At 42.1% G+C, this 60536-nt stretch overlaps 2 protein-coding genes across 2 annotated transcripts in view; both read right to left on the bottom strand.

The window, feature by feature from the left end:
- LOC108800757 (vomeronasal type-2 receptor 26-like) overlaps positions 1–255 on the bottom strand; it is a 22421-nt gene extending 22166 nt beyond the window's left edge. The window contains exon 1 of the mRNA XM_018572751.1: positions 127–255. Coding sequence (XP_018428253.1) covers positions 127–255 — 129 coding nt within the window. The remainder of the gene's footprint in view (positions 1–126) is intronic.
- Positions 256–31802: 31547 nt separating this feature from the next.
- LOC108800756 (vomeronasal type-2 receptor 26-like) lies at positions 31803–39091 on the bottom strand. Its single transcript, XM_018572750.1, has 4 exons — positions 38981–39091; positions 36278–36508; positions 34219–34342; positions 31803–32707 (listed from the first exon to the last, which is right to left on the bottom strand). The coding sequence occupies exons 1-4, from the start codon at positions 39089–39091 to the stop codon at positions 31803–31805; spliced, it is 1371 nt and encodes a 456-aa protein (XP_018428252.1).
- Positions 39092–60536: the final 21445 nt, after the last annotated feature.

Here is a 60536-nt window from a genome sequence, read left to right as displayed (position 1 = left end):
AACAAGACCATATAACCTGCTACCTGTAACATACTCACCCCTCCGCCGGTTCCGGCATCTCCAGGAGCTCCGTCGGAGTTCCAGTGACGTCACGGAGGTTGACGTTGCCGGGCTCCTCCCTCTTACTCTCCTTAAGCCGACATAACCACTTGCCTGGCGTTCGTGCAAGGTGTCTGATGCCAGGCAAGTACCTCCGCGGCAGATCTGACAGGACCTAGCTATTGGGCCGGACAGAGCTCCCTCCTCAGCGGCCATCCACGCCACTCGCCTTTCCTCAGTTAGAAAACGGTGAAGATGGCGAGCGCACAACAGGTTGGGAAATTTATGAGCAGGTTTAGGCGAGCAAGCTACTTGACCAGGGAGAGGAACCCTGTAAACAGTTAAAAAAGAGACAAAAAAGGAGCGCTACAACCCTAGGATTCAATTAAAATCTTAAGCAGTGTAAAATCTCTAATTAAATGACTATGCATGCAAACTCACTATTGGACGGACGAGGTGGTGTCTTGCCAATGAAGAGTGAGAGCTGTTGTCAGCAAGGAACGCAAGGAGGCATATGTGGCTGGTCCGTGTGGGTGTAATCACGGATTTCACGGCTCCTGTTTGGTCCCTTGGTGCTGGGGGATGGTGAGTGCAAATGAAGGGCATGGTAAGAAAGGATGAACTGTGCGTTAATACTCCGCTCCCCGTCAGGTGCAGTGAGAGCTCAGCTGGCCAGGCTGCCACTCGTCGGCTGAACGGGAGCCGGAGAGCCGCTGTGTAGCGGTGTGACAATGGGTCAGCGGTCGTTGTAAAAGAACGTCCAGGAGCGGGCACAGGGCTGGAGGATAGTGTAGCCCGTCTAGCTGGGTGGTGGCTGGATGGTTTGGCTACGCGTTTCGAGGCTCTATGCCTCTTTGTCAAACCAGAGATAACTTCTTAGAACGGGCGGGAGATGCAGAGGTTTTTAAAATTTGACAGGTGGGCGGGACTTTCGGTCGTGGGCGGCTGCTATTGGCCGATTTTGCAGGGAAGGTTGGTCATGGCTGCTGATAAACGGCATTGAAGCCGCTTGTTTGTTAACAAAGGGGGGATCGTGAGTACACGATTGAGAAATGTTAAAAAGAGTTTAATAAGAGCAATTATGACGATACAATGTCTCGAGTACAGGCACTATCTTTATTTCAACTGCTACATGGTCATATTTGTTCTTTCATGTGGACTGTATATTTAAAAGATTATAAAAGTAAGGTTAAAAAACTATGTTTTAAAATAATTTTTGTGGACGCATGTTGTATACATTATCCTTTTTTGTTTATTTCTACACCGTTTTTTTATTTTTTCGTTTGTTCAAAAGAACTCCTGTATGGTGTATATGTGTGGGACCCAGGATGTGGTTAATTCAGAATTTACAGATAAAGGGAGGAACATGCTAAATCGTCATCTTGGACAAGTAATCATTGATTATGACGATATATTATCTCGAGTGCTGACACTATCTTTGTATCTACTACTACATGGTCACATTAATTCTTTCGTGTGAAATGTATATTAAAAAAATTATAAAAGCAAGATTAAAGAGCTTTGTTTTTAAACAATTTTAGTAGACGCATGTTGTATACAATTTCCTTACTTGTTTCTACACTGTTATGTTAGAAGGTTGTTTATTCGTTTGTTCAAAGAACCTCATGTTCTGTGTATATATGTGGGACCCAGGGTGTGATTAGTTCGGAATTTATAGAATGGTTTGTATTTCTAAATCTTCGTTAAGTCCAGTAGGTACTAGGGTGTTCAGTCTATAAATCCAAAATGTCTCCCTATTGCATAGGAGTCGAAAGGGTTCAGAGGGTGCTAGGTGAATAGGTATGTGTTCAATGGCAAACACATGCAGGGCGTGAATATTTTTCTGATGTTTTGCTGTAAAATGCCATGGGATACTGTGTTCAATGTCTCCTTTTTCTATGAAACGTCTGTGTTCCCCGATACGTTTACGTAATGGCCGTATAGTGCCTCCGACATACATCAGGCCGCAGTGGCATGTTAATCCATATACTACATGGTCATGTGTACATGTAATGAATTGTTTTGTGTTATAGATGTTATTGCTATGGTCTCTGAATGTTGTTTGACCATGATGAATAAATTGACAGGTGAGACACTTTGGTTTTTTGCACCGAAATGTCCCAACCCTGTTGTCAAACAGGAAGTTTTTTATGTTTGTTTTTGGTTCCTTAAGTAGTTTGCTAGGTGCAATTATATTCTTAATATTTTTATTTTTCTTAAAATTGATATAAGGTCTGGTTGGTAAAAGGGGACCTAGTTTTGGATCCTTTAATATGATATGCCAGTTTTTTCGAAGAACTTTTTCGATGACCTTATAGCTTTTGTTATATGTGGTGATGAACCTCACTTGGTTGTTCTTAACTAGAGATTGGTCGTGATCGGCAGTTTTAGGTGTAACTGTTTGCAAATAGGTTGAGAACGCATTCGTGATCAATTCGTCGGGGTATTCTTTCTCCTTGAATTTTTTTTGTGAGAAGGAGACTAGAAGCAGTGTAGTCTGATTTGTCGGTGCAATTTCTGCTGAGTCGACAAAACTGGCTTTTAGGTATATTGTTTTTCCACCGGGGGTGGTGGCAACTGTGGTAGTGGAGGTATGAATTGCCCCCTGTGGGTTTTGTATGATTTTTTGTAATGATCTGGTTGTTTTTGGTAGTGAGTTCGAGATCTAGGAAGACTAATTCGTTAGTGCTGACGACATGGGTAAAGGATAGGCCTAACTTGTTGTTATTGCAATGATGAACAAATTCTAATACGTTTTCTGGTGCACCATCCCAGATGATGACTATGTCATCTATATAGCTCCCATAGAAGACTAGATGTTGGGCATAGGGGTTGTTTTTCCATATGTGGTGGTCTTCCCAGTAACCCATGGTGAGATTGGCATAACTGGGTGCATAATTAGTGCCTATGGCTGTCCCGTTAGTTTTGCAGATAGAATTTGTCAAGAACGGAAAAATAGTTAGGGACCCACACGGACCAGCCACATATGCCTCCTTGCGTTCCTTGCTGACAACAGCTCTCACTCTTCATCGGCAAGACACCACCTCGTCCGTCCAAAAGTGAGTTTGCATCCATAGTCATTTAATTAGAGATTTTACACTGCTTAAGATTTTAATTGTTGAAATACAAGAACCCAAGAGCAGTTAGGATGTCTCCACCAGAGGTTCCACCCAGATCCACCGGGTGGCAGCAGAGGAACATTAGATCACAAACTGCAAGTATCTCATCTAATGCAACAAGCTGTCCATTGAACTGTGTTTGCTGCTCACTTTATCAGCTGTCCATTGAACTGTGTTTTCTGCTCACATAACCAGCTGTCTATTGAACTGTGTTTTCTGTTCACTTTATCAGCTGTCCATTGAACTGTGTTTGCTGCTCACTTTATCAGCTGTCTATTGAACTGTGTTTTCTGTTCACTTTATCAGCTGTCCATCGAACTGTGTTTTCTGCTCACTTTATCAGCCGTCCATTAAACTGTGTTTTCTGCTCACTTTATCAGCTGTCCATTAAACTGTGTTTTCTGCCCACATAACCAGCTGTCTATTGAACTGTGTTTTCTGCTCACTTTATCAGCTGTCCATCGAACTGTGTTTTCTGCTCACTTTATCAGCTGTCCATCGAACTGTGTTTTCTGCTCACTTTATCAGCTGTCCATTGAACTGTGTTTTCTGCTCACTTTATCAGCTGTCCATTGAACTGTGTTTTCTGCTCACATAACCAGCTGTCTATTGAACTGTGTTTTCTGTTCACTTTATCAGCTGTCCATTGAACTGTGTTTGCTGCTCACTTTATCAGCTGTCTATTGAACTGTGTTTTCTGTTCACTTTATCAGCTGTCCATCGAACTGTGTTTTCTGCTCACTTTATCAGCCGTCCATTAAACTGTGTTTTCTGCTCACTTTATCAGCTGTCCATTAAACTGTGTTTTCTGCCCACATAACCAGCTGTCTATTGAACTGTGTTTTCTGCTCACTTTATCAGCTGTCCATCGAACTGTGTTTTCTGCCCACATAACCAGCTGTCTATTGAACTGTGTTTACTGCTCACTTTATCAGCTGTCCATTGAACTGTGTTTGCTGCTCACTTTATCAGCTGTCCATTGAACTGTGTTTGCTGCCAACTCCATCAGTTATTGTGCTGAACCCCTGCACTTAGTTGTTAACTCACCTACACAATGCATTACATGTGTTATCTGAAGCTGAGATCCAATCCAACTTAGACCAGCCACATTGGAACGTTACACTACCTAGCAATGTGGATTTTTTGAGTGGAGCACTACCACTGGCCAATGGGAGCAGAGGTGGTATTGTTTCCAGAGCAGGGCCTGCTATCTGGCAAAGGACATACAACCAGGGCAGAAGATAGTGGCTGCCCTGCATGTTCACTACTCCTAACAATACCCAACCTCTGAAGAGGTGCATATGATCTTTTGGGACTACCTTGTCAGGATGAAGATGATGGAAAGGGAAGGAAGATGAACTGCAGAGTGTTACTGGGAGGCAGAGCAGGGTGACAAGCAAGCTTTAGTCTTTTAAAAATGTGAGAGGTGGTTTAACAGCACTGGTGGTATCAGGAATATCCAAGGGAATGTCAGGAAAGGAACAAAATGTAGAAGGGAAGCCATAGATACAGGAGAAACGGTAGTGTGTAATGTTTAAGAATGAGACCAGTTATGGGCAATCTCAGCCACAGCAGAGCTGAGCTCATACAGCTGGCTGTTGGCTGCTATATGTTAACAGCACAGAGCCATGCTGCAGCCAGGTTGACAGCTGGCCTGCCCCCTTCCTTTTCTGTCCCTCCAGGCAGTGCTGGAGGCACACAGAGGGGTAGTGGGAATCCCTTTGGGGAGCAGTGACTGACAGTCACTGCTCTCTGCAGGGAGAATATCATGAAGTGAGTGATCAGCAGTATAATAGAGCCGACATGTGACAGCTGCAGTGTCCCAATTTGGATCTAACTAAGGGAATGAGTGTATTTCACTCATCCCCTAGTTCTTCTTTGAAGCCTGCCTTGTCTCTCCCCATTAAAAAGGCAGCCTAGTAAAATTACTTAAATAGTGCACATGGAGTCAGTAAACTATTTTGCTTACTTTATGTCATTTTTTTATATTAAATTTGCTAGGTGTCTCTCCGGTTGAATATGTGCCAGGTGTTTTTTTTTAAATTACTGTGTATAGACAGAGTACAATGTTTATCTGTGAAATAAACACACTATATAGTTGATTTTTTGATTAAAAAGCTGAATGTTGTCCCTCCTGTTCAAAATTCAGCCTACCAAAAGTGCTTAAATACTGTCTATGGAGTTCCTTTTTATGTTAAATATATACAAATAAATGTGGATATCCAGCCAGTCAAACTACAAGAGGTTGTTAAAATTCTGTCTGTGAGGATTGTGTAATAATAGTTTGTTATTAAAGGAGAACTATGGCGTACATCTTTTTTTGCATTGTTCCTAATGATACAGGAGTACATAATGCAATGCACTCCTGTAATCAAAAATGCACCATAGGTTTTAAATTCAGTGTAATATACTGAGGGCGTGATTAAGTACTGTGCTGAGAAGCGACAATATAGCTGGGATCCTCCTCTACCATTAGGTGACAGCAGCCTATAGGAGCTGATGCGAGTTTGTGAGAACCTGTGCAGATACTCAGGGCACATCCTATCAGAGTTTATTCATGTCAGGTCGCTGAACACATGCACATCCATCCCACATTTTGTCCTCCGTCCCCCCTCCCCTCTCCTATTTTGTCCACGGTGCTGTCTCCAGACAATACACATACCACATTGGCAATAATAGCGTCAGTTTGGCTCCCCCTGGCCTTCTTCCCCTCTGCTGTCTTGGGACAGGGGAGGGGGAAGGAAAGACATACTGTGGGATGGAAGTGAAAGATGCCCTGAGCATTTGCACAGGTTTTCATGAATGTGCAGCAGCTCCTAACAAGATCCTGAACAGACCCAAGGACTCCCCTATAGAGGTGGACATGATCCAGAGATGTCATATGCAGGATCCATTTTTTCAAGCTAAAAGATGACATCATGAGAGCACCCCACACTCAAGACGCCATTATGTTCAACAACGCCCAAATACTCCTCCTGCCGGACCTCTCGGGGCACACACTCACCTTACGCAGGGCTCTGCATCCTCTACTCGACCTGCTCCGCCATCGCAACATCAAATACCGGTGGGGTTTCCCTTTGCAACTCATTGTGCTACATGAGGGCAAATCAGCTGTCTTTCGCTCTCTGAGCGACCTTCCATCCTTTTTGGGCAAGCTGGAGCTCCCTCAAGTTTCTATCCCGGACTGGCCACTCAAGCCAACCCTGCCCAGCTTTGTAGCACCCTCCCCCTGGCTCCAGAAATCAAGAAAGGCTGCAGGGCCTGCGGACACCTCGTCTCCTCCCAACACCTGACTTTGGAACATTTGCACCCCGTTTTGCTCCAACCTATGTACCACCGAAAAGACTCCCTTCCTTGATGGCTGAGGGGCTCCTGCTGTCCACAGATTGAGGACATGTGGTACACCTGAAAAGTTGTCGGCACATGCTGACCACGAATGCTGCTGTCCATTATAATGTTATATCATGTTTTTATCGTTATTTACTTCATATATACTGTTATATATGCCCTTTTTGATACCTTTATACGTAGCCTATAGTTACTGTGTTTATACTGAATACATATGCCCTGGAGCGGGAGCCGTTCCATGGGCCTGCCATGTTACCCCCACTTAGGCCGTCAGTGAGTATTTTCGCTGACATTTTGTACACTGGCACCCACGCCTACTAAAGCCTTATTGTCACTCCTACCGGGATCCCGGAAATCCCAATAATCGATGATACTTAGGCACCTCCTGTCTGCTGCTCGACAGGTGATCCCCATGTACTGGAAAACGACGACCACCCCTCTTCAAATGTGGCCGACCTCCAGTCCCTCCTCCTGATAGGAGATAGGAGACATCTACCTCCGTAACACATCAGTAACGGCAGATTGATGGACTAGCCCCACCGCCCCACCCCCAAACCCAGTCTTACCTCCGGTATACTATTCTCCTCCTTCTACTCCTCACTCCCTGCTTTCCCTCTGTTTAATGCTTCTCTAATATAAATACAATATCAGACAGTTCACGAGAAGACTGTATTGTATGATAATAATGTGGATAACTCCAGACCTCGCAGGCTCGGACAGACCTGTAGTGAGCTCCTGGAAGTGTTTGTTCAGAATGATGTTCTCAGCTCTCGCACATGTTCTGTGTGACTTTAAGAAAAAACTTTATGCGAATTAACCAACTGCAGCGAGTCGGGCACTAGACGGATATCACCGCCGTGCCACTGAGAGTTTTCTTCCCTCATATTGTTTCCCAATAATGTGACTTATGTTACTTGAGTTATGATTTGAATTGTCTAAATCTCCTTTTACAAAAGTTAATAAAAACGAATTCAACACTAAAATGATGGCAGTAATCAGAAGCTCCTATGGGTCCGAGAGTAAGTAAAGGCTGAAACTGACAGACAGCATCCAACACTAAGCCTAGGAGCTGAAACAATCAGCTTGTGGACTTCTGGTGCATTCACATGGCATTCCATAGGAGTATGACACATTGACTGTGTAGTGACAGCAGGAGTGATGTCACTGCTAGAGTTACTACTACATTTAGAAAATGAGCCATTAATAGATACTCTCTGGACACATTCACATAGCCAGTTCTCTATCCAAGTACACACAATTTCATCAATGCCCCAGTAAAATCTGAGCTTGCTTAAAGAAGAACTCCAGGCAAACATTTTCTTAACCCTTGTAGTGGGGCTACCCCCGAACTGCAAGGGTTAAGTGCTCATTTGTGTCTAGGTGCAAAAATAACAAACTTATAGTCACCTGACCCTTGGAGCTTGCTTGTTGTTAGACTTGTCCCTGGAACCTCTCCCCCCTTCCACTGCAGTGGTCTAAGTGCCCATTCACACTGGGCATTTAATCGCGCAATTTTCGCCGTGATACTGCGCAAATTTGCAGCACTATATCGCAAGAAGTCGCCGTCCAATGATTTTCAATTGAGCTGTTCTATTGAACAGCTCCATGTCACTCGTCGTGGTCACGTGTTGCTTGTGCGGGACCCGCTTGTGTCGCTTGTGCGAGTCATTACATCCAATACACAGTATACTGGACATAAGGATGCCAAGGGACATACCATTGTTGCATCGGAGGAGCAGACATGCTGGAGGGAACACTGTAAGCGCAGGCTGGCTGCGAGCATCAGGTGAGTAGAACTTTGTTATCTTTGCACCTAGGCACAAATGAACACTTAACCCTTGCAGTGCAGTGCTGTGGTAGCCCCACTGCAAGGACTGAGAAAAAGTTCACCCACAGTTCTTCTATAATATATATATATATATATATATATATATATATCACAAACGTATGGCCCAATCCTTTTACCCCCAAAATATGTATTAATCATTGTGTCACAAGTAAACATCTAATAGACAATTGTAAATCCCAGCACATTTATTTTTTTTAAATGCAACTAATTCATGATATATGATTTTAAGCACACAGCCTACCCTAAAAAAGAACTTCAGAAGTACCGTGTATAAGGTACTAAGTCTGTAGTCATCAGGAATATGTCATATAAAGCCCAGCATACAGAGTACAGTGGTCAGGATTAAATGTGCAACATAGTGTAAATAGTGCAGGGATCAGGAGTGCACATCACACATAGTGCAGGGACAAGAGTGGGTGCCGCACAGGGATCATAGGTGGGTATTGCAGAGAGTGCAGGGCATGGAAGTACATAATGCACAGAGTGCTGGGATCAGAAGTGTGTAATGGACAAAGTGCAGGGATTAGGAGTATGTAAAGTACAGATGGCAGGGGTCAGCAATGCATATCACAAAGAGTATCTCACATTCAAGACAGGGGTCTAGAGTGAATATTGCAGAGTGTACCTTGTACGAGTTAGCATCACAGGGATTGCAGGTATCAGGAATGTGAACGGCATTGCAGGGATTAGGAGTGTGTGATGCAGAGTCTTCTCTGGTCAGGAGAGTGGATAGCACAGAGTGCAGGGGTCCGGAGTGCACATAGCAGAGATTGCAGGGGTCGGGAGTACACATAGCACAGAGTGCAGAGATCAAGCATGCATATTACAGAGATTGCAGGGGTCAGGAATGCATATTGTGTGGATTTTAGGGATCAGGAGTGCATATCTCAGAGAGTTTAGTGGTGCAGAGACTGAAGAAATGAGGGGTGCAGAATGAAAGGTTCAGGGTGTGTATGGCAGATATTACAAGGGCCAGAAGTAAATATTGTAGTGAGTGCAGAAATCAGAAGTGCATTATGCAATGCAGAGGTCAAGAGTGAGTAATGCACAGCAGGGGTCAGAACTATGTAACTTAGTGTAGGGGTCAGGAGTGGCTATAATGTACAGATAACATTCAAAAAATCCCCCCCCTCCTGCCACTACTTAATCCCTAAAACCCACCCCCTCATTATGGACCTTCCCTTCTCTTCTCTATTGGGCCCCCAATACAGAACTTCTTTGAGGCCCTTTCCCCCAGTGTAGACCCCCTTCCTCTGTCACACCCACTTATTAGACCTTAAGTGTAGCAGAAGTTCAAAGTGCTTGAAGTGCTCCCCTCAGCTGGGTAATGTGACTGGAGCCAAGGAGGAGCTAAGGGAAGATTCCCTGACTCTTAACTGCCACTTAAATGAAAGAAGAATCATTGATTCAGTGCTCTAGACATAGTCAGTGCAGCACCGCATAAAACAGAAAAAAAGCTATAGTAATCTTTTGCTGGCTGAATCCAGGCAGCAATAGATCAATATTACAAGGGATCTGCTGCTATAAAGCTGCACTGGGGTTCTAGATCTAATATCCACTAGCTTCCCATGAAATAATTAAAGTGCAAATACAAAATAGAAAAATGATATATCTTAAAAATAAATAATAATAATAGTGTAATAGTCTAATGTGTGTGTACTGGTATCTGGGTGCTTACACTTATGTAGGGTCTTGTACACAGCCTGAATCCCCCCTCCTGCTCTCTCGCTTTCAAACTAATCACATTTCTTCCTCTGTAGACTTCTATTGTATAGATGATGAATACATTGCACAGTGTGATGGGGATCATAAAATGAGGAACACAAGTACAATACACGAAGCAGAAATACAGAATTATTCTGAATGTGCTGTGATCTCTGAACGTCCTCACACCGATCTAACACTGAGCACTGTGCCAGCAGCCCGCCATCACACTGCAATGACTCTCTATTGTTGCAGCTCCAGGACAAAAATCATTTTACACTTTATCAACCAGAGTTAGAGTGGGGAGAATGATCTGTATTACACAACATATAATGGAGGACTACTCCTGCTGTAAGGGCAATGGGAAGAACTGGCCAATAGGTCCCACTACTGACAAGGACAGTTTTTTACTTCAAGGGGAACAGAAGCTCTGGGGACAATGTGTCATCTTGCTTTACATAATTGAATTCCCAGGGCTTTATTACTGGGGGATAATAAGGTTTTATTTTAGGGAATTTAACATTTTATAAACACTATACATTTCGGCACCAGTATCGTGTCCTGCCTGAGCAGGCAACCCCGTGCATGTCTGAAACTGAGAACTAGCCTGTGCTGCAATATCCTGTATCCTTACAGACACATTTACACAAGAATTTATAAACATAATGCTGCCAGTGTATAAAATTGGGTCCAACACCTGATGCTGGATGTAGTTTTGTGGTGTCTCTAAAACAAAAGAATATATACAAGAAAATGATCAAAATATACTGACAGGTAACAGCAATACGTTAAATCATATACACCATCACTCAATTGTATCCTTTGAGTATATTGGTGAACAGAAAACACTCCTCCAATGATAACATCTCCTGTCTGGTAATACTCATATTCAAACAAAGGTGTCCGAGGAAACAAGGAACACGCAGGATAATGTATATCATATGTAGATGGGAAGTAATGATCTCCTTGTAGGGTGGACAAAATCCCAGACAGGACAATGAGGATCAGAAATCTGTCCATGACAGAAGACAATCACAGACAGCAGTGTGTTTCCTCCACACTGGAGAGGGTTCATTTCCAGCACTTTATATACAGTTTTGAAGATTAATTCAGACAGGAAGAGAAATGTCAGAGGAAAACTAATAGTAAAATAATTCTCCACATCCAAAATAATTTCTATACTTAACTACATAAAAAACAATCATCTGGTTGATTCAAACTGAAGGCTCAACTATTAAATGGCTTACAAATGTTGTCCGATACCTGTCTGGTGTCAGGGAGTAGGGAAGAGGTTTATGTTCACCACTATTCAGATTGAGAGCATCAAGGGCCTGGTGCAGAGGATTTTGGTGGGCCTTTTTATTGAAATGTCAAAGGTCACCAGGGCTCTCTTCCTCTGGGCTGTGATTTTTAGTCTCTCTACAGCCTGAAGTAAGTGGTGGAGTGCCAGGGCCTGACTGCAACTGTGAGTCTGGTAGTTCTGCCACTGACTCCAAGTTGTAGAGAGACTACAAATCTCAGCAATGCAGAATACCACCAACTATAGAGGACTACAAATCCTACTAATACATTACACAGTAATGCAGAATACCATAAGCTATAGAAGACTACAAATCACAGCAATAAATTATAAAACAATATAAAATAATACCACCAACTATAGAACACTACAAATCCCAGCAATACATTATACAGCAATGCAGAATACCACCAACTATAAAGGACTGCACATCCCACTAATGCATTACACAGTAATGCAGAATATCACCAACTGTAGAGGACTACAAATCCCAGCAATACATGATAAAGCAATGCAGATTGGGATTGGCTATGGAGGACTATAAATCCCATTAACACATTATTACGCAGTGAAGAATAATACTATCAGCTTTAGAATACTACAAATCCCAGAAATACATTATACAGCAATGCAGAATACTATGAAGCTACATAATCTGTGTTTCTATGGGTTCATGGCCTGATGTCTCCAGAGTCTCAGGAGGGCTGTACATGGTTTCATGGGGGCTGTTCAAGCTCTCAGTCGGCTGTTCAGGCACTAAAATGGCCAGTGCAGTCTCTCTGGTGGTAAGTGAGGCTTTCAGGTGGCCTGTGTGAGCTCTCAGGGGGCCAGTACAGGCTCTCTGGAGGTCAGATGGGCTCTCTGGCAGTCAGTGTGGATCTCTGTCAGTCAGTGGGGCTCTCTGTCGGTCAGTGCGGCTCTCAGGTGGTCAGTACGAGCTCTTGGTGGTCAGTATGGGCTCTAGGTGGTCAGTGCAAGTTTTTGGTGGTCAGTGCGGACTCTAGGAGGTCAGTGCAAGCTCCAGGTGGTCAGTACACGCTCTTGGTAGTCAGTGCTGGCTCCAGGTGGTCAATGCAGGCTCTTGGTGGTCAATGCAGGCTTCAGAGTCAGTGCAGGCTCCGGGTGGTCAGTGTAGGCTCTGGGTAGTCAGTGTGGGCTCCAGGTGGTCAGTGTGGGCTCCAGGTGGTCAGTGCGGGCTCCAGTTGGTCAGTGCAGGCTCCAGGTGGTCAGTATGGCTCTCACCAGGCATGCAGAGTGACACTGGTGGGTGTGGCTCTCTATTCAGGTGGCAAGCCTGAATATGGCTGAAAAGAGGGCCGCCGCTGCCTGAATGTGTCACCGGCCTTGATTGCCATCAGGAATACCGAGGCGATCCGGTTCGGCCGAGCCTATTGGCAGGAGCAGGCCTGGAGTGGCAGCTTAACCATCCCCTATGTTAATCCGGCCCTGCCACTATGATAGGTTTGTGGCAAGTCTTGTGAATTTGTGTTTCATGGAACCTGTGAACAAATGCAGGAATCTGTCAAAGTAAACATAATGCAAGACTTGGGCTTTAGATCAGCTGGCTTAGAAGGGCCAGTAAGGGAGATTTTGGATGAGCCAGCCCCAAACACTAAAAAATGTGCTTTTGCTGTGATAGGAAAAGCATAGTGTGGCAGCTCCACAAATACCAACTGGGTTTTTCTTCTTAGCTGCCATTATTTTTTCTCTTTCAAAAGTTTTTTATTTAAAAATTGCACCTGTACATTAAAGCGTCACTGATATCAAAACTTCAGTGTAGCAATTTTCAACATAACATTTTTCAGGAGTACAAACATCACATGAAGTCTGGAACGGAGTACAAGACATACTGGGGGGAAGGGACTTCACTAGTCCAGTAGAGAGTGATTCATGAAGAACAACATAACGGTTGTGCACAATACTTTGACTAAGGGTGCTGCTCTTCTAGGCAATAAGTACAATACCAGATAAGCAGACCGCGGTTGAAAATGGAAGCCATCCTAGGCTTGTACCATCGGTCCATAGGACAAAGGTGACTAGGGAAGGACCAGGAGAGAAGAGAGAAAGGCAGGGGAGATAGAAGTAAAGATAGGAGATAAGGGTAAAGGGGAAGGTAGGTGGTAAGAGGTAAGTGGTTGGGTAGTCAGAAAAATGGAAGAGAGAACTATCTATTAGGTCATGGGTGGACATATAAATTTCAAATGGTGATTAGGCACCTATCAAAAGGTAGCTGGTAGGAAGTGTTGTACCCAGGGGGACCAGATATTTTAGAATTTTCCCATAGAGTTGTCTAATTGCGCTGATCTCTTTTCATGGAACATGATCCAGGATATGTGTTGTTTGGTTCTGGAGATGCTAAGAGTAGGAGACTTCCATGATAGGGCAATTTCACGCTTGGCCGCTGATAATACCTGCATTATAAGTTTGGCTGAGGGGAGCTGTATGGGGGGGTTGTTAAGGAGTGCTAGGGACGGGTTTTTGGGTACAGCTTCATCGTTAAGGACTGCAAGCATACGGAAAATCCGGCTCCAGAATTTAGAGGCTACGGGACAGGACCACCAGGTATGATAGTAAGTACTGTGTTCAGTACATCCTCTAAAACACAATGGGGAGTGCTGAGGGGCAAAAGAGGCTATTCTAGTAGGGACCATATACCACCTTAGAATAACTTTGTAATTGATTTCCAAAATATTGGTATTTTGTGAGCATGATTTGGTGTTCTGCCAAATTCGTTGCCAGTCATCTTCGCTGAGAATAAGACCAGTATCCTGTTCCCACTTCTGAACATAGAAGGGAGGGGGAGAAGTAGCAGAGAAGAGGAGTGAGGAGTATAGGAGGGAGATCAGCCCAGGGCTGTGTGGGTTGTCATGGCATATCCGTTCAAAGGGTGAAAATCTGGTCTGAATGGTCCTGTGGACAGCAGTCTTGTTACTAAAATCTGCAATTTGCATATATCTAAAGAACTCCTTCCCAGGGAGGTCAAGTTTGTCTTTCAAGTAGGAAAAAGGTTTTATGCCCGTGTCGGTCTGAAGTTTCCAGAACTTATGAAGTCCTTTCTCTGACCACATTAGAAAGGAGGCCGGTGATTCCATAGCTGGTAAAAAGCCCGGATTAGAAAAAAAAGGAAAGGAGAGGTAGATGAGAGGAGATGAGACCCGCTGTAGTTTTGGAGGAGTCCCAGAGACGTAGGGAGTGGGAGATTAGTGGGTCATAGATACGGGGGCGGTGTTTTGGGGGTAGCCACAGGATATTATCAGTGGTGATAGGATGGAGGAGTTGAGCCTCAATTTCAACCCAGTAAGGGATTTCAGTGTTGGTGTGGTACTTAGTAAGTTGGCTGATTTGGGAGGCGAGATAATATTTGGAGACGTTCGGGACACCCAGACCCCCTTTAGATCTAGGAAGGAGAAGTGTGCGTAATGGGAACCTGGAGCGTTTATTCCCCCAAATGAACTTGGAAATGTGAGATTGGAACGATTTCAGAACATCTGCGGGGACATGCACCGGCAATACCCGAAAGAAGTAAAGGAGTTTGGGGATGATAGTCATTTTAACCGCAGCTACGCGTCCTAGCCAGGATAGGTGATAATTTGTCCAGGAAGATAATAAATGTTTAAGGGTAGAGAACATAGAGGGGTAATTGGAGGCGTATAAGGTATGGTAGGAGACTGTGAGGTGGATACCTAAATAAGGGAAGGATGTTGAGTTCCAATTGTAGCGGAAATTCTGTTGGATAGTTGAGACAGTAGATGGCAGAAGGGATATATTGAGGGCTATAGACTTATTTTCATTTATACGTAGGCCGGACATATCCTCAAAAGTGTGAAGAACCTGGTGTAGGTTAGGTAAGGAAACGTGCGGGTTGGTAACAATAAGTAGTGCATCGTCAGCAAAGAGATATCTTATGGTGTGATTTGCCATGTATGATGCCAGTAATGTCTGGGTGAGAGCGGATGAGTTGGGCTAGGGGCTCAATAGCAAGGGCGAACAGAATTGGGGAAAGGGGGCAACCTTGCCTAGTACCTCGGTAGATATAAAACGGTGCAGAGTAGAAACCCGAGTATTTGATGCGTGCAGTGGGGCATTCATAGAGTGAGGAGATCAAGTTAAGAAAGTTGGGGCAGAACCCTCTAAGCCGTAGTGTGGAGAATAGATACGGCCAGGCAATGGTGTTGAAGGCTTTTCGAATGTCTAGGGCGAGTAACATAGCGGGGGTGTTCTGTGTTCTGAGGTTGGTTATCTTGCGTATATTGTTGCTGGCTTGTCGTGTGGGGATAAAGGCCACTTGGTCTCTGTTTATAAGAGAGCCTATCAGTCTATTAAGGCGTAGGGTGAGGGCTTTAGCCATAATTTTTAGGTCGACATTAATGAGTGATATGGGTCTAAAATTGGACCATAGTGTGTGATCAGTGTGGGGTTTCAGGATCATGCAGATAGATGCCATAAGTGAATGTTTGTGAAACGAGGAACTAGTCCGAATCTGGTTGAAAGCGTGTGTCAATAAGGGGACTAGGAGGTCTGAAAATTCTCTATAATATGGGGCCGTGAATCCGTCGTTTTTTTTATGAGGGCGAAGAGATTTGATGGAGTTGCTGATCTCTTCTTCTGTAAAAGGGCTCTCCAGCGTGTCAATCTGTCCTTTGGAAAGGGAGGGGAGGGGGAGATCTTTAAGCGTATCCTCAACCAGGGAGGCAGGCGGTTGCTCGGGAGCAGAGTATAGTGTGGAAAGATGTTTGCTAAAAAATATCCAAAATCTTGGTAGGGGAGCATGTAAGGGAACTAGTACTGGTGCAAATATTAAAGGGTCTGAAAGAGGGGTCTAAATTTCGGAGTTTGTTCGCCAAGAGAAAGTCTGACTTGTTACCTTTTCGGTAATAATTATTGGCAGTGTGGTGTAGTTGCTGTTGTGCATGATGCGTCAGATGGAGGTTAAGATCACGGCGGGCCTTTTCTAGGTTCTGTTTGGCGGACGAGGTAGGGGTCTCACAGAAGGACTGCAGAGCTGTATGAAAGTCGTGTTCTAACTTGCGGAGTAACTTCAGTCTTTCCCTCTTTAATCGTGCGGCCAGCAGGATCATTTTCCCTCTAAGGACCGGTTTGTGCGCTTCCCATAGGAGTGTGTGGGGGGTGTCAGGCGAGGAATTGAATGTAATCAGTTAGAGCAGAAAGGATGTGGGAACGGGACGTTGGATCAGTGAGAAGGGAGTCATGAAGCCTCCAGGAGGACGCTGTATTGATTGGGGTGAGATCATGAAGAAATAGAGATACAGCAGAGTGGTCAGACCACGGGATCGGAATTATGTGAGAATGGAGGATCGAGGGAGTTAGAGTTGTGGGAACAAAGATATGGTCTATCCTGGTAAAGAGGTCATGAGGGTGGGAGTAATGGGTAATGGGAGTATTGGGCGGAGAGAGAGAGGGGGCCGGAGAGAGAGGGGTGGAAATTCCATTCTGAGGGTTTGTTCACACGACGTCCGGACCAGAACCGTACGCTCATGCATCCAAAATGCATCCCAATGTCTCCCTATGTGTTTTATGGGCTACAGTTCTTACATGCGCAGTTCGGTCAGGTCCGGAAAGAAAATACTGCATGTCACATTTTGTCCGGTCCGGAAACGCACAAACGCATGAAATGCAACGGAAATGCGCCAAAACGCATTGCAATGAAGATAGCATACTGACAGCCCCACTCCAGCAAAAAAAAAGTTTTTATTTTACTGGAACAAGTCAAAAACGCATCAAAAACGCACTGCATGCATTGCACCACGTCTCCAGATCTGGACCAGAAAATCGTGTGAACAAGCCCTAAAGCCCCTGTTCACACCCAAATGTAGTGTTGCATGTAGAAAAACACATGTTACCAGGCAGTGCAGGAGGATTTGTCCGCACAGACTCAACAGGAAACGCACAACACAATTATTTGGTGCGTTTCCCCATTAGCATCCCGTGCCAAACACAACAAACTACAGCACTTAGGAAGCCGCTCTCTAATATAAATCAAATATAAACTTATAATAATAATACATATCAAATAAATATTGTTACACTAAAATAACAAATAACAGTGCAGACATGTTTATTATCACACAATTCCAAAGTGGTTATTGTGACAATAATATTTCAAAAACATGTTTTGTACCAATAATCTAAAATTATACAGGTAAGTGAATCCAAAACCCCGGTGATGTTGCACCAGAAAAAAATCCAACAGGGTTATTCACACAAAAGGGTGATCTGAATTGGAGAATGTTTCCACATCAGCTATGTTGTTCCCGGTGCTGTCATCCCACAAACAGGTGTTTTACAATAGGTGAGTCCAACTTCTCAGTCTTGTCTCATTCAGGTTCAAAACAATATTTTTCAAGTGAGTAAAATTCTTCGGTGCTGTCACACTGCCATCAGCAATCCGAAGAAAATGCCAGATCCTCCACCAATGTGTACAACTTCACACATTATGACCTCCAACCCGCCAGATCCTCCACCAATGAGTACACCTTCACACACTATGACCTTCAAGCCGCCAGATTCTCCACCAATGAGTACACCTTCACACACTATGACCTTCAACCAGCCAGATCCTCCACCAATGAGTACACCTTCACACACTATGACCTTCAACCAGCCAGATCCTCCACCAATGAGTACACCTTCACACACTATGACCTCCAACCCGCAAACCAATGAGTACACCATCACCACACACTCTGACCTCCAACGCGCCAGATCCTCCACCAATGAGCACACCTTCACACACTATGACCTCCAACCAGCCAGATACTCCACCAGATTAAGTAATAGAAAAACACAAACTCCTCTCCCCCCACAGACAATTACTTAATTACACGTGCACCATATTGTGGCGTACGCCATGCACATGCGCTGCAATGCATTGTTAGAACAACGCATTGCACTATGTCCTCAATTTCTTTTTCTGTTTTTTTTTTGTGCACTGATACTGATTTTAGGGCTTTATCAATTGAATTGTGTATTTTTATCGGTTTAATATTAATTTGAGAAACATTTGCGAAATTATCGCAGGGCCTACAAATTTAGTAGCACCATCTTTATATTCTACCGCGCCTGTGCTTTCAGAAAATATATGGTTTGGGGGGTCTTTTACAAAAAACTAGCAATGCAGCAGTTGAAAATCAAATCAATGGGGAAAAATTGCAAAAATGGCGTGGCCAGCTGAGGTGCAAAATGTTCCGGAGGGCTTGGCAGTTAAAGAGTTAAAGCCATTAGTGTGTGGCCCCACCAATAAATACACTTTCGTTAAAAAGATCATGTAGAGAACAGCAAGATGGCTTCCTTCAGGAACCTCAAGCAAGACCACACCTGCGATAGCCTTCTCATCAGCAATCTACTGAATAATAATAAAGAATAATGACACAAAAGAACTCTACAGGCCCTCAAGGATTGCAAGTACATTGTGGAGTCCTTAAATCTATCCCTATATGAATATAAAGGGAAGTTGGAATCAACACACATAAAAATCATATATTTCCATTGTGATTCAACTGTGGGTGAAGAAGGAGATGTGGTCCTGTTTTTGAGGCATACTAAACGATTGTTATTTCAGTGTCGTGAAGGAGTTCTGTGAAAATAAATATCTATACAAAACACATAAAATCCCCAGCGCACCTGCAAGCTAGCCTGCAACAAAACAAATAACCTTGTCAACAGTATGCGTTAAAAACAATCTATCGACTGCATTAATATGCTCACACTTGGAGACTCGGATAGATAGAGTTAGGACCACACTTTGCAGAGGTGCCTTGGGCGGCAGTGTGGCTTCTACATATTTTTGGACAAAAGTTTGTGCAACTAAAACCTCTGTTTTTAACGCATACTGTTGACAGGGTAATTTGTTTTGTTGCAGGCTGGCTGGCAGCTGCGCTGGGGATTTTTTGTTTTTTGTATTGTTGTAAGCCTTCCCATGTGCGCCCTGCTATAAAGGCCGGTTATAGATTCATGCATGTACCATTTTTTTCTAGTTTGAAAATAAATATCTCCCCGATAAGTCATAGTGTTGCAAAGAAAAACAATTCAGAACCTCATCATGTAGTGGTTGTTTAGGGAAGAGGTATGGTTAGTGTTACATGTATTCATGCAGTATTAAACATCTTTATTTGTTAGGCATAAGCATGGGATGCCTACGTAGTCTAGGGATGCCTGAGTATCAAAACCAAGATGGCTCCCACAGGTGGCAAGATCCATAACAGGAAGAAGAAGTTACATATGTCAAAAATAGAAACAGGTGATGTAGTGAGAAGAAAGAACTTATGGTTAGGACTTTGTATGTATAGAATTTGGAATACAAGCAGCATGAAGATGGGGAGCTTAGATAGAGTGGTACGAAGGATCAGAGAGGTGCTACAGAGCATTCTACCAATCCTTCTAACTCTTACTAGCCGAGTAACCCATGGAGGTCATGATAGATAGGTGGACATAAGAAGAAGGTGAACAAAACAAAGAAAGGTAAAATAGAGGAGGCATTCTGTAGGATATAATAGTTGCCCGGTATAAAGGGAAAGTTTTCCTGGATATATGCATGCTAAAAGAGAGGAGTGTGGAGCTGCGGGCAAGAGAAAATAACCATTTATTGGTTATCATGAAAAGGGCCACAGACTGTGGGTATGGATCTCAGCAGTCACAATGAGTTTCATTCTGGGGGTATCTCTGATGTATTAAGAGAGTGTCTTTGCATGAGATCCTAAAATTATGTGCATGCAGTACATGCTGGCCTCATTCAATGATCAATTGAATTTGAATGTCAATGATCCGCACCATGATATTATTGGTCTACTCGGTAGTCAATTATTATCCTTACGCATTTTGGGTATTTCATACAGAAATGAGGTCCTGGGTGCATCATGTTGACAAAGTCAGATATATTTGTATGCATTTACTCCCATCTTATATGCATCCTCAATCTACACAGATAGTTCCTGTTGCAATCTACTTATGACAACTATACTATACAGTGTTACTTAATATTCTTTGCAATATATCCTTCTACTGATCATTCATCACAATCACCATGATTCCTCCAATGTCTGATGTCTGCTGCAAATTGAACAAAACCCTTTTCTATTTTGGCAAATTAATTTGGAAATTTGTATGTATATTCTCCCTTATTAGTGATGGTATTGATGTCGGAGTTTGAAGCCCTGATTGGGTAAATCAATGCATCTGACCACAGGTCAGGTGCAAGACTTTACCCAATTACGGCACAGTGCGAGCCATGATTGAGAAAAGTCATGATGACTTCTCCCAATCATGGCTCACACAGCTAAGTCCTGTCAGGTGCCAGCAAAACATAAACAATTAGTCAGAGCTAGCGGTGTGTCACCGCTAGCTCCACCCAATTGTTTATATGTTGCCGGCATCTGCCAGAATGCCATTCAGCGGCAGGAGTTCGTTGCGAGCAGACTGGTCAGCGGGTTTTTAAAAAATATTTCTATTTATTTTTTTATTTCGTCAAGTCATCGGCATCGTGGACAACACTGGACATCGTAACTGACCCTGGATTACATTGGCGGATCAATTTTTTTTAATACATAAATAAAATACTTTTTTTATAATTTTTTTTTCAAAAGTCTGGCATATTTAAAAAATTTTTTTTAACCCTTTAGTGAATGGGTGGGGTTAAAAGTACCCATTACGCATTCATGAGGGGGGCCGCATATTGGTGACCCTTTATTAAAGGGGTACCCCAATGTGAATAAGCCCTCCTGCCCGCACCCCCACAACCAATGCCCCAGGGTTTACGAGGGAGAGGCGAGGTGACCCTGAAAAAGCACCTTCCTAGTGTCAAGGGCATATGGCCTGGTATTACCGGGAGGGGGGTAGCCGTTCCCTTGCCCACTCCCTTTTCTGCCCTGCCGGGCCTGTGCTTGGATCAAGCGTCTGGTTAGACCTTTAGGGCCTGGTATGACTTTGAGGGGAAACCCCAAGCACTTTTTTTGTTTTTTTTAAATGGGGTCCCTCCTAAAATTCCTACCAGACCTTAAGGCTCTGGTATGACTTTTAGAGGGAACTCTACAATTTTTTATACTTTTATCTAAATGGGGTCCCTCCTAACATTCCTACCATACCTAAGGATCTGATATTGTTTGGGAGGAGGAACCACACACTTTATTTTTTCTTTATAAATGTCACTTTCTGCTGCAGAAGGTTCCATACATCGTACAGATCCGCCACTTTACAGGCAGATTAACCAAACACCCCATGCATGATTTTTAAAGGAATTTTTAATTGCTATTGTTTCACTTCAAGTAATGTTAAAATCACTACTCCTTTAAAAACGTTATTTTTAAAAGTGTTTATTTTTGCATTGATTCCTGTCCCCCAGGGCAGTACCCGGATCCCCATACACCTTTTATGGCCAATAACTTGCATATAAGCCTTCAAAATGGGGACATTTGTTTTTCATAGTTCTGGTCCCATAGACTTTCATTGAGTTCTAAGTTTGAGTTCAAACTTTTTCCATGTTCTAAAGTTCGAACTCGAAACAAACTTAGCTGTGTTTGGCCTATCACTATCCCTTATAGCCTTTTGTACAACATTAAACAGATTCACATTCTAAAACAGAAACGGAAACCTGGTTGATCCTGGTTTAAATTGCTTATGACCTTTATGAGTCAAATTCATCCTCATTTTCCTTGTCAGAAACATGTTCTTCCTCCCATAAAAAGCGTGTAATATTTTCTAGAATATTATTTGCAATCAGTAAGTGAACCTTCCAGGATCCCTGGTCCCTGCTCCCCTCTCACCTTATATTTGGGTGCCTATACAAATTTTAAAGCTGGTGTTGTTCATCTCCTCATGTGTCTTCTTACTACCTCCTCCCTTCCTATATACCACGTTTTTAGTGTTTATATGTCTTTACATTCTTGGAGGATATATTATATAAAGCCAAATACAAAGCACATGTTGAGTTCCTTTTTTAACTTCTTGACTTGTTTTAAATGATACAATGAGCATCTGCAAATATGTCTCTAGCTTCTCTGCCTTTTCCAAATCCAGTTTGTACCTGTAATAATTCTACCTTGTAAAATATTATACAAATAGTGCAAAAACAGATATAAAACATAAACATGTAGAAACCAAAAATAAATAAATAAAATTGACCCCACATCTTTATAGTTTCACTGAAACTGAAATTAAGTTTAATCATGGAACGTGATGTGAAGTCATCTTTATTTACGTATGAATTCTGCAGTAGAAGTTGCATCAATGTACCGTGTCATCCCCCTTCAAAGGCTGCAGCAGGGGCATGCTTTTTCATTTTATCTCCAGCTACTAATCTCCATCTACTAATCGAGAATGTGGCTGACTGTGACATGCATGAGGTCTGGATCATGACTAGCTCCCGTTGTTGATTTCAGTTTTGCACATTACACATTCAATATCCTACTTTTCCTGACATTCATGTGTTCCCCCTATTCTATTGTCCCAGTCCCTCTGAAATAAGTTGTACCCTTTGACATTTGCAGTACAATTTTTGAACCAAGTTTCAGATATTCCCACAAAGTTCTAGCCCTGCCATTTTTTGCCAGACTTCTAGAATTAATAAACCAGCCCTTTTTATGGAGTTTAGTTTTTTTATTATTATCATTGGTCTCTATTGGCCCCCTAAAAACTTCTTCCGGTATCTAGTTTTTGGGCTTCGATAATCTACATTTCCTCATGTTTATCATGGTCCCCTTTTAACGCCTCTCATGCCTTCTCCCCTTTCCTCTGTGGTAACTTACCTCTTTGATATTTGCTCATAGTATGGCCTGGTATTTTAGATCCCTCCCCCTAGTTCCTAGTCCACAAATTTCCACCAACCTTGGTACCATTTTTATCTCCAAACAGAGCTGCACCCTCCCCATTTAGGTGCAATTCATACCTGCTGTAAACCGGTAGTGGACTTAAAAGTTAGCCCAGTTCTCCATGAACCCAACCCTCTCATGGTTACACCAAATCTTCAGCCACCTGTTTAGCTCTTTTAGCTCTTGCTGTGTCTCTAGTATGACTCCTCGTGCTGGCAGTATTTGAGAGAATACATCTTCAGAGATCCTCTTCTTTAGCCTCTGACCTAGCTCTCTGAAATATTTTTTTACAATGCTCCATCTTCTTGTGACTTTGCCATTAGTACAGATGTGTACCATGACCATTGGGTCTTCCCCAGCTACACCCAACAATCTGAGTATGAACAACAAATAGTTGCGCTAGGAGCAATATAGTGTCCTTTAGTTTACCAGCTGCTACAATGTGTGGTGTGACCCATGTAAATCTAAATGGCTAATATGTTGTGCTAGGCCAGAGTGAACTAATAATCAACATGAATTATCCTCTATTCAAAAATGTAAAACGTGGATGAGTTATTAAATCTAATCAAATATAATACCTATGAAAACTATGAATAAATAAATAAATTGTTCCGTGAATATGTGAAATAAATAAATTATTCCATGAATTTTACTGTGTGTGATTGGTTAATCAATTCCTGGTGAGTGTAGAATAATAAATCAATAGGTGCAATGTGAGTGAAAGAAATATGTGTGACAACTTATGAATAAATAACTTGTTCCGTGAATATGCAAAATAAATAAGTTATTCAATTAATTATACTGTGTGTGATGGAAAAGTCCATAGGCGAAACGCGTCAAGGGAGATACCGGCTCCGTCTCGTACAGATTAAATGGCTTGTATGGCTGAGTGTTCCTACCACTCAAATGCTTTTAAAATTGTTTTTCTTGTAAGTGCATAAAAAAACTATTTTTTTACTAATTAAATACTTTGAAGTACTACACTTAGGAGGCTTCTGTTTTTTTCTGCTTCTTCCTCTTTCCAACTACCGGTCGGCGGATATGACTAAGACACACGGGAGAAGAAGAGTAAACCGGAAGGGAAAGGAGAGGGCGACATCCAATCCAATCCAATCATTTACAGACTGAAGGTGGAGATGGACGATTCTTGCTAAACCACCAGCGATTGTTGCAAAGACATCTCTGGAACTTATCCATCAACAGGAAAGATAAATAACTTTACCCCCTATTATGTATCATCCATTGTTGGGGTGAAGGAAAGGACTTTTTGGACCGAATTATATGGGACTCGGTCATAGACATTTGGGAGCTGACCCTCTGTTACTATAACCCTGAATAAGTGCATACAGTGTTTGGGGTTGTGCTGAAGACAAACCCCACTTGCGGATTCAGTTTGTATAAATGCATTTAATAATTTAACTGTCAAAAGGCTGACCACGCTCACGGTTTATACCCACATTAACTTATATGGCGTTGTCTTTAATATAGCATACAGACTGCAGTCACACATATTTATTTCACTCACATTGAACTTATTGACTTATAGTTCTACACTCACCAGGAATCAACAATCTGTCCATGCAATCTACGATGTGCCAGACACGAGTGGTAAACAAGATACTGTTTGGAGATCAAGGTGACAGATTACTCTGTCTACACTCCTCATAATTGAGTCCCCATGCTTTTCTTGATTACGGTCCTGCTATCCTCTATACTGAAGCAGTCACTCCCCCGGGCAGCTAGAGATGGTATTCTGCTCCAGTAATGCTACCCTAGCACTAATATCCCCAATATCATGTATATGCACATATTTATTGGGATATAACAATTAGAGATGCACAATACCATTTTTTTAATATCAAGTACGAATACATTTATATTTTGGTCAGCCCTGTGCAAATCTGTCTGGGTTCAATTTATGGAGGGTAGTTTGTTGCTGCTTGAAATCTGCAAAAAAAACCAATCTTAGTAGTGATCTTTGGCAAACATTTAGCAAAGAAAAAAAAATACAGCAGGGAGACGGTCTGGTAACTATGACATTGAGGGTAACATTGGAAAAACACCAATCCTTTAAATTGCGTGCTTTACTCATTCATGTGCTACACACACATACACACCATATGGATTGAACCTGATGGACCTGTGTCTTTATTCAACCTCAACTATTATGTAACTATGTGCTTGGGAGAAGTATTTCAGCAGTATGTGGTGTGATGGTTGCAGTCTCATATCCTGCTGCGGCCATTATTATGTAATGATTTCACTCTCAGCCCCACCCTGTACAGAGATTTCCCAGCTTGGAGGATAGGAATCTAAGTGCTAGCAGCCTAACCTTACAGCAGAGCCACTCTCCCTGGCACTCCATCTTGGGTCAACTTTCCACTCGAATAGGCAAGACAGCTCCAGGCCCAAATCCAGACATCCTTTTTTAGCCACATTCAGGCCTTCCCTATGCAGCAGGTCTAAGAAGACCTGAAGCAAATGATAACACTGGGCTTAGGGGAGACCAAATGAACACAGAGCTGTCAATTTGGCTTAGAATGTTTACAGCTCAGTATAGCTAAATTTGTGGAGTTGCCCGGCTTAGGACAAGGTGGTTACACTTCCATAAACTTTAAAAGTAATGCAGCACAGTGGCGTAGTGGTTAGCACTTCTGTCTTGCAGCACTGGGGGTCCCTGGTTTGTATACTGGCCATGTCACTATCTGCACAAAGTTTGCATGTTCTCCCTGTGCTTGTTCGGGTTTTCTCTGGGTACTCCGGTTTCCTCCCACACTCCAAAGACATGCTGGAAGGTTAATTGGCTCCTCTCTAAGTTGGTCCTCTATGTATGCATGTGAGATAGGGACCTTAGATTGTAAGCTCCTTGAGGGTAGGGACTGATGTGAATGTGCAACTGTGTAAAGTGCTGTGTAAATTGTTGGCGCTATATAAATACCTATAATAATAATAATAATAATAATAATACATTTGCCAAACATAAGAAGGCCTTATTTGGACTAGGGATATACTTTTGTATTGCTGCAAAGAAGTCATTAACATAGCTGCAGTTTTAATGCTCTCTTTTTTCTCAGCTCTATATACCCAGGATTGGGTTTATACTTCCCGCCCAGTAGTCCAGCTGTCTTGTGTTGCCCATCCCATGCCTCAGCAAACTAGGTAACATTAATATTGCACTATTAAGTTCACATATCAAAGTCACACATACAAATAAGCACATGAACACACCGCAAACGAAAGTATAATTCAAGGTATGTGAAAGGCAATAAAATATTGTACTCTCATCTGCCCACAGAGATTCAGGGCAAACCAACAGCTGTGCATTAGAAAAGTCTCAGGAACTAAACAGCACCATTGACACAGGTGAGGCTCCAGATCAATCTGCAGAGCTTCCCCACTGTGAAACTCAGGCAGGTGTTGGAATGCCAGCACCCTGAATAGCAACTTGTTCCACTGTGTTCCTTCTCAATGTAATTTGAGGACACTGGTGTACATTTGTCTACTTACTGCTAGGGTAGCTTATAGGCAACACATTTCAGGAACCCCCATCTATTTCCAAAACCACACAAGGTACGTTTAGACTAGAGGTGGAGAGACTAAAATAGAGAGCTTCCTGATCTGGGCAAGTACACCCAGAACCAACAGCTACAAGAGTATGACAAACTGACTAACTACATTACTAGCATTTGGTCTCTAGGCACAGTACATCATTCCACCAGCAAAAATACAAAAAAAACTTGTGCAGGGGCTGTAGTATTGTGAACCCAACTGGATTATCCTGGTAGGTGGGGTGATCTTTACAAGACTTTTGTTACACAATGGAATGTGGTACATACATATTACACATTAGTTATACCCCTCCATTCATCCCCTTCCCTCCAATCCATTACCTTCACCACCATCACCCCCCTTTTATTTTCCCCTCACTTCTCTTTTTGGGTTTATTTATAGGTGATAAAAGACTTGAATGTGCAAATGGTAAATTATTAGAAATATTTGATGCATAATGTTAAGTTAATTTGGTAATATTATACATTTACTGGTTTTATGCAGGGGAGTGTAATCTAATATTTTGTGTTGATATATCAGTAAGGTCAGTATACCCTCCAATGCTAAGTAGGAATAACCGGATGCGTGCATTTATAGTTGCTTCTCCCACATACCCTCCTAATCTGCAATTAAGCCCCATTAAGGGGCAAAAGATGGGAGAGAGAAAGCTGGGTAGGGGTGTCAATATTTTCACTGGAATAAAGTTTTTTTGAAGCCTCATGGAAGTGGTGTGTGTCTTTGAACTAAGTGTTCTGTGATACATTACTGGAGTCATGTCGGAAGATGGCTGGCCACTTCCACCGTAGTGTGAAAGACAGCCATCTCCTCAGGCTGGAACAGAGGAAGGAAGGCAGACCTAGTGGAGCATTGCCTCAAACAAGATGTTTGGATGAGGTAGAATTCGACCTCAGCTATGTTGTAGCATATTCTGAAACAGCAGAAGGCCATTCATGCCAAGGCATATGAACATAAAATTAGTACATAGAGACCATTAGCCAGGGAGGATTGGGCCTTGATGGGCCAGGTTGTGCCAGTTCTAAAGCCGTTGCATGCTGTCACATAAAATCTGAGCCAAGAAAACGCAAGCGTAGCTCAGGTTATACCCCTCTTTACACTTCTCAACAGCAAGTTAGAGGCCTTCCTGTCCTGTTGGGAACTATTGACTGGTGACCCTCTACAAGAAGTTTTGGCACTGATAAGGAACCTGAGAGATCATTTGGTCAGGCACCGGCAAGAGATGATGGACGCTCAACTGGAAGGCATGCTGGCATCCATGTGTGATCCTCAGATCAAGGGCAAGATGGTTATAGTCTGCAGTACCCTGACCTGTTGGAGGAATAAACTGATTGAACAGGTGCTTGAGAGGGAAAGAGGAACGGTAAGGCTGCTAGAGGGGGGAAATGAGGAAAAAGAGGAGATTGAGGAGTATCTGTCTGATTCAATTTCATCTTGCGCTAGCAGTGCACAATCCGCCCAGGCAGCTGCTTTTTGGGCTGAGGCAAGTAACAGCTTGTTGGGACGCACCAGAGTGCCCCCCAGGATATCAAAATTGGCACAAGAGATGATAGCTTGTTACCTCTCTGACACCCCATTGCACCCCTCAATCAATCCCTTTGAATCCTGGCAGGAGAAGAGTGAGATGTGACCTTCACCGTACCAGGTTGCCAAGGAGCTACTGCCCTACCCCCCAACCACTGTCCAGAGTGAAAGGGTCTTTTCTGTGATGGGAAATATTCTGTTCCCCCGGGTCCCCAGCTGGCCCCCCGGCTAATGAAGCAGATAGGTTTTTTTTAAATAAACGTGCCCAAGCTGCAATACCTTTCCCTCACTCTGGACATAAATTAAAATGTCCCAGAAATCCAGAATAATGTACCCCCAAGACACCAAAACAAGTCTCCTCTTTGTTTTGTTCTGGGTTATCTGACGCTAGCCTTAAAAATTAAACAAGTTTGTTGATTGTTTGTTCTTGCTCCCTGTAGCTCCCTGGGCCATTAAAAATAAGGAAAAACTACAATTTTTATTTTTTAAAGAGCTTTAAAAAAGGTTGTTGGCTGTTGCTTGTTTGTATATTTTTGGGTTCTTTTAAGCTGTTTTAAGATGCTGAGAAATTCTGCCCTGCCTCCCTCCCTTGCTCCTTCCCTGGGCAACTTACACATTTTTTAAAAAAGTACCTAAAAATAATAAACCACACAAACACAAAAAAAAGTTTGTTGGTTGTCGCTTGCATAGCTTTTGGGATTCTTCAAAGTTGTTCTAAGATGCTGAGAAATCCTGCCCTGCCTCCCTCAGCAACTCTTTACCACCACCCTCCCTGGATTTCACAGTTGCCTATGCATTGATGGCAGCTCCTTCTCCAGATTTTCTTGATGTTGTTATTTTTTTAGATTCTTTTTGAAATGTGTGCAAGCTGGCTATTTTTCTCCTCAGGCGGAGAATGTCCAACTTAGCATACACAATTTTCATAACTCACTGAGCTTGGCATAAGCCTCTTTGGTCTTGATGCGGTCGCACAATTCTTTTGATTTTATCTTCCAGAGACATGACAATTCTATGTACATATCAATGAATTGTGGCAGGAAGTCAGGTGAGGTAAATACATGTATCAACTATATTTTTCCTGCACAACACAACACAAAACATGCACTTGCCTAATGTTTTCTACCAAATACATGACAAACATATATTAGCTTCCAATTGAAGGAGTGGATGTCTAAACATGTTTACACTAAAAGCAAAGTGGTTGCCCATGGCAACATTTCTGTGAATATAGACATGCCTCCTTCCAGGTAGCAAGGTAAGAGCCCCCTTCCCATATGCAGTAAATGTGGATAGGGTCTGTAGAATATTGTCTTTCAAGATCTTGAAAAATTCAGACGTAAATCCGTCTGGACCAGGGGTGTCTTAGCTCCCGCCAATCCCGTGATAATGTTTAACATTTCCATTGAGAATTATTACCTTTTCAAAAAATTCCTCTGCTTTCTGATCATCTATGGCACCCACAATTTGTAGAGAGCTATAATATTGCTCCAATACCCCATTTATCATGACCGGGTCGGATACAAGGTTGATAGAGGAGGTTACAAATAGGTGTAGGGGGCTGATTGATTTTAACCAGACATGCCAGGAGTTTGTGGTTGAATTTGTGGTGACTTCCACATAGTTTCTCTTTTTTATTACCCACAAGATCTGTTCCCAGGGTGAATAATTTTCTAAACAACATGAATCCATTCAACCACCCAAAAGATCCATTACTTGTATCTACAGTTATATACTGTACTTGTCTTTCAAGAACCATTAACAAAAATTGTCTTTTCCAGAAACTGTTTGGTATTTTTCCAGTAAATTGTTCTAAACAGAACCTGGAAGAAAAATAGTTATATCCCGTATTCCAATCACTACAATGTCTACACTGTGGTATATACTCTGTCTCACGCTCTACACCTGATACATTTGTATAAAGATTGTGCAAATTGAATAAATAATAAAATAAGTTGTGGTGGTAAAGCAGAATTAAAGCAGTCTCTGTATGGAAGTACAAATACCAGAGAAATCATGGTAGGGGGTTGATCTGTGGATACATTTAAATGGGTCTAATATTCCAAATGGGTATATTCTTCATACAGAGTTTGATCAGTAGGCTGCTCTTATATGCACATGGGCCATGGTATGGCTTTTATGAATCATGTATCTTGAAAACTGGAGCAGAAGGCTACTAAACAATCCAGAACATGTAATTGTTTGTAACATCCAAATAAAACTCAACATATTTTAGGGCTTCTAGGGACCTCTTTATCAGGGCTTAAGCAATGCTGAATTTAATCTGGACAGATAAAAGTCGTTATTTCTAAGGAAGGTAGGTTATGAATGTGCTACAGTTTAGTACTGCTTTGCTTCAAATATAGCAGATTCTTAGCTTTAGTTGACATATCTGTCCATAATTTGACAATCAAAGTTACAGAGTAGAAGATGAGATATTTGTAACCCAGTAAATTTGGTAAATCATTAGGAAACCTAGGGCTTTCCTAACCAGTTTTCTGATGGAGCTTCGGTTGCATCCTGAAGCCTAATCTCACCATCATACACTTGCACACTGCCAGGCACCAAGTGAGTAGAATTCAATAGGGAGCTCCCTTTATTGTATAGCTAAAAAAGTTTTTTTTTGAGAGGTAAGAGGCTCTTTAGGTAAAACAAAAAAGATTTGCCTATAAATATATTTTACATGGTGAATGATTGCATGCAAAAATACTACTACTGTGAGTTTGTCATTGCTGTTTCCAGTTATGCTTTGCTATGCCCCGTGCTCTTCACTCTGCCTTTTATATGTAAATGTTATTCAGTGTATGTTATATAATGGCAGTTATTCAGTGTAAAATAATGTATATCTGAAACAAAATATGTCGTCAGGTAATATGTGCTTTTAAAGGAAGTGGATATGTGTTTTTTTTTCCTTTTGAGGCTTTATCTCTCTAATGAATGGTCATATGGAGCTGTACAGAGCAGCGGGAGAGGTTGAAAAAAGTTCACCAAGTCACTCAATTTTTAGTTATGCAAACCAGGCTTTTTATAAAAATAGAAGCTGAGATTAGCCTGGGAGAGGTTAAAAAAGCCCAGAAGTCCATCTGTTGCTTTAAAATAATCAATAAAATATATTTATATGCCATAGTATTTATTGCACAACTAAAAATAAAAGAAGCATTTTCTAAACCTCCGCATTAAACACACACTTACATAAATAGATCAATTACAAAACATTCTATATTCCATTTAAGATGAATAAATAAGTCCTGATGGAATAGAGATTACTAAAACCTTGAACCTTATCTATGTCTCTACAGTACAGATAATTATGTATTTCTAAACTTAGTAACCTATTCAGAAGGAACATGGCTGAGTGGTTTCATTTACAGGAGATTCTTATGAAGAATAAAGCAGAAACTGAATTATAGATTCAAATTATTTTATACATCAAAAGTATAAATTATAAAAATGATTTTTGGGATGTTGAAGGCTAAATAATAAAATAATTTGGTGGGTAACATTGTTTTATTTTGAAAATCAGTATATTTGTTGTTTTGTTAAAATCTTTTCACCAATATGATTTTTCTGAGATTCATCTCAGGTTTAAAAAAAAGGATGTATAATTTTGGCAAAAATATACAGCAAAGTACACCAGCACTGGAGCTCAGTATAGCAAATATCTCCACAGCCACCATGTATTTCCCTCTGGTGCTCAGATAGGCCGGGATTATGGCAATCCAGACACTGCAGAACACAAGCATGCTGAAGGTGATGTACTTGGCCTCATTAAAACTGTCTGGTAATGTCCTCACCATGAAAGCCAGAACAAAGCTCACAGCTGCCAGAAACCCCAAATAACCCAACACAGAGTAGAACCCGATAACTGATCCTTCATTACACTGAATGATGATCATATCTTGATAGGTGTGCATGTCATACTCTTGGTAGGGAGGAGACACTGACAGCCAAATAACACAGATCAGAACTTGGACAGAGGAACATTTAAAAAATGCAAAATAAGACACTCTGATCCCCACCCATTTTCTCCAGGAACTTCCAGGTTTGGTAGCTTTAAATGCAATGCAGACAGTGATAGTCTTTGCCAGAAGAGAAGAGAGGGCAGCACAGAAGAAGATCCCAAATGACATTTGTCTGAGCATGCAGGTTATATCCACAGGACGACCAAGGAACAAGAAGACACAGAGGAAACTCAGCAAGATGGAGGTCAGAAGGATGAAGCTCACAGTCCGGTTATTGGCTTTCACTACTGGAGAGTCCCAGTAATAGAGAAAGATTAGTAATATAAACAATGTTATCGCTGAAAAAAGTAAAGCACATAATGAGAAAATTGTCACAATCACATTGTCTTCATAGGACAAAAAATTATATGTTTTAGGAACACATTTAATTTTTCTCTCATCGGGCCATTCTTCATTGGGACATTTGTGGCAGGTTTCACTGTCTGTTAAAATTTGGAAATAAACACTTGTAAATCAGACATGAGAGCATTTTGTTAACAAATTAATGCATGATACCTGGAAAGTGGAATTTTTTAGAATCTCAAAGGACACTACAACAACCTATAATATACAACGTATGTTGATCAAATGTGTTCATTCTGCAGCTTTGTTCCCCAAAGTTAGTGTTGTAGCTCCTAACAATGAACTTCTCTAATTTGCTACCTTTTGGTCTGTGAAATATTGTTCTGCCACCGGCATGTAGAAATAATAGGCTTACCTACCTGCGAGAAAACATCTCTTTTTACAGCAGCTTCAAGACTGTTTTCCTTTAATAAAAAAACTTCCCACATCCCTCGAGCCAAAAATAAGAAAACAAGCGCATGTTGGTTCAGGCTCCATTTTAGAACTAATGAATGAGGAATCCACTGTCATACACAGCATGTGTCTGGAGGAAAGAGCCCAAATCTCTCTTAGGCAGCATCTCTAGTATGGATGGACTTGTTTCTTTGAACATTTGCAAAATATTTATCTACATGTTTTATATACTGAGTCTATGTTTCTATTTTCTTTATCACCAGTTTCACCCCACACTGTTTTGTGAATAAAGCATCAGGATTTCACCCAGTCCGAGTTATTGCAGAATATGAGGGTTTAGCTGCATGTGGAGCTATACACAGGACACAGGGCAACTTAGGGCAAGGACAGAACAAATACATTATTGGAAAGTGTTTTGATGTATCAATTCCATAAGTACAATAAGATGCTTGTTGATCCAAATAGAATTCCTTATGTCAGTGTTGCACAAAAATCTGAAGCTCACAAGTTATCACCTCATACCAGTTCACCTTCAGGCCACAGAACACCTCCCTCCCATATTATGGAGAAGAAGAGAGAAATAGGTGTTCTGTCATTTAAATCTGGAGAACAGCTTAGGGTGACCATGATACTCCATAGACAGACTAAAGTGAGTGAGTGTTGTCACCTTTGTGCAGGAATTGTGTTACTGGCAGGATCACCAGATTGAAACTATAGTAAATAGAGCCCAAAAGAAGAAAACTAATACAGCCAAGACATCTCAGCTCTTGTAGGCTCTAACATATTACATGTATATTCTTATGCATAGATGCACTTTCAATGAAAAGGGCACAGAGTCAGCCATAGAAAATAGAGGAAGAGGGATGTTTCTTCCTGATACCTAGGGAGGACTGTTACACTCACTGCTACATCTGTATAGAGCTTGGGATGTCATGGCTTCTTATGGGAAATGAAATGGACAGAGATGGACATCTAACAACATTACATAGTTACATAGTTACATAGTATTTGAGGTTGAATTTGTTAATATATTGGTAAACATTTTTGGGGTTCTTTTTACTATTCATCTGCCAATATATTGAAGAACCACAATATTGCACCTTTATGGATTCAAAAAATAAAGCAACTACAGAAAACTATAGTTTAGTTCAGTGATAGTAAGTAAATTGGTGATATGGTTATCCGCTTTGTGCCATACCAGTTACATTGGACATCTCGCCCTCAGAACATGGGATGCAGTCATAGCAGCACACATGGTTTCTTCCATTAGAAGCTTTTCTGAACCCATGAGGACATTGGTCATTACATCGGGACTCTGGAATCTTGAATTGAAAAATAGAAACAATTACAATTTTAGCAATTTAAGATTATTAAAATTATAGATTACATCAATGATTTGACAATCTACCAGAACATCTGACCTTTTTGGTGATGTGTACCAGAGAGGAGTAAAATTGGAAGATTTTACTACACCAAAATGTCAGCAATTTTGGGGAACTTTTGCTAAAAGCTTGCCAGTTTAATAAAAATTATTCAAAGATGAAGGCAAAGTCAAGGTTTTTTTTTAGATGAGCATTACACCCAAGGGCCATTTAAACTATCCTTGAACTGCTTTGGTGTAAAAAACAACAATGGTCCCCCCAACATTAGCACTAACCCTAACAAATGGTAAACCTAGAGAAAAAGGTAACACTTTCTTTGTACACACACTAAGTGAGTATCTTTACACTTGGATAGCATTACTGTTGATAAATAAAGCCATGTCATTCAGAGACTGGGAGATTTCGCTTTGCTGAAATTCAGGGAAAATTCATTACATTTTAGCATTGGGGAAGGCCTTTATCCTTCCTGGAAGGCTTTCCACGATATTTTGGAGTGTGACTGTAGGAATGTGGGCCCATTTAGCTAATTAAGCTTTTGTGAGCTCATGTTCTGCTGTTGGATGAGAAGACATGGATCACAACTGAAACTGAACTAGTAGTGCACAAAAATCAATGTGACACTTTAGTTGGATCTCTAGACAAATACGGCTTACATTTTATTTATACATAAAACACTTCAGGGTGCATTTATAAAACATTCGCAGAGCCATTTGTCCTGCAAGTCTCTGTGTACTTTGGTTCTGCGTAAACAAGGGCAAAAACAAAATACTACATTAAGGCCACTAGATGGGGGATGGGGGATAGGGCACTTATCAATACATTCTTATTTCCTATGTTACTTAGTATCCTCTAGTGCAGTGGTTCTCAACCTGTGTAACCTCAGGACCCACATTTGTCCTTGGTCGTTAAGCCGCGACCCAAGTTGCACTGCAATGTAATGCGCGGTACTGCGAGTTCCGATGCGGCCAATAGAACTGTGGGCGGGAGGTGCGTTTGGGGTGCCATTCAAATGAATTGCAATGCACTTCTCACACAACACACGTGGTAGGTGCGATTGCGTGGTACAGTGCATTAATCGCACGGGACTGTGCGATTGGCGCACTGTACTAGTGTGAATGGGCCCTCAAAGACACTGATGCACACAACCACAGACACAATCTCACACACATACATACACACTCCCAAAAACAATTTTTTTTGTTTTTAAGCTCCACCCAGTCTCCCTGTTGGCTGCTGTGCTGTGATGGAGTTCCATCCATATGTGCATTGCTTGTACAACTCCCATGCACACCCTGTAGAGGTGCCAGGAGCCAGTATGTGATGTCACTCCGGTCCAGGCACCTCTACAGGACATATGAGGGATCTGTAAGCAATGCACTTAGGGATGGAGCCCACCCCACCTCAAGCTGACACTCGGTACTGGGCAACGTATTTTGAATGGCTGCTTTGCCACTCACCTAGAAAAGTGGAAAGAACACGTGACCCACTGAACACGGGGCCGGGACCCACTTTTGGGTCAGGACCCACCAGTTGAGAACCGAGGCTCTAGTGGACAAATGTGGTAATTTTCTGATATTTTATTTTATCTGGAAAGAAAATATACTAATAACATTTGTTTTTGCCTCTGTTCCCACAGAACAAATCTACATGGAGATTTGCAGGGTGCATGGCTCTGGATTTTTTATAAATATACCCCTTCCTGGGGAAAACACACAGACTCACTGTAACTGGGCACTTTTTGACACCATTGCCTAAATAGTTCCAGTTACATGAATACATAACACATCTTTTTATTGTCTGGTCTGAGTGCCAATTTTTGAGTAAAATGTACAAATAAAGCGAGACTATCGTTAAATACACATAGTCAGTTCTTACAGTGGAACTTTTCCATGAGATGTTGTTAACCTCAATACTGAAAACATGATCCTCATCTAGAGTTGTGTTGAAGACGGTCAGTGGCACAGCGACAAATTTAAAGTCGGTCTCGGTTTTGGATATGATAAAATTTGCTAAAATCAACTTGGTGGAAATTTCTGCTTTGTCATTAAAGAAGATCTCCGCTCCGGTGGAATCTGTGTAATGAACCTTTCTCACATAGCTGTGCAGCTTCCATGGGAAAAGTGAGACACAACTATTAAAGTAAAATACACTGAATATGGGAGTAATATTTAGATATTTCACAATTAGGCAAAATATTGAATGTCCACATTGTCAAACATGTGGTGATAATTGGGAGATTTTGGCGAAATGTCACCATTTTAGAACAATGTGTTGTGGAGTCAATGGGGAAGGATAAATTAGTGTTTTTGGGGTATTTAGGGAATCTTAATGGGCTTTACCACATTTTCTGCCATTTACCAGTTGGTATTTAACATCTTAGATAGCCGAGCCAATTTTGTTGCATTTTTAGCATGCACTAATACATTGCACAATATTTACTTAAATAATCAAAAAGATGACCCAACCAATGGCCTATATGTTTTTTAAATCAGAAGCAGTTTATATACTGTGTACAAAAACAAGTGCCCTTGCATTTGTATATCAAATCATACATGTAAAAATGTTAAGCAAGCAATACTTTAAAAAAATAGTATATTATTATGAGTATCTTGTTTTCCCAGGTTGAATGTAATATCAGGCAAATGCCACATTATAGCCACTAGATGGGGAGAATTAATTCCTGCACTCCTCGGCTCCATCTAGTGGCTATAATTAGGTATTTCTTCAGATGATACATTTAAAAGGAGAACTATGGGGTTAAGTCTTTTCCCCATAGTTCTCCTTAGGGTAACGGGAGGACACAAACTAGCGTCCTCCCGTCACCCTAGGCTCAGTATATAGGGAGCTACAGCTGGGATCCGCCCAGCTGCGTGACTGACAGCTGGCTCTGCCTATCTAGAGGCAGAGCCAGCTGTACCAGCCCCCTCTCCGTCTGATCCACCAGTCAGCGCTAATCCAGCCCCTCCCCTGTCATGGCAGAAAGCCGTGACAGGATCGAGAGGTGAGCGAACGCCGGTATGTGTTCGCTCACCTCCCGATCTACTGAGCCGACCTATGACAGTCTCATTGTCACAGGTCGACTAGAACTATGAGGTGAGTGAAAAGCACTCGCCTCATAGTTCTCCTTTAACTTGGATTGCAAATGATACTTACAGAGTTATCCCCAAAAAGTGTGAAGAGTTTGGAGAAGACAGGAGAAGTGAACAATCTAGGAAAAAATAGCTGATAAAAAAAAATCTCCAATTCACTTTTCAGCTCAGTTATTTTGTCCTAGATTGTTCACTTCTCATGCCTTCTCCAAACTCTTCACCCTTTTCTGAATAACCCTGTAAGACAGTTTGTAATTGCCTCCATTTACACAGAACAAATGTAAACAGAGGTTCACTGGACAAATGACTCTGCAAATTGTTTTTCAACATAGACCCCTTAGTCTCAGTAAGTAGGATACATATAAGTTATTCGAAAAAAAATGAGCAGAGAATGTTATGGGCTAGTTCTCACCAGCCTCAGTGCGTTCCGGCCCAAATCTGGCCAGAATGCACTGGATCGCATTATGGCCGACTCATTTTGTTTTGCGGTGGGGGTGCATTGAACTCAATGGCACCAAAGCCACACCCTCCAATGTGCATCATCCGCAATTAGATCAGTGACTGCGTTTCGGCTTGAATCAGGCTGGAACGCACTGATGCTGGTGTGAACTAGCCCTAACTCTGTTTAATAAATAGGATACAGCTGTGTTCATTTCAATTCAGTCAGGACTGAGTGCTCAAACTGAACACAGCTTCACAACTACCAGTTTACTCCTTTTAGTAAATGAACCCCAGTGTATTTATGACCCTTGATGTTTCCTCTCCCCTCCTTCTTTACTTACCTTCTGCTTTTGTCATGTTGATACTTGAGGAAGTGACCAAAACCTAACAGTGTTCTTAAAACAAAGTTGGCCAGTAAGTAATAATACCTGTATGTTCTTTTTCAAGCTATGTCTAGGATGTTGTTATCTACCAATGCTACTACTGAATTCCTAAGGAACTTTGCTCAGTGACATGAAGACAACATTGCACATTTGTATTTACATTTGTCCCCAGTCAACTATTTCCCCTCATTTCTTGCTGACATAAAAACTTTAACATTTAGAACCTTCTCTTATTTTCTTTCTCATTAGCCATGATCTCCAGAAAAAAATAGAGAGGATGAATCTCTCAAATGGGGATACAGATAACAACAAAACCTGTCAGAGCATCAAACCCTTCCCTGACTTATTAAAAAAAGCTAATTAACATTAATATCACTTGCATACAGGTAAGCAATACAAAACATAGCAACATGTGAAAATGATAGCATGTGCTGCAGAGGCTTTGGGAGGTTTTCCACCTTACATGTTAGTGATGGACACTCCCCCTGGTTGTTAAGTTTTAACCTAAGACAAAACTGAGGAAATATAACTATTAACTAAAATCTTTTCTTATGATGTGATGTCCATAGATCAACTCAATGCAATTGCCTAACAAATATATCATAAATCATGTACAACATACATTGTTTAAAGTACAGGCCATTTATTTTTATATAAAAACTTACGAATTGCTGTAATTTATATGTTCCTAGTTTGTCTTTGCTAAACTTCATTCTGTGCAAAGCCTGAGCCATGATATAAACGGAGGTGTATGCATAGGAGGGCTTTGAATCCATGATGTCGCCTAACATTTGGGAAATATGGTTTGTGCCTGGACATTTTCTCCCAGAAAACGTGTATATAAATGACAAGACATAATTTTTGTATTGGTTTGGAGAAAGGCAATGGAACATTTGAAGCCAAATGTCTTCCAGTATTGGATCATTTGGGTATCTGGATGGATTTGCACTGTAAATAAATGTATCCAAGCTTGGAATTGTTTTTGTTGGTAATACAAATATTAAGCTGCAATTAATTAGGGAAAATAATTCAGTGTCCATAAATTTAGAATTGGTCCAGGAGTCATGAAGTATCAGGGTCTTATTTTCTATAGTAGCTTTTAATTCATCAATTACAGACACATAGTCTACGGAGAAAAGACCACACATTATTATGACACTACTACTTGACTTCTTAGCGGTCAGCATTCTCTGTTTATTTGTCTGCTGATTATCTATAAGTTTAATCACAAACTCAATGCAGATGGCGTGCTGAGTCATCATTTTGCTCAGTTCTTGTAATTCTTCATCTCCACTTCCATCACTCGGTGTGATAATTCCAACCCAATTCCATCCAAAATGTTTCATACACTTTATAATAGATGTGTAACGGACCCAGTCATCCTGAATAATTCGGTAATAAGTTGGATATATTAGCCTGTTACTAATAAGGGGGTCTGTGACTCGATAGTTGATCTGAAAAACAAAAATTTAAAAAGTACTGTATGTGCATATATACATACTAGGGATGTCCCGATACCGATACTAGTATCTGTATCCAACATGATACAGGGCATTTTTTACGAGTACTTGTAATCATGAAAATGCCCCAATACTAAAGGCAGATACTGCCACTTTACATTTTTTTCAGACGCAAAGGCAGATGCCGAGCGGAGTACGCGTTGCCTTCACCTCCCTCTTCCCGAAGTATTACAGCTCTAATGCTGCTTTTCTGGTCTTCATAATGGGCAACAGCCGGCAGATCTTCGAAGCCTCCCCCTACTCTGTCTAACCAGCCATTAACCCTTTGCTCGGGTCACAAGACCATCCTCAGCTGCCTCAGTCCACCAATATGGTGTCGGACCACATGGCCGCCTCTGACACTCGATCTGAGTCTCGTTCTGCAGATGCATCCCTCGACTCCCTGGCTGATGCTCCAGCTGCCGCAGATGGAGCCTTCTCCCCGAGCCGCTCTACTAACAGCCGCTCCTCCCGATCCCCGCCACCAGCTACAGATGAGCCGGCCTATACAAAACAGCCTACACACGCTACTGCCAGGGCCGCAAGGAAGCTGCATAAGCCGTCAAGCATCCCTGCCTGTCACAACTCCTCTGCACTGCATCAGGCCTCCCAGCACTCTAACAATGACCTCTGCTACCATGCTACTCAACGGTCACCATTAGGCCCCGCTCCTGGGACCCCTCCACTGTCTGCTCGTTCTTCCTCAGCCCCCAGACCTCAACGAGCTCCTAGATCAAGTGTGAGGCCCTGGTGAGACCCAAATGCATCCCAGATGAGAACACACACAGCCATATATAATTGCTATATAATCATGGAGTGATGGGATCTGTAGTCCTCTATTGCTTGTTGCTATTCTCCGTTGCTGTATAATCATGTATTGAGTTACAATTCTTCATAATTATAAAGAAACTGCCCTAAAATCAATAGTCTGTATTGTTTTAGAAAAAATGTCACATGTCCCTTTAAGAAAAAGTATCGTTAATTGGTATTGAAAAGTACATGAGGGACGGTACTTGTACTTGTAATTGGTCTTGAAAAAGTGGTATTGAGACATCCCTAATACATACAGTATGTGGTGGCATTGGCAGGTAGCCTTTTGCAAGGAACTGGAAAGTTTCCTATTATGTCTTTTTGCATGCCATGTAGATCTATTATTATTATTTTTATACAGGATTTATATAGCACCAACAGTTTGCACAGCGCTTTACAAAATAAGGAAGACATAACAATTACAATACAACTCAAGACGAGATGGTAAGGAGGGCCCTGCCCATGAGAGCCTAAAATCTAAGAGGGAGCGGCAAGTGATACATGAGGAGGTAGCTGTGTGGGGATGAATTGTTTGAGAAAGAGATAGTTCAGTGTCTAGTTGAGGTGTGATAGGCTTCCATGAAGAGATACATTTTTAGTGATCACCTAAAAGCAATCAGAGAAAGAGATAGATGGAAAGGTTGGTGTTAGAAGTTCCAAAGAAATAGAGAGACTCTAAAGAAGTCCTGGAGGTGAGCATGGGAGGAGTTTAAGAGGGAGCTAAAGAGCAGGAGGTCTTTGGGAGGAGCGGCAGGATGGTTAGGGTGATACTTTGAGACCAGGTTTGAGATATAGCCAGGGGCAGAGTTGTGGATGGCTTTGTAAATGGTTGTTAATATTTTGAATGTTATCTTTTGGGAAGTTGTAATCCAGTGGAGGGATTGGCAGAGGGGGGTTGCATACGGAAAAAGAAAACAAATGGAAAAAGATTTGGGTGTCATAGTAGACCACAGATTGAACAATAGTATACAATGCTAGGCTGCTGCAAACAAAACTAGCAGAGTAATGTTGTGTATGAAAAAGGGAATGTACTATAGAGACAAAGCAATCATTTTGCCACTTTATAGATCACCGGTTCGGCCTCATCTGGAGTATGTGGTTCAGTTTTGGTCACCGATCCACAGAAAGGATGTCCTGGAGCTGGAGAGAATTCAGAAAATGGCAATGAAACTCATTACAGGGTTGGAGGACCAAAGCTATGAGACGAGGTTGCTAAATTTGGACTTGTTCACATGAGGCGATTGAGAGGGGATATGCTTTTAATGTACAAATTGTTTGGTGGTGATGGCAACATCAGCAGTAAACTTTTTACAGTAAAATCCATAACAAGGACTAGAGGCCACCACCTAAAATTGGTGGAGAAAAGATTTAACCGCAGTCAGAGAGGTTAGGGTCTGGAACTCTCTGCCATCAGCTAAGAGTATTAAACCATTCACAAATCGATTAGATACTAGACATGTGCGATTCGTTTCGTTCCGAATAGAAATTCGGACAAATTTTCGGAAAATTCGGACATTCGGATGTATCCGAATTCCGAATTACAGACATAATGAATGCAAACGAATCCGAATTTCCATTTCCGAAATTCGGTAGCGTTCGTACGAATGTTCGTTTCGTTTTCTGTTCTTACTCGTTTCTTATTAGTTTCGTTCGTTGGAGCAAAGTGACATTAGAGAAGGAGAAAAATATTTTTTCCCCCTCAAATGTCACTTTTGCTGCAAACGAATAAGAAACGAATAAGAACAGAAAACGAAACGAACGTTCGTACTAACGCTACCGAATTTCGTCCGAATCCGAATTCCGAATCCGAATTGACTTTCACACCCGAATCCTGAAAAACGAAATAACACAAATCCGAATTTAAAACAAAACGAAACTAAACAAATTTTTTGGCAGTGCACATGTCTATTAGATACCTTCCTCAGAGACTGTAACATACAGGGGTACAGGTACACTCAAATACTAGACCACACAGGGATTTTTATACACACGCACAACAGAGACACACACGCAGTTGATGGGCCTATGTCTTTTTTCAAACTCAAATACTATGTAACTTTGTAACTATGTTGATAAGTCATGTACTATTGATTCAAGAGGATTTCACTAGCAGATGTTTGAAGTAAGGTTAAGATTTTTAATTTGTATGTGATTGTTTAATATATTTAACATAAGACAGGACTCCTTGTTCTAGGTCAATGTCTTAAAATGGATCAGCATGACAGTAGAATGTCCAGAATTAGATATTAGCAAAAGAGACGTCCATATTTCTCTAAACATAGATATTTTTATGAAACACTGCCTCCCCCAAACTAAAAAAAGGAATATCAGATCACTGCAATACTTACCAGACCAGACCTGTCCTGAGCAAACATCTACTCATTCTTTGGGGTTGAAGGATACCCAGCATCACTTGACCCAGAAGAATAAAGTAAAACTGTGAGTTCAGGCTGCCATGGACCCACCCCCTGCGCTCACAGTGCATTTATGCAGAGAGCTACCCTGATATCATGATGTCAGCGCCACTCTCTGCATCATCTAGAACTGTCTACTCACTCAGTCTTCTCCATAATTCACCAGCTGGAATACATTAAATTACAGGTATTATATAAAAAATGCATACAATATTGTGGGGGACTTCAATAGGAATAGTGGAACCAAGTTGGGGGAGGAGGGAGTCTGGAGATGGGTTATAATACAATTTCAGTTATCACTTACCTGTGTATAATGATAGAGACTGAGTAACTGGGCCATTGCATGAGTTGTATGGAAACGGGTGTCACCAATAAATCCAGCCACTTCCCCATGTTTCCTACAGGAATAGTTAGGAGCCCCCATCTTTTCCCCAGACAATATCCGCAAGACATATCTCAAGGTTATTTTTGGATCTCCACATGTATTAAAGATATGATAACCGAGAGTAACATTGGGCAGAAGATCAGGGTCTTTATTAATCTCATCAACAGCAAATATCAAGGCCAGGATGCTTCTGTATTCCTCAATGTTAATGCTATAAACACATTATATAAGAATTACATGGACAATAATTTACCAAAAGTAATTAGAACTAATGATTGCAGTTATTAGTGTGATGAAAATCTTTACCATGAAGAACTAATGGATAAGAACTTTTTAATGTAACAGTGTGGCCACCAGAGAGTTTGTATAACTACATGTACAATTATGTTGTATTTGTCCTTTCTATAGATGTAAATCCATGACAGCACTCAGTGAAGCTGATATGGATTAAGTGCCAATGAGGAAAAATAAATTGCACAGTAATAATAAAATCCCATTTTATACAAATGTAACATGGCATGAAATCACAGTAGGACAATATACATGTTGTACAAGTGGGTTACAAAAAAAAATGAAGATACACAAAGGGAAGAAAAACCGTGAGTGAGGTGAAACCACCCAAAAAGGTGTTAGAGTAAGGGACTGCTTGACCACACGTAATAACACCATTGACCAGCTAGTTTTGAAGATCTCTAGGATTGAAATACATGTGACAAACTGTTGAGTTTGCCTAGCCCATTTCTTTCTGGCTTATACTGAGGAGGTTCACACACCATGTAGAATGTTGCTGTTAAGATATAAGTTTTGTGATTTTAGCATTGTTTGTTACTGAATAAAACATTGTATTGTTTAATAAATGTCTGTTTTGGGCTAACGTTAAAACCCCATTCTGATTCGATCTACTGTGTTTCTCACATGTGATAACACATTTTAAGGTTTTGCATATATACCCAAACAAACATAACAACATGAATGCAAGATTGAATTCATGTTGGAGTGGGAGTCCTGAGTCAGTACAGGGACATGTCATGAGTCTAAGTAGGCACTAAGAAAGGGAATGTGGAAGGACCCCAGGTCTGTTTGTCCTTGCTCAGGATCTGATTAGGTTGTATCAGAGAACATTTCGTTTTCCCAAAGTGACACTAAGTTTGATTCTATTGTACCATGAGGTATATGAAAAACGGACATCATCTCTCTTAAATTGTTCTATTTCCTTGGTGAAAAAACCTAAGCATGCTCTCTATTATAGTGTGATAGATGATATTTTGTGTCTAGTAACATAAGATGAGATAGTATGTGTTTCAGGTCAGACATCTCATACCAGGGCTTTTTTATACTTTCTATACACTTGTGGCTTTATAATGACACCATTTTCAGAAAGGATCAAACATTAAACATTCACTCTGTCTCCAAAGATGAAAAGAGATATAAACTTTTCATTGACTTGCATTTTCCTACAATTTTCACACACATGTACTTACAATAAACATAGTATGGATGATCCATGAGCAGATTTGTTCTCAATAGTTGTGGAGTGAGCAGAGACTAGACCCCCGATAATTATGTCTCCTTCTTGGTAATACTCATACTCAAACACAGGCTTTTTGGCAAAAAGTCTACAAAGTGAAGCTGAACTCTGAGCTATTACTGCTCCAAAATATGTGATGAGGAGAAGAGTCATCAGGTAAGAGGCAGAAAGCACAGCACACCAAATCATGTTGTATAGAGAGGACAGGAGACCAACTCATGTTGTATAGTAAATGTCACAGAGTATTCTAACAGGCAGCCCTGCTCATCCCCTGAACAGCAGTGGGACACACAATAACCAGCTCTTTATATACAAAAAAAGAGACAGTTTTAGGCTTAGATCTCCAGCAGCACAATATTGAACAGATAAAAATGATTGCAGCCTAGCATCAGGAATAAATTTGCTGCTACTGAACTAACATAGGAAAAATTGTGCTAAACAAATTTATTTTGTGCTCAGAATATTTTCCCTCCAATAATATAAACTCATTAAAAATTGTCTCATGTGTCAAACCGTAATAAACAATAAGATTACATTAAATTGAACATTTGTACAATACTATTTCAATTTAACTCTAATAAAAATAAAAAATACATGCAAATGTTAACACAAAAGAAAATGTGAAACAACCGTATGACCCTAACTTGAAATAGTCTGGATCTGGATGAAATACAACAAGCCACCAAATGTGTGGCTTCATGAGGCCAGTATAGAGTAGCTAGGAGGGGGAGCCTCTTGCCAGTGAAACCACGATCCACAGAGCAATGAGATTGTCTTGATCATGTCATAGTTGCAGCACACATGCATGCAAGCCTTTTATATTTAATTTAATGTTTTTAACAAAGGATTTTGAAATAAAGATATGAGAGGTTCTGGTTTATAAGGGAATATGGGGGGTCCATCTCAGTCTGCACCTGCCACTTTAGGAATGTGGGACATAGTTTGAGTAAAGGAGATGGTCAGTAGTGGAAATGTTACTGCCTAGAGTGCTATTGACCTTCTATTTGTTAAGGGGTCATATCAGTCTGATGAGTGGCTCTGATCACAATGTATTGACTCTTTATTGGATTTACAACATTATTGAACCTTATCTTTTTTTATTCTATTTTGCATTTAAATTTGCAAATCTGTCTGGGTTCAATTTATGGAGGGTAGTTTGTTGCTGCTTGAAATCTGCAAAAAACCCAATTTAGCAGTTATCCCTATTAAAGTTTAGTGAGGGGCATTGAAATCTTTGGCGAACATTTAACAAAGCAAAAAAAATAAAAATACAGCAGGGAGACGGTCTGGTAACTATGACATTGAGGGTAACATTGGAAAAACATGAATCATTTAAATTGTGTGCTTCACTCATTCATGTGCTACACACACAATCACATCATAGGATTGGACCTGATGGACCTGTGTGTTTATTCAACCTCACCTACTATGTAATTATGTGCTTGGGAGAAGCATTTCAGCAGTATGTGGTGTGATGGTTGCAGTCTCATATCCTTCTACTGCCATCAATATGTAATGATTGTACTCTCAGCCCCAACCTGTACAGAGATTTCCTAGCTTGCAGGATAGGAATCTAAGTGCTAGCAGCCTCACTTTACAGCAGAGCCACTCTCCCTGGCACTCCATCTTGGGTCAGCTTTCCAATCTAACACGCAAGGTCAGCTTCAGGCCAAAATGAAGACATCCTTTTGTAGCCACATGCAGGCCTTCCCTAGGCAGCAGGTGTAAGAAGAGCTGAAGCAAACAATAACACTGGGCTTAGGGAAGACCAAATAAACACCAAACTATCCGTTTGGTTTAGGATGTTTACAGCTCAGTAGAGCTAAATTTGTGGAGTCGCCCGGCTTAGGGTAAGGTGGTAACACTCTCATACACTTAAAAAGTAGTAAATTTGCCGAACATAAGAAGGCCCTATTTGGACTAGGGATATAACTATGTATTGCTGCAAAGTAGTCTGTAACATAGCTGCAGTTTGAATGCTCTCTTTTTTCTCAGTTCTATATACCCAGGATTGGATTTATACTTCCCGCCCAGTAGTCCAGCTGTCTTGTGTTGCCCATCCCATGCCTCAGCAAACTAGGTAATTAATATTGCACTAATAAGATCACATGTTAAAGCTGCACATACAAAATAAGTACAGGAACACAAAGCAAACGAAGGTATAATTCAAGGTATGTGAAAGGCAATAAAATATTGTACTCTCATCTGCCCACAGAAATTCAGAGCAAACCTACAGCTGTGCATTAGAAAAGTTTCAGGAACTGAACAGCACCATTGACACAGTTGAGGCTCCAGATCAATCTGCAGAGCTTCCCCACTGTGAAACTCAGGCAGGTGTTGGAATGCCAGCACCCTGAATAGCAACTTGTTCCACTGTGTTCCTTCTCAATGTAATTTGAGGACACTGGTGTACATTTGTCTACTTACTGCTAGGGTAGCTTATAGGCAACACATTTCAGGAACCCCCATCTATTTCCAAAACCACACAAGGTACGTTTAGACTAGAGGTGGAGAGACTAAAATAGAGAGCTTCCTGATCTGGGCAAGTACACCCAGAGCCAACAGCTAGAAGAGTATGACAAACTAAATCCCTACTTTACTAGCATTTGGTCTCTAGGCACAGCACACCATTCCACCAGCAAAAATGCAAAACAAAACTTGTGCAGGGGCTGTAGTATTGTGAACACAACCGGATTATCCTGGTAGGTGGGGTTATCTTTACAAGACTTTTTTTATACAATGGAATGTGGTACATACTGTATATTAAACATTAGTTCCCCCCCTCCCTTCATCCCCTTCCCTCCAATCCATTACCTTCACCCGCATCACCCCCTTTCCCTTTTCCCTCAATTCTCTCTTCTGATACAAGACTTTAATGTGCAAATAGTAAATGATTAGAAATATTTGATGCATAATTATCAGAATCCAGAACACCCCCAGGTGGTGCTGGAGCCAGGTCCTGCAGTTCCTGTGCTCGCCTGCGGGTGTCTCCAGCAGCCAGGAACTGTCAGGAACAAGACCACCACTGGGTGATGCTGGAACCTGCAGCTCCAGTACTCACCTGCGGGTGTGCTCCAGCTGCCAGTGATCATTGCATCACCTGGTGCTTCCTGGGAGGGTATTTAGTCCCTCCCTGCAGTCAGGATGTCGGCTCAGTATCTTGTCGCTTTCCCCTGACTGAGTTCTGTGTCCTGCAACCTGAGACCCTTATGCAATCCTTAACCCTTCCTGGTTACCAGTTCCTGTATCCTGAGCTCCAGTATCCTGTAGCCTTACCCTGATATCTGCCATGCAGTCCTGAAACCCTGACACCTGCCTTGCAGTTCCTAACCCTGTTCCTGTTTGCTGTTCCTTCTGGCTGTAGGTGTGTTTTTGTTCTATTTGAGTTTTGTCATTTCACTGCTTGTGCTAGCTTGTCGGTCTTGGTGGGGTTTGTAGTTTCCTGTTTGCTGTGTAACAATAAACCGTGTGCATAACCTCATCCAGTGTGGTCGCACTAATTTGGTCTTCTTGCGTAGGTACCTGCATGTGGTGTGGGGATATCCGTGCACGGTACCCTGACAATAATGTCAAGTTAATTTGTAATATTATTCATTTACTGGTTTTATGCAGGGGAGTATAATCTAATCTTATCTTTTGTGTTGATATATGAGTAAGGTCAGTATACTTTTCAATGCTAAGTAGGAATAACTGGATGTGTGCATTTATAGTTGCTTCTCCCACATACCCTCCTAATCTGCAATTAAGCCCCATTAAGGGGCAAAAGATGGGAGAGAGACATCTGGGTGGGGTGTCAACATTTGCACTGGAATAAAGTTGTTTTAAAGCCTCATCGAAGTGGTGTGTGGCTTTGAACTAATTGGTCTGTGACACATTACTGGAGTCATGTCGGAAGATGGCTGGCCACTTCCACCGTAGTGTGAAAGACAGCCATCTCCTCAGGATGGAACAGAGGGAGGAAGGCAGACCTAGTGGAGCACTGCTTCAAACAACATGTGGGGAGGAGGTAGAATTCGACCTTAGTTATGTTGTAGCATATTCTGAAACAGAAGGTCATTCATGCCAAGGTGAATGAACATAACATTGGCACATGGAGACCATTAGGCACGGAGGATTGGGCCATAATGGGCCAGGTTGTTGAAGTTCTAAAGCCGTTCCGTGCTGTCACAGAAAATCTGAGCCAAGAAAACACAAGCATAGTTCAGGTCATACCCCTCTTCACACTTCTGAACAACAAGTTAGAGGCCTTCCTGTCCTGTTGGGAACTATTGCCTGGTGGCCCTCTACAAGACGTTTTGGCACTGATAAGGAAGCTAAGGGATAATTTGGTCAGGCACCGGCAAAAGATGATGGACACTCGCCCGGAACGCAAGCTGGCATCCATGTGTGATCTTCAGATCAAGGGCAAGATGGTTGTATGCTGCAATACCCTCACCAGTTGGAGGGATAAACAGATTGAGCAGGTGCTTGAGAGGGAAAGAGGAATGGTAAGGCTGCTAGGATGCCATTAAATGCTGTCAGGAGAAGGTTGAGGTGTGACCTGGTACATAGGTGTGTACCAGGTTGCAAAGAGCTCCTGCCCTGCCCCCCAACCACTGTCCAGAATGAAGGGGTCTTTTCTGTGATGGGAAATATTCTGTTCCCCACGGCATCCAGCTGGCCCCCCAGCTAATGGAGTAGATGGGTTTTTAAAAAATAAACATGCCCAAGCTGCGATACCTGTCCCTCCCTCTGGACATAAATTAAAATGTCCCAGAAAGCCAGAACAATGTACCCCCAAGACCCCAAAACAAGCCTCCTCATTTTTTGTTTTGTTCTGGGTTATCTGACGCCAGCTGTAAAAATGAAAAAAAAATGTCTTGCTCCCTGTAGCTCCCTGGGCCATTGAAAAAAAATAAGGAAAAACTACATTAAGTAAAGAGCCTAAAAAAAAGGTTGTTGCTTGTTTGTATATGTTTTGGGGTTCTTTGAAGCTATTATAAGATGTCAAGAAATCCTGCCTCCCTCCCTGGGCAACTTACACATTTTTTTAAAAAGTACCTAAAAATAATAAACCACAAAAACACAGAAAAAGGTTTGCTAATTGTTGCTTACATAACTTTTTGGGTTCTTCAAAGCTGTTCCAAGATGCTGAGAATTCCTGCCCTGCCTCCCTCAGCAACTCTTTACCACCACCCTCCCTGGATGTCACAGTTGCCTATGCATTGACAGCAGCACATGCTGTAGATTTTTCTGATGCTGTTATTTTTTTAGATTCTTTTTGAAATGTGTGCAAGCTGGCTATTTTTCTCTTCAGGCGGAGAATGTCCACCTTAGCATGCACAGTTTTTCTTAACTCACCAAGCTTGGCGTAAGCCTCTTTGCTCCTGTTGTCGTCACACAATTCTTTTGATTTTTATCTTCCAGAGACATGGCAATTCTCTGTACATATCAATGAATTGTGGCGGAAATGAATACATTTATTGACCATATTTTTCCTACAAGGGTATACATATATGCACAGCACAACACATGCATTTGCCTAATGTTTTCTACGAAATACATGACAAACATGTATTAGCTTACAATTCATGAGAGGAGTGGATATCTAAACATGTTTACACCAAAAGCAAAGTGGTTGCCCATGGCAACAGTTCTGTGAATGTAGACATGCCTCCTTCCAGGTAGCAAGGTAAGAGCCCCCTTCACCTATGCAGTTACTGTATATCATATGGATAGGGTTAGCAGAATATCGTCTTTCAAGATCTTGAAATATTCAGACGTAAATCCGTCTTAGCTCCCGCCAATCCCGTGATAATGTTTAACATTTCCATTGGGGAAATGTCACCAATGAGATGTATTACCTTTGCTAAAGATTCCTCTACTTTCTGATCATCTATGGCATTCACACTGTATAGAGAGCTATAAAACTGCTCCAATACCCCCTTGATCATGACCGGGTCACATACAAGGTTGATAGAGGAGGTGACAAATAGCTGTAGGGGGCTGACTGCCTTTAACCAGACATGCCAGGAGTTTCCCTGCCTTATTACCAAATGTATGATACTGAAAGTCAAAGTAGGAGGATTTTATTTGTTCATAGCTGTCCGCCCATAGGTCAAACCTCTGCTTCGCCTGCTCCCATTACTTCTTTGTGGTTAAAAAAATCTAAGTTAGGTACCTGGTAACTTTGTTTCCAGGAATCTTCCAGGGCAGCATCTGAGAGAAGGGATCCGCCTACCTGAAACAGGAAACACATCATCCCAAATTAGAATAAAAAGGGTGGTCCCTCCTAACCACCTCAGTATTACCATAGAACTGGAGGGCAGAAAGGACCACCAGACGGTAACAATGAAATTCATGTTGAACCACACCACTCAATAAACAGGGCGGGAATCCGTGCTGCCCTGGAAGATTCCTGGAAACAAAGTTACAAGGTACCTAACTTAGGTTTCCCCCAATCATCTTCCAGGGCAGCTTCTGAGAGGATAAACTAGAAATTAGCATACTTTTTCGGGGAGGGGGGCGGGGGGCACTTGCAAGAGCACCTTACTACCAAGAGTCTGATCACAATAGATGGAGGGTAGCTCTGCAGTGCTACTCCAAAGATTGTAACTCAGCTCAGTGACTACCTTACAGATTTTCTCTGGCAAAAACCTAGCTCCTCTGCCCCAGATGAGTCCAAGGCCATTATTGAAACTGGTCATAAACACTTCTATAGGATGACAGGGCGTTGCATGTCCGAAGCCACAAAACATCAGTGTTATGATGTTTGTCAGCCTGAATTAGGCCCTGAAACAGGTCACAAAAATGCTGTAAGGAGTTACAGATGTCCAAGTAGTACCAGAGAAACCTTTTGAAGCCTTGTTGGATTTAGAAGCCAACATCTATCCGATGGATGAAACAGGATAAAAAGAGAGGGATGCTAAACCTCTGTGTGTGTGTGGCTGTACACACTCGGTCATCACCTACATGAGATGCCATGGATTATGGAAGGAAGGCATACATATATACCTATTAGAAATGTGTGATTCGTTTCGTTCCGAATCGAAATTCGGACGAAATTTCGGAAATTCGGACATACGGATATATCCGAATTCCGAATTACAGATATAACAAATGCAAACGAATCCGAATTTCCGTTTCCGAAATTCGGCAGCGGTAGTTCGTTCGAACGTTCATTTCGTTTTCGTTTCTTATTTGTTTCGTTCATTGGAGCAAAGTGACTAGAGGAGAAAAACATTTCCCCCCCCCTCAAATGTTACTTTGCATCAAACGAATGAACCAAACAAATACGAAACGAACGTTCGAACGAACTACCGCTACCGAATTTCGTCCTAATCCGAATTCCGAATCCGAATTGACTTTCACACCCGAATCCCGAATAACACAAATCCGAATTTAAAACGAAACGAAACTAAACATATTTTTTGGCAGTGCACATGTCTAATACCTATATGTGTACACTCACACCCACATATAAAGAAGTTGTATAGTTTGCTCGAGCCTTTTCTAGGACAGCTTGCTGAATGTACTTAGGCTCTTGAGCAAAGACTGTCAATTCCAGGACTTCTGAACTTTTCAGAAGCCAAGGGCTCCCTGGGTAAGTAAGAAGTACTTATCCAGTTAACCGCTAAGTTTAATAAAAATTTATTTCAGTTGTTTGCGCCATTGAATGCACTCACACATCCCAAGAGTTAAGCATAGGAAATTGTCAAGTGAGCAAAACAAATATAACAGAGTGTTTAATCCTTCATTGCATGCACCCTCAGCATCCTGTCTTTCCCAACAGAGAAAAACAGTGCAGCATCTTTGTAGACATTACTGGGCTTGACCTATACTGCAAAGTGCCATGAAGCAAGAAGAGGCAACTGTGAGATAAAACAAATATCATATAGTTGGCCTATGATCCTAAGGTTTGACACACCTCCAATACTATAGGCAGAATAGAGAAGCTGATGTATGGAAAAAACACAAGCAGGTCATCACTGCGGCATACTGAACCTGTTGGGGTAAAAACACCTGACCATGTCGTTGTACCCAATAGACTATTATCTCTAAACGATGCCTAGATTACATGGGTTCAGGCACAACCATAAACCCTAAAGTATGTATCCTGCCTCTTCAGTGATCTTATTTATTATGGCTTGTCCATATCTGCTGCATTCGGGTGTGTGTCCAGAACAATAGTCTCAAATCTCACCTCAGTGTCCGATTCCCGTGCTTCACAAAAATAATCTGGCATGTAAACACATTGCTTTGATTTTTTGACCGTATAACATTTCTCTAAAGCATGTGCCTGAGCATGCAAAATGCCTTCTGAATGCAGAGAGCAGACAGTATTCCTGAGCCATTCACATGCAGGGCAAATACAACCTTGACATCCTCCCCGATATAAGGCCAATTCTCCTCTGTGAAATCGAACAGAATGGAAAAGCATGAAGTTGACCACCTAAAGCCATGCTTGAGGTGGATACAAGACAAAGCTAGTGATATTCATGGAATAAAGCTATGCCCTATTGAAGACCCCTGACAGAACATAGGCTATATACAGCACAATAGATGCTGAAACTGTATGCGTCCGCTAAAAGGATGCATCAACAACGTCCTGTCCAGGGGAACCCCCATATGGTGAGCTTAAGGCAACCACGGTTACATAATAGGTGCCCGTATACATAAGGTAGGCGGCATACAGCTACATTTATACTTGCCATCTGCACTCCATGCCTCCATGTGCAGAGAAAAAATATGTCCAGCAAGGTGGCCACAAATATGCCCCCTATCTGCGTTAAGGACATATGAACACATGCATCTATGTGCATATGTGTCTAGACACATCTAATATTCTGCCATCAACTCTGACTTACATGCGTTTACACATGTTGCGTTGACATATGTTTACATGTGTCTAGAACAAACAAAAATCAACATCAAAACCTGGATGCAACTAACCTCCGTCTTTCACAAATACATGTGTAGACAAATTCATAGTAAGTCTTAGTTGTATGTATACATATACACAAACTTGTTTTTCCCCCTCTATATACCACAACTGGTTATCCGGACCCACTGCTTTGTTTGCATTGAGCATTTTAAGTCTTTGTTGTATCCCGGTTTCTGTCAACCACTGGGGTATATTTTGAGTTAATGTAATTGCCTTTATCCACCATATAACTTCTGCAGAGGTAACACACACTTCTGCTATATTAAAGATGATAGGCAAGGATTTCTGGCATGGCAGTGAAACATTATTAGCTGTCTTCCCCCGGAAGTGACAAGCCAACATTTTTGCTCTTACAATGCTCTTTCATTGTATGCTGCACACACACACACACACACATATATATATATATATATACGGAATATAAACAAACACAATAGCGCAGTCCAACTGGCCGGAACACTGAAGCTTATCTGGGGTTATACCCCCCTCCTGTAGTCAGAAGGGTTGTTCCCCTGAGGAGCAGACCCACCCAGGTGAGACTGCAACCCATTGTGAAACCTCACCTGAGCAGTTTAAGGAACTATAGAAGAGTCCCCTAACCTTTCGGTAAAGGCAGCACCAGCCCTGCTATATTATAGGCGTCTCTGTATATAGCGTTTTATCCCCTCCAAATATTCATTATCACTTGTCTTATTCTGGTGGGATAAAGTTATAGCATATCCACTTATTTGTTTCATCAGCGTATGCCGAATACCTAGAGTCTTATCAGGTTTTAACACTAGAGGGAAAAAATGAGGCTCCAGTAATAAGGAAAAAAACAAATATATGTAACAGTGCTGCCCAAGTGGTAGGAACCCCATGATTGTCTGGATGTGTCCACCAGTTCTGTTAGAATGGTCAATCACCTGTGTAGCAGATCTACCCAGGTAAATTGAGATTCACTGGACAAAACTCACCTGAATATTGAGATAAAATTTGGTGAAGCCAGGGAACTGCATAAAATATTCCCTATTACTTCTGTAAAGGTAGTGCAGGCTTCAGCTATAGTATAGATGCCGTGCAAGGATCTCTATGTGTTGGTTCTTATCACAGCAACAGAGGCTATGGTATATCTGACTATTCGGCGTATGCTGAATACATAGAGCCTTATCTGGTTTGACCCTAGCGGGAAATCAATACTTTCGTTATACAAGGGCTGGAGATTATCACCAGTGCAGACAGCAAGGTCATTCACCAGTGGAGCAGCCCCACCCAGGCAAAAACTAAAAATGAGAAGATCTCATCCTATACCGCATAAAAGAGCCTTATCCAGATAAACCCTGATGGGAAAGTAAGGCTCATGCAATGTAAGGAAAAAAATATAACAGTGCAGCCCAAATGCCAGGAATTACTCCAGAACATCTGGAGATTGTCACCAGCGCAGACCACAAGGTAATTCACCTGTGGAGCAGCCCCACCCAGGTGAAATTGAAAAATGAGAAAACCTCAACCTATACCAATACATAGAGCCTTATCAGGGTTAACCCTAGTGGGAAAGCAAGGCTCTTGCAACATAAGGGCAAAAATATAACCGTGCAACCTAATTGGCAGTAATTGCTCCAGATTGACTGGAGGTTTCCACCCGTGCAGACTGCAAGGTCATTCACCTGTGGAGCAGCCCCACCCCGGTGCAATTGGAAAATGGGAAAAAACCTCAACTTACACCAAATACATAGAGCCTCACCAGAATTAACCCTAGTGGGAAAACAAGGCCCTGACTTCCTGCGCCTGATGTAGCGGACGCAGAGTGCAGAGCTCCCGCACGGCCAGGGCAAAAACCGCATATAAAACCTGAAAACACTAGCCTTTCCTAGCCCATAAACGTCGCAGGCGCTTACCTAATCCACGGAAACATGGATAAGTTCCTGGCGAAGCGGCGCAACGGACCTCGCGGCAAAGGTACCCCGGTACGCAGTAGAAGGCCGCAGAGCCAGACCAAGATGGTCGCAACCCCCGACCCACGAGACATAAGTGCCTCATCGGATGACGAGCTGCCGGCAATGTCGGATCACAGCTTGATTGCCGCTGAAGTAGCCAAACTGCTGCGGCCAACCATCCAGGACGCCGTGAGCAAGGCAGTCTCCAAGGGCATACAATCCCTACGTCAGGACCTCTTGCACCAGGCCCAGAGAATTACGGAGGCGGAATCACGCATAGTGACCCTGGAGGAGGGAGCTGACTCGTCGGCCTCTCAGCTACATACTAACACTAAACAAGTACAATTTCTCCTGGACCGGGTTGAGGACCTCGAGAACCGTTCACGTCGCAACAACGTGCGGATCGTGGGCCTCCCTGAATCTTAACGTCCATCCACGCTGCCGAGTATCTGCACCATAAACATCCAGGATCTCCTCGGTCTAGGACCGGGGTGCAAAGTGGAACGGGCACATCGACTGGGTCCTCCCAATCTGGACAGAAAAGGCCCGCGCCCGGTCATAGCATGGTTCCTGGATTATACAGACCACATGGCAATCCTACAGGCATTTCGCGCCAAGAGGGAGTTATACCTAGATGGGCATCGACTTCTGGTCTTTGCAGATTACTCGGTGGAGGTCACCAAGAAGCGCAAGGCGTTTGCTAAAGTCTGCTTACTCCTATTTCAAAACAAAACAAGATTCACCCTAGCCTACCCTGCAACGCTTCGTTTTCAGGCAGAAGATGGATCCACCCTGGCTTACCAGGACCCGGAGGAGGCCTTCAAAGTTGTGGAGAGGATGCGACCATTGGCGGGCCCTGGGTTGACCGGCCGGTCTCCCCTGCCTCAACGACCCACCACCCCAGCCAGAAAAGCCTCTGTGCGTCTGCCCATGACCCCCACGGATTCGCCCTAACATTGGGTGTTGTCGCCCACGTGTTGTGCCCATTGAAAGGTTGGTCGCAATTCTTGTTTTTTTCTTTCCCTCTTTCTCGTTTACGGGGATGTCATGAGAGGGAATGCCCGACGTGCCAACAATGAGTTTATCCATGCTCCGTATAACTTAAGCCTCCACGGTCTCCATGGCCGAAGTACCAGGAAGCATTGGAGACCAACACGGAGACCACAAACAGCTCAGGGACATTATTCTCCAGAATCCCATGCCTACGGGACCGAAGCCTTTCATACCTATCCAAGTACTGTAAAGGGGGCACAATTACCGATATCCCTACTCCCGGGGTCTGGCTACCATGATGCAGATGGGTGTCTTATGGGCCGATACATCTGATATAAGCCGGGGTCTGAAGAGTCACATGGGGTTTTGCAAATCATGTAACAAAGGTCGCTGAAGTTGGTATACTGTTCATTGTTCAAGGTTGTGCCCCTGGCATGGCGGCAGCCTATGTGCTCACTCTGCCGAGCTATTAAGGAAAAAAGTGAAGTCACGAACATGTTTATTTCAATGTTATGTTTTATTTTTTGATTTTGTTTTTCTTTTATTATCTTTTGCTCATAGTTATGGGCCTGTTGATCATACTAAGTGTTTGGCTCCAAACTAGTTGGGGCCCAAGTTGTCACACAACCAAAGTCAGAAAATGTCCTTGCTCTGTCATGCAATCCATATTCACAGGTAGTCTTTAAAATCATATGTGTGATGAAGCTCCTAATACTAAGGGGATCTAGCAAAAGTGCTAGGATGCATTTGCTAGCGACTATAAGTCTAAAAGCGGTTATACCTTCAGGTATGACTCTATTGCCCAGTTTCTCCCCTCACAAGATATGCAATCTAGCATGAAAGTGGTTTCCTGGAATATTAATGGCCTACACTCCCCGGCGAAACGTATGATGGTCCTTCGCCACCTCAAAAAAATTAAAACAGATATAGCGTTTCTACAGGAAACACACTTGCCCCAGGAGGATAACGAAAGACTGCGTAAGCTATGGGTGGGCGAGGTCATCAGTTCTCCAGCTATGGGCAGGAGGGCAGGAGTAGCGATATTATTTAAAAAATCCCTCAAATACAAGATAGAGCAAGTAGAAACAGACTAAGAGGGCCGTAGATTGCTGGTCAAGATCAGGGTGAACGAAAAACTTTATTCACTGTATAATATCTATTTTCCAAATTCCCCTACTGCCACTTATTTCCAGGACACCACCTCATGGATACTACAAGATGACAACCCACACAAGATCCTAGGAGGTGATTTCAACTGCGTCATGGTTCTTCGGGAGGACAGGTCAGTTACATCAAAGCATGTTACTGGTTCAGGTACTGTCCCCACCACCCACCTACAAGAATTGGTCACCACCGCTGACCTCATAGATACTTGGAGGGTGCGTCATCCCCTGGAACGGGAATACACACACTTCTCATCTGTCCACAACTCCTTTTCCAGATTGGACTACTTCCTGACAACGGCAAGTGTGGACGTGTTGATTGTAGACGCTGACCTTACTCCCATTGTCATAGCAGACCATGCCCCGATTATGATCCAGATTCAGCCTTTCCTCCCGACTGGCAACCCGTTTATTTGGCGGTTTCCTTCGCATTTATATACAGACACCTCTTTCCAGTCGATGCTGGCATGGCAGGAATATGAATCCTTTAACGGGGCTCATTCGGATACGCCGAACCTTTTCTGGGAAACAGCCAAAGCGGTCTTGAGAGGGAGGATCATGTCATACGTCGCTGCCAAAAAGAGAAAGGCTAGGGTCCAGTTCCTTAGAGCAAGTACAACACTTCACCACACCCAAATTGATTACTCCTTGAATGACTCGACAGAACATAGAGATAAGTGGATGAAGGCTAAGTTGGATTTTGAGTGGTGGAGTAATCAGCAGCACCTATACTACCATTCACACTCCAAACTAGCCTTCCACAAATTTGGCAACAAAACAGGCAAAATGCTGGCAAACTTAGTTAGACACCGCACTACTAACTCACACATCGCAGTTATGTTAACGGAGAAGGGAGACTATACTTCCGACTCCAAACAGATCAATCAAATTTTCGCACGATTCTACAGCAAAATATACTCGGCCGCTCCTGCGGACATGGCACAGGGAGAACGTTTTTTGGAGTCAATCTCCCTGCCGAAGGTAAGCAGCAAAGATTTAGCCCAGTTAAATGAAGACATTACCATGGAGGAGATCCATAGAGTTATTGGTATCTCCTCTAATGGTAAATCTCCTGGCCCAGATGGTTATTCGAATGAATTCTACAAAATGATGAAGGAACAAATTACTCCTACCATTCTCAGGGTCTTCAATACCATGTGGCGGGGAGGTGACTATCTAAAAACGGGATCAGAGGCACACATCAAAGTATTACCCAAAAAAGGTAAAGATCCCACTCTTCCAGGCTCTTACAGACCTATTTCTCTAATTAATGCGGACGCCAAGTTGTTATCCAAAATTGTCGCTGATAGGGTGGCTAAGCTTATGCCGCATTTAATTTCACCAGCTCAGGTGGGATTTATTAATGGCCGCTCAGCGGTTTCCAATATTCGCAAATTACTATCTGTATTGGAATATGCCAAGACCCACCCGACCTCCTCTCTAGCGCTCATATCCATAGATGCGGAGAAAGCCTTCAACAGCATCCAATTCCCCTGGCTGTATAGAGTACTGGATGGGATGGGGTTATCGGGCAGATTTAAATCCTTTTTGGCAGCGATGTATGACGCTCCCTCCGCTAGAATCTGTACTCCAGGTCACATCTCTGAACGCTTCCCATTGTTACAGGTTACTAGACAGGGGTGTCCGCTGTCACCGCTGTTATTCAATCTGGCATTGGAACCTCTATCAATATTTTTCCAAGGAACCCCAGATATTTGTGGTGTCCCTTTTAAAAAGAGCCAAGTAAAAATCATGCTGTTCGCGGATGATATAGTACTGTTCTCGAACAATCCTACCAGGGATCTACCCTTCATATACTCCACATTTACTAATTTTCAGACATTCTCGGGCCTAACTATCAGTGCTTCAAAATCCAACATCCTTCCCTTAACTTCCCCGGCATCTAACTTACTAAACTCCTCCTGCATATTCAACATAGCTAAAGGGTCGATAGAGTACTTGGGTCTTCGCGTAGGCAAAACAACCTCCTCACTGTATACATTAAATTATCCCCCACTTTTTGACAAAATAAAACACGAATTGGCGGTATGGGGGAACCTTCCTCTATCGCTCTTTGGCAGAATACACCTGGTAAAGATGATATCTTTTGCCAGATTGCTTTACCCTATGCAAACCCTGCCCTTTCTCCTGAAACATAAAGATGTCACACTCATTAACAAAGCATTCACAGCCTTTGTCTGGCAGGGGAAGAGGGCAAGAATATCCCTTAAGAAACTATTTCTGCCCAGGAGCGAGGGGGGAATGGCTTTCCCCAACCTTAGATTGTATAACCTAAGCTGCCTCCTTAGGCACTCAGTGGACTGGATCAGCTCCACCTCCCACTACTCTAACTTCCAATTAGAATCAGAGATGGCCCATCCATGGAGACTGTCCACCTTGCTACATTGCCCATTTTCTACCATTCCTTCTCCACCCTCCGAACGAATGTCATCATTAGAGATACAGTAGTAGCCTGGAGGGAGACACACAAGATTGCGAAACTTAATCCATATTTCTCCAAGCATTTACTAATCAGAGGTAATCCGGCATTCCCACAGGGAGTGGAATATGGAACCTTCACCAAATGGGA

The sequence above is a fragment of the Nanorana parkeri genome, unplaced genomic scaffold, assembly GCF_000935625.1.
Source record: "Nanorana parkeri isolate BGI_ZX_2015 unplaced genomic scaffold, ASM93562v1 scaffold2121, whole genome shotgun sequence".
NCBI classification, from domain to species: Eukaryota; Metazoa; Chordata; class Amphibia; order Anura; family Dicroglossidae; genus Nanorana; species Nanorana parkeri.
The sequence above is the reverse complement of the archived record's forward strand: the minus strand, read 5'-3'. Positions and strand labels throughout refer to the sequence as shown.

Bases quoted from the DNA above. Each gene is read 5' to 3' on its own strand.
- LOC108800756 (XM_018572750.1), bottom strand. From the start codon at position 39,091: ATGGATTCAAAGCCCTCCTATGCATACACCTCCGTTTATATCATGGCT. The intron at 36,509-38,980 runs GTAAGTTTTTAT...TTCCCATGGAAG, and splicing joins CATATAAATTACAGCAATTC to CTGCACAGCTATGTGAGAAA. The intron at 34,343-36,277 runs GTAAGAACTGAC...TTTCAATTCAAG, and splicing joins TCTCATGGAAAAGTTCCACT to ATTCCAGAGTCCCGATGTAA.